This window comes from Trachurus trachurus (assembly GCF_905171665.1).
Source record: "Trachurus trachurus genome assembly, chromosome: 24".
Classification (NCBI taxonomy): domain Eukaryota; kingdom Metazoa; phylum Chordata; class Actinopteri; order Carangiformes; family Carangidae; genus Trachurus; species Trachurus trachurus.
The window spans coordinates 20,394,305-20,456,478 of record NC_139910.1 but is presented as its reverse complement, the minus strand read 5'-3'; the positions used below and the strand labels follow the sequence as shown (position 1 = coordinate 20,456,478).

The 62,174-nt window shown below is 41.9% G+C and overlaps 6 protein-coding genes across 6 annotated transcripts; 3 read left to right on the top strand and 3 right to left on the bottom strand.

The window, feature by feature from the left end:
- Positions 1-323: 323 nt before the first annotated feature.
- stxbp6l (syntaxin binding protein 6 (amisyn), like) lies at positions 324-5,997 on the bottom strand (the record flags this gene model as incomplete). Its single annotated transcript, XM_084001140.1, has 7 exons — positions 5,859-5,997; positions 4,908-5,095; positions 3,422-3,552; positions 2,402-2,729; positions 2,233-2,325; positions 461-609; positions 324-347 (listed from the first exon to the last, which is right to left on the bottom strand). Exons 2-7 carry the CDS (start codon positions 5,056-5,058, stop codon positions 324-326), a joined length of 876 nt encoding a protein of 291 aa, XP_083857266.1. The 5' UTR covers positions 5,059-5,095; positions 5,859-5,997.
- Positions 5,998-10,326: 4,329 nt separating this feature from the next.
- On the bottom strand, positions 10,327-23,335 carry ddhd1b (DDHD domain containing 1b). The gene is made up of 13 exons (XM_084000529.1): positions 22,400-23,335; positions 21,274-21,450; positions 20,562-20,690; positions 19,592-19,739; positions 19,390-19,499; positions 18,759-18,865; positions 17,652-17,908; positions 16,749-16,827; positions 16,048-16,197; positions 15,823-15,887; positions 15,458-15,636; positions 11,372-11,629; positions 10,327-10,568 (listed from the first exon to the last, which is right to left on the bottom strand). Exons 1-13 carry the CDS (start codon positions 23,115-23,117, stop codon positions 10,384-10,386), a joined length of 2,562 nt encoding a protein of 853 aa, XP_083856655.1. The 5' UTR covers positions 23,118-23,335; the 3' UTR covers positions 10,327-10,383.
- Positions 23,336-23,834: 499 nt separating this feature from the next.
- cgrrf1 (cell growth regulator with ring finger domain 1) lies at positions 23,835-28,562 on the top strand. The gene is made up of 6 exons (XM_084000607.1): positions 23,835-24,033; positions 24,580-24,716; positions 24,924-25,101; positions 25,995-26,142; positions 27,003-27,110; positions 27,186-28,562. The coding sequence occupies exons 1-6, from the start codon at positions 23,930-23,932 to the stop codon at positions 27,492-27,494; spliced, it is 984 nt and encodes a 327-aa protein (XP_083856733.1). The 5' UTR covers positions 23,835-23,929; the 3' UTR covers positions 27,495-28,562.
- Positions 28,563-30,039: 1,477 nt separating this feature from the next.
- psmc6 (proteasome 26S subunit, ATPase 6) lies at positions 30,040-37,630 on the bottom strand. Its single transcript, XM_084000872.1, has 14 exons — positions 37,513-37,630; positions 37,076-37,155; positions 36,489-36,528; positions 36,113-36,165; positions 35,568-35,635; positions 35,203-35,317; positions 34,623-34,710; positions 33,692-33,753; positions 33,480-33,603; positions 31,718-31,779; positions 31,020-31,140; positions 30,852-30,932; positions 30,375-30,446; positions 30,040-30,293 (listed from the first exon to the last, which is right to left on the bottom strand). The coding sequence occupies exons 1-14, from the start codon at positions 37,595-37,597 to the stop codon at positions 30,175-30,177; spliced, it is 1,170 nt and encodes a 389-aa protein (XP_083856998.1). The 5' UTR covers positions 37,598-37,630; the 3' UTR covers positions 30,040-30,174.
- A 2,350-nt stretch (positions 37,631-39,980) lies between these two features.
- On the top strand, positions 39,981-44,431 carry nus1 (NUS1 dehydrodolichyl diphosphate synthase subunit). The gene is made up of 5 exons (XM_084000881.1): positions 39,981-40,504; positions 41,812-41,943; positions 42,341-42,493; positions 43,508-43,607; positions 43,805-44,431. The coding sequence occupies exons 1-5, from the start codon at positions 40,105-40,107 to the stop codon at positions 43,893-43,895; spliced, it is 876 nt and encodes a 291-aa protein (XP_083857007.1). The 5' UTR covers positions 39,981-40,104; the 3' UTR covers positions 43,896-44,431.
- A 1,689-nt stretch (positions 44,432-46,120) lies between these two features.
- slc35f1 (solute carrier family 35 member F1) lies at positions 46,121-54,413 on the top strand (the record flags this gene model as incomplete). Its single annotated transcript, XM_084001275.1, has 8 exons — positions 46,121-46,218; positions 48,638-48,813; positions 49,817-49,944; positions 51,676-51,835; positions 51,951-52,107; positions 52,784-52,836; positions 52,923-53,077; positions 54,180-54,413. The coding sequence occupies 8 exons, from the start codon at positions 46,121-46,123 to the stop codon at positions 54,411-54,413; spliced, it is 1,161 nt and encodes a 386-aa protein (XP_083857401.1).
- Positions 54,414-62,174: the final 7,761 nt, after the last annotated feature.

The following is a 62,174-nucleotide window of genomic DNA, read 5'->3' as shown; positions in this document are numbered from 1 at the left end:
CACTTATATCTAAGTGAGGCTGTCACAGGAAGATATGCAGTGGCTTCAAAATAAAGCTCAAAACACAATAACTTGGGCTTGTTCTCTTCATACAGCAGTATTCATCTGAAACAGACGCAATGGCAGAGGATCATCAGGTGGCAGGGCAGAGGAGTCTCCAACAGATGAAGAGTAAAATCAATGGGTTTTAAAAGAAGCAGTTTAGTACCAATCTATGCCAGAGACTCTTTTATAGTCATCTCCTCTGAATCATCTGGGCTCATACCACCAGACTGTGTTAGTGTTGAGTTACAGGATTCTTCATCCTCATCCTCCAACAGACTCTACTTCGAATACTTCAGGGCCAGCTGATTGGGGAAATATACATACACATTCAGATATGCAACATTATTAATATGCTTATTGATAATTTCACCTATAAAAGGGGTGTTGGTTATATATAGTTGTGTATTTATGTCACCTTGTGGGCGCCGTCTGCAAACTGCTGAGCTTTGCGCATCAGCTCCACAGTCTTGTCCTCAGCATGAGTCAGTCTGTCTCCACGCTCCCCCAGAGCCACATTCACCCTTTGGACAACATTACTCACAGCGCTCCCTGTGAAATGCTGACCTATTCATATACACAAAAAAGTATAATATTTACATGGGAATGTATGAGAAACATAGATCAGCATTAATGCTCTAGGGATAGGTCAACATCCACAGTGGTCCCACATGTACTCATTTACTGAGACACTGATGACAAGTCACAAACACAGAGAGATGTCACCCATCCAAGTGTCAAAGTGATTGGATGAAGCATGATACCGTAGTCAGCTGTCGGATCAATGACACCACACGCAACAGGTCGACTGAGGTTAAGCTTGAAAGTGTTGTTGGACTTGGTGCTTGGCTGCAGCCTGGCACATCTCCCATGCGTTACACTGCCCTTGTCAGTGGGTTCAATGGGGCGCCGCGCTCCCTCTCTCTGTCTCAGGGCCCTCAGCTTCATAAAGACCGGCTATTGTATCCACCTCCCCGAAATACACAAAGTGTCCTCTCACTGGACCGCTACGCCACAGAGAGGCCTTTCTGCTACAGCAGAGAGGTGCACCACAGTGAGGAGGACAATAGACAAAAAGACAGAGACGAAAATCACACACAAGCCCAGGATCATGTGACCTGACCAGACATGGTTTCTGGCAGGGAAGGTGAGAAGAAAACCTGAGACAGGAAGTCTAATGATTCAATATGCTTGAGAAGGTGTAAGTAGAGCTTGTCCTCCTCTCTCTCTGATCTCTCTCCTGACTAAATACTTTTCACAGTTTGACTGACTGACTGATTGATTGATTGATTGATTGATTGATTGATTGATTGATTGATTGATTGACTGACTGATTGACACTGATATTGTGCTGATGAATATTAATTTGCATAGAAAAATCACATCAGCTGACCATCAGTTTATCCAGCACTGGGAATGAAAAACAACAGTGACAAAGTTACAGAGTTGATGATGTGTTCAGGGACCAATGCCAGCAAGGCTTTGACCTGTTGGAACCATTAGGAAGCAAATTCATATATCAACATTCACACTCCTTTGAGTTGCATTAAGAAGGGGGTCTTTTCACAAGCAGCACAGACATGAACCTCAAACTATTTCAGAGAGCACATTGTTGTGACAGAAACAGTTGATTTACAGTATTTTAGAATCAAAGCTTAGGTCTCTCTCTACTGAGTGGTGGGGAAACAGAGCCCACCTCCACAACCCATTGCCCATGAATGTTTCCTGCTTTCCCCCACGTGCAGCAGTGATGGTGATACTTGGTACCTTACTAATCACACAGGCCAGGGTCATGTCTTTCAACAAAGTTATGACAAGAAGCTGAGGCATTGTATAGCTTCCTGTCCCAGTGAATCTCTCAAAAGTTTAAAATAGACAGTATAACATTTTAAGTGTATGTTTCCAGGGTGACCTGATGGGCCGATATCATACAGGTGTATGTACTCCATCAAATGAGGGGAGTCTCAGAGTTTTGATTCCAAGCAGTTGTAGCCATTGTTTCCAACACCAATGTACAAGACTTCAGCCACATTATTAAAACTGGGCAACATGTGAAAGAGCGCAGAGGCCACAGTGGGTCAAAAAACCCTTAATCCTATATTTCCCAACAGTTTAGTTTAATCCAGCCTCACAATTACATCACTGGCTATCATCCCTGATTTTACTAGGAAACATGATCAGCAAACATACCTGTTGGGCGCCGTTGGTTTGCAACTATCATCTTCCTCATACGATTCAAGAAGGCCTTGCAGCGATAGATCACCAGATTCATGGTGCGGGCATCTGAAAAAAAGATAGTTTGTTACAAGTACATTCACACATGCACTAAACATTAGTCGTGAACACCAGTTATAAGTACCTGCTGTGAGTTTGGACTGACAGTTAATGAATTCTGTCTGTTTCGGAGGAACGTAGCTCTTCCGTCGGGCCTGCAGGGTTCTGGATCCAGGGCCTGGTGAGGAGGCACTGGGACCAGCTCCAGCATCACGGTGAGCACCATGACTCAGCCTCCCCTGGGGGCTCTGCTTCACCAGCTTTCCAGCCTTGTCCAGAGGCCCGGCTTTACCACCCCAGTAGGTCTGGCAGGCATGGTACAGAATATGGATAAAGATACACTTCTCCGCCGATGAGCTGGCCACCCACTGATCCACAGAATTATCAAACACCAGATCAAACTCGGGGCAGTCCTGGAAGGGCAGGGCACAAGAGGGCAGAGTGTACAGACATACTGACATGACAGCAACACATCATTTTTATAGATTTGTCAGCTTTCATGATGCCAATCTCCAATGCTGCCACATCCCAAAGGTGTTCTACTCGATTCAGGTCTGGATTGGACAGGCTAATGACGTTCACTTCACTCATTGTTGGTGAAACCAGTCTGTGATGTGAAGCATTAGTCTGATGGATCGAGCTGTTATAAGATGATAAACTGTATCCATGAACATGGTCAGCAACAATATTCAGACTATACAGACCATGATTGATTGGTATTAAGCAGACATTCCCACACCATAATACCACCAGCACTAGCCTAAACTGTTAACACAAGTGAGGTTGAGTCAAATCCGGAATCTGTCAGACCAGGCCTTCAAAGGTTGGTGAATCTGTATCCACTACAGCCTCTTTTTGACAGGAAGTGGAACCTGACATGGTCGGCACAGTTGATGAGTGACCACAGCCTTTCTGTCAGCTCCAACCAGTCTGTCCATTCTCCTCTGTCACAGTCAAATCACATTGTCCCTCATTTTCTGAAGCTCTTCACCTAGATCTTATACACTGCTGTTTACAGACTGCAGCCACAGGAGCAAGCACACATGTAGTCCTAATCAAGTGCTTGCAAGGTGTAGCTATGTGGATTCATAAATGTGCTGCTCACCTTGTTGGGATTGATGCCGTTCACCTGTTTGAGCTTTTCCACTGTCCACTGAGACCTCTTAGTAAAGGAGGAGGAGCCACCAAACTGCTTTACTTTTGTAACAAGGAGCTGATGTGGTCTGGTGTTGGTCACTGTATAAAGAGATCATATACGAAAACTAGATTACTTTACTAGAAACCTTCATGTATTTCTGAAATAAACAATTTAACCAAATTTTATAAGCAATTTTCAAGTCACAATGAAACAATCTGAAAATGAAACCAGCATTTGACATTTAGGTCTTACACTGGGGACTATTCTCCGACTAACCCTGAACTCTGAGTGGAGGGTTCTAGAACTGAGCTTTCAGTGCCAGAACAGCTGATTTCTTAACTTCATGAAAAGCCATTTTCAGTTGAGCTCCAAGGGAATTTCAATTTCAATTCAATAAGCATCAAGGTTGTTGAAGCTGAGTTTTAATTTTCAAATGTCTACATGTGAAAAATCTTGTTCAACAGCATCGGTGATTTGTAGTAAATTAATATACAGTAACTGAAACAGATTCAGACTATCTGCAGGGTTCATTCAAATGCTCACTTTCAAACTACATCCAGTACATATTAGCCTACTATATATTCAAATGTTTTAGGTGTTTTCAGCTGCACTTGGGTCACCTTTGCTCAGAAACATCAGATCTACAGAAAGATACTGGGGGGCATTTGCTCTCAGGACTTTCTGGTTTAGATTTTGCTTAGGAATTTACCATGTGATGATCCTATATATCGTAGCCACCTTACTTTGACCTATGATACTTTTCAGCAGAAAAGATTGTGTCATTAAAAGCTAGCACCACTGTCTACTATAAAACTTGCAGCAACCATCTACTAACGGACGTCCTTGTTCCACTCATCAGCAGTGACCAGTGAGTTAGCAGTAGCATAATAGGTTTTCCACCAGTGAAACAAAACTGTGTTTCACCAGCTACAGTCTAAGAGAGTGGAGTGTCTGTCAGTCTGTGGGTAGACTCCTGCCGCAGCCTCCTGTACAGTAATTTAGCTGGGTCTATCCAGTCAGCAGTGACTGAACCTTCAAATCAAAACACCTAGCCTACTCTTGTAGATAACTATCAGCATTGTCCAAACCAACACTCAATATGAAATAAACTAAGTGACGTCGGTTGTTAGCACACAAAAGATAGCATTGTGGGTGAAGAATAATGCCAAGCAAACAAGCACTTGAAAAAAGTGTTCAAGTGAGAGAAAGATATGAAGTAGCCTACAATGGCGAGGATTCGTACAATAAAATCAAAGTTCAAACAGAAGGCTGATTAGTAAAAATTGTGACTGTAATATGATTTTTTTTAGTTTAGATAAAGCTCATAATCTGGGTTAACAAGACCTTTTCACAATGGTCACCACATACAGGCCTGTTCCATATACATGTGAGTCTGTGAGTCCTTCAACAATGTTCCCCAGATACATGGTCTATCTATGCGGTCAGATTGTACCTGACACACAGATGAATGTGACATAGTCTCCTTTGGCTCCAGTCAGGAAGGACATCCTCTTCCTCTTCCTCCTCTGCACCTCCACTGCCACCAGCAGCCGCTCATTACAAGGGACAAAGACCTCTTTGTTGATGGCAGACTGAATGTTCATTGTGGTCCTGAGACCTACAGGTGATGGATAGACACGACTGTGCTTGTTAAGACAGTGAACCAATGTCCATTGAGCATGGATGTGCAGCGCTCTGCGCATTATCTGAGGGTTCAAACAACATTACATTGTAATTACATTATCATTGTATGTATATAGTGCCATGAGACAGCTATTGATATGATTTTTCGTTTTTTGAATTCCCATGGCATTTTCTGGTAAAGTCTCAGAAAATAAATCTTCCCTTATTTGATCATTTATTAATGGAGTCATTTCGTCAAACACAGACACCAATGTTACTCCACTATGAGTTTGAGCTGCTGTTTGGAATGAAAGCTCTTGATGTTTGGTGACAAATACATATCTATCTACACAGTATGCTGACCACAGCAGCTGACATGAATGTTACAGTAAATACAAGTGAAATCAAAGCTCAATCAATGTCTTTGATCTGGTCACTTAGTCATACAACCTTAAGTTTATAAAAATGGGGATTTTAACAGCAAAGCAGCTGCAGAATGTTACTGCTGGTTAACACGTCCCCTTAGTGGACCATGTTTCAGTAGTACTGTATTGTGAGGCCAGAGAAAAGGACAGAAGAAAAGATAAATTAACTTGATTTATCTTTTCTTAAGTACTGAAACCAGCTGAAGCTATAGGTTGATGTTGTCCCGACCGATAAAATGGCTAGACGTAGTCCTTTTTAGCCTTGGTAGAGGATTTACAGCTAATGCTATCACAGTTTAAATCAACCAAAAACTTTTCATTTCCAGTGCATGATTGTGGGTTTGAGATAAGCCTACCTGGTCTTGTCATCTTCTCCACCCAAATGCTGGACTCTTCACTCCCACAGTTTCTAGTACGGCGAGATTGTCTCCATAGGTCACACATAAAATAAATAGTAGTACCAGTGTAATTTATACCCAGGCAGACCCAGCAGAGAGCCTTGCTCTGAAGGCACAAATTAACCACAGTCCATCCTATTTCAAGAGGCTGACAGGCACGTGGTGAGATGCTGAATGTCAGAGAACAGTCACCAGCTGTCTTTTGGACACACACACACACACACGCCCTGGTGGTGAATGTGTATTATTCTTCTACAGAGACCCACATTTCTTACAAATGCTATATTATGGAATTATAAAAACAACAACAACAAAAACTAAAAAGAAACAGAAAAAACTGTTGTTCAAAAATGGCTATTTTTTATCTTCTTATGTCTTGTCAGTCAACGTCATTCAATCTGTCATTTAGAATTTGTGTCACTGGGGATGGATAAGAAATCAGGAAATCACATGACTGACTCTGTGTTCAATGACAGATGATGAGAGACAGATTTGATTTGATTCAGAAATGAACTTTTTCTAGGAGTGTGGTGAATGCTGTAACTCCACAGCAATGTGCAAGCTTGAATGATACTAGGAACAATTTAATTCAGTCTGCTGCCTGTGACTACTACTGTCATGTTTTATCAGTCTTCACTTCCTGTCACTGTAGTGAGCACATACACTGCCCGTCCAAAAAAAAAGTCACACACTCCAATATTTCGTTGGACTGCCTTTAGCTGTGATTACGGCATGCATTTGCTGTGGCATGATTTCAATAAGCTTCTGCAATGTCACAATATTTATTTCCATCCAGAGTTGCATTCATTTTTCAAAGATTCTCAGTGGGGTTCAGGTCTGGACTCTGTGGTCACATTGGACCATGTTTCTTCCTTGAAGATGTTTCCCCAACTCTCCTTCCAGTTTTTAATAATGCGTTGGACAGTTCTTAACCCAATTTTAGTAGGCTAGTCTCAGCAATCTCCTTCTATGTTTTATTTGCTTGATGCATGTCAATAAGTTGACCCTTCTGAAACAGATTAATGCTGAGCTCAGACACCATTGTTATAGTACTGCTTCATAAAGGAGCCTCCAGGGTGAATCAGTGATCAGACTGAATGAACGAGGACCAGAAGTGGCTTTGTGGAGGCACAAATCTCATTTATTTTAATGAAAAACCAAAGTCCTTTGAAGGTAAAGCACCACATCATTCAAGAAAGAATATAACAGAGTGGAAAAGAAGCATGGCAAACAACTGACAGTGCAAAACACACACACATAAAGGAACAGGAAAACAACAACAGAATGGCACCGTGTAAAGTAAACAGGACACTGTCATGTCAGTCACTTTTCAAATGGTTGACTGCCAAACACATGCTGCATCAAAGAGGACCCAACAGGACCACCTCAGTCCTCTCCAGACCACCCTTTATGTTGTAGAGATATGGCACAGGTGATGGTGGGCCTGAGGTGGTCCAGTCTACCAGGACACAGAAACCAGGGCAGGACCAGGTCGAAGTATCAGTTATTCTAGTGGTTTGTAATGAAATTTTTTAGTACCTTCCATCTACCTTCTTGTGCACTTTCACATGAGCAGTCATTACTGACATTTTCTGTTTCATTTTCACACAGTTATCATTCACCCAACAGTACAAATCAGAGCAAATCTGTTGATGGGTCATCAAACCATGTGGAGGATGCAAACATCACATATCTGACCTCACACACACACACACACATTTGTACCTCAGTGTCATTATTGCAAAATCTTTGATAACGCACGTATATGAGATCATGCTGGTTCATCATGATTCACCTGATATTTAACTTCTTTTAAGTGTAAAAAAAACCATGAAAGACAGGAAAAGACATGACAGAAAACAAAAGAGACTTTTACAGTACCAGTAAATGAAAAATGAGATGAGCTGCAGCTGTGAAGCAGCTGCCGGTCGGATCAGAGGAGCAGCCCTGGAATCAAAAACCACTTTGAGATGATAGTTAAGGCTGCTCCTCGTCTGCAGAAATGTGACCGTCTCTGTGTCTCACGGCTCTACCTCTTAAAGACTCACATCAACTGAAGGAGAACATGAGGGTGAACAGATTCAGTCATGGCAGGTGTGAAGGGAGCTCCATGTCTCAGTCACAATAAAACAAAGCCCATCTATATATACTGTACATCGCACATATCCACATCATGCTTTGTCTGAGTCAAAGCATGTTTTTAGTGCCTTCAAAAGTAAATGTGAAACAATGGTTCTCTGGTGGCAGCTTGCTGTCATGGAGATGCCCCACAACCACAGGCTGTTGGCAGCTCAAACAAAACACCACAACACAACCACACGGGTTGAGATGGGAGTATCGGCTCCATGAGGTGATGTGGCTCTGGACAGGAAGTGACCACTTGCTTAACCCTCCTGTTGTCCACCTGGGTCAAGGAAGGAAGGCAGGAGAAAGGGAAAGAAGGAAGGAGGGAGGGAAGGGAAAAAGGAAGGAAAGATAGAGGGATGGAGGGAACAGATTGGGTCAAAAAGGAAGGAAGGAAGGAAGGAAGGAAGGAAGGAAGGAAGGAAGGAAGGAAGGAAGGAAGGAAGGAAGGAAGGAAGGAAGGAAGGGGAAAAGGATTGTGGAAAGAAGGAAGGAAAGATAGATGGAGGGAGAGAACAGATTCGTCCAAGGAAGGAAGAAGGGAAAGAAGAGAGAAAAAGAATGAAGGGAAGAAGGAAGGAAGGAAAGAAAGATGGAGGGTCAATTGGATCAAAAGAGGAAGGAAGAAGAAGTAACGACGAGGGGAAGGAAGGAAGGAAGGAAGGAAGGAAGGGAAAAAGGATTGTGGAAAGAAGGAAGAGAGAAAGGAAGGAAAGAAGGAAGGATGGAGGAAGGGAACAGATTGGGTCAATTTGACCCAGAAGGACAACAGGAGGGTTAAGTGACCTCTGTATTGCAAATGTCTAGTAGCTTATTAATAAAAACTGTAATGCTACAGCCACAGCCTGGAGTGATAAATAAGCTTACATGCATCTGAAAAGTGATGTGGGTAATTAGGGAACAGCAGTACATGCACTGCAGTAACCAGGTGTGGGTACGGCTCCACAGCGCTGAGCTGAGAGCGTGGTGATCACATGACTGATCTGACTTCATGCTACTTTAACTCAGAGATCAACTTTTTCTGCAGAGCCATTATACAGTAGCAGGGGCACGGAACCAAACATTTTGTGAGGGATCTTTAAAAATGTTTAAAATAATTTAAAATCCTTGTAGCAATGAAGAAATGAAACTGCCTGACATTTAATATTGAGAATTCCATCCTTGGTGACAGTCACAGGACCAATCATTTCATTCAGGCCGAATGCATACCTGTCTGTCAACAGTGTACCTCTGGCTTACCTGTGAGTAGTAAGAAGTAAGAACAAGAAGAAGCAGAAGAGGGAGAAGTAGAAGAAAAGGAGGAAGGAGAAGAAGAAAAACAACAAGAATAAATGGTCTGCTTGAAGAATTTCAGTCATTAATTTAGAGTTCATCATAGCACAGAAACAGCTCTGGTTATGGTGACTAATGATCTCCTCAGAAAGGGCTTGCTTCTGTATTTCCTCTTAGCACTGTAGCAAACCTCAAAAGTGTCTAAAAATAGAAACCTGCAGATGACCAGCAATTTTCTACTTCTTAACTCAGACAAAACTGGAGTTATTGTAGTTGACATTAAATACCTAAGACATTATTCTGATGATATACTCACTCTGGATGACATTACCATGGCGTCCAGTGCTACATTCAGAAACCTTGGTATCATTTTTGACATGAAACAAGTCTCTAGAACAACCTTCCACCTGCACACCATTGAGGATTATGAATGACTAGCCAATGCATTTGTAGTAATAGTGTAAGGCTCATTCATGTTTTCAGGGAGCGCCTAGTATAACAGTATGACCTACACCAGCTGGAAGAATCCCCCCAGCCTCCTCTACAGAATGAGTGACACGACCATCACATGTAACGTGTATGATCTCACATAGTCACATACAGACGTCATCCTCAGCAGGATCCCTGACACAGGTGAACACAGCAGCGACCACATGACAGGTTCTCTGAGATCTGAGCTCAGGCAAAGACCACTTGGAGGTTACAGTGTGTAAACTAGGAGGAGTTTAGGTGTTGTGTGGTGTGTATGTGCTCATGTATGTATGTATTGGGTCAATTCAATGTCACTTCTTTTATTTATAACAGTTGGTTTAGTTGGCTTTTTATCCAGTGCTGCATGATGTCAAATCAACCTTCAGTCTCCTGTTCGGTTACTGCCAGAGCTGTGGGCACTCGCCTCAAACAGTGACAACAAATGACCCTCAATCATTAACATCTGCATTATAGTAATAATAAGTTAACCTACAATACATCTTGATAAAAAACATGTAAACACGGTGTGCAGCTCCAAGAACTGAGCTTCAGCTTGTATTTCAGAAGGCGGAAAAGTGAATTGACCCCAGCTCTGGTGTTGATGCCCCCGCTGATGTTACGAGACATCTGGCTTGTCTTCCACAGGCTCAGCTGGCTCTTGGGGTCTGTACATGAAGGTAAGGAGGAAAAGAGCCACGTCGTAAGAGCACCAATAGGCTGTGTGTGAGGTCACAGCTGACCAGTATCGGCTCTCCACCAAACCCTCCCTCAGCTCAAAGTCGATGCGTCTCTCCAGCTCCACTACAGCAGAGAGAAAGACAAAAACATTCAAATGTTTGAAATTTCAATTCACTCCTGAATTTTCAATCATTATCATGAAAGAGTGCTCTGAACAGGAATCACTGGCCTTCGTATTGTTTCCGGGTCAGATATGGGCTGCCAACAATTTTGAGATTTTCAAGTGGGCCATGAAGTGGAAAAGGTCGGAAACTTCTGTTCTAGCCTGGTAAACAACTGGTTAACTAGCTATTTAGCAGAGGTAAAAAAAAATACAAATAGCTCAGTTTAAAACAATTTATGATAATTATTAATATTATTACTACATATTTCCCACATTATTGGTATAATGCTCTATTATTAATCTGGTCAGGTGAAGTCTGCACCAAAGAAGTCCAAACAAATCCACATGATACACAGGTCTCCTTCAACTGTGGATATGGGCATTAATCCCTCATGTGTGAACCCAGCAAACAGTAATGTACTGTAACCTGAGCACCTTCCTTCATCAGAACCTCACACCCAGATTGTAAGAATTTTTTTTTTACCTATACAACTTTGATCTAATTTGCCATTTGTGTCAGTGCATTTACACATACCCCTATAAAACATATCTTTTTAAACAACTATGTCTTCAAGGAAAGTACTAGCCTATTCCATCAAGGATGCTCTTTTGGACCCAAGATGACATTTCTGAGTGTTTTTCCATTTCCATGACACAGGAGTACAACCACCAGAGACCAGTGAAGACTTTAAGCTACGAACAACGAGATCTTTGGAGCCCCTGTCCCCCACAGCACCTAAGTCCATCAGAGCCCACTACTTACACGAGGTGCTGTCCATGATGGCTGAAGTGGACTGGGACATTGTGGGCTCCACCTCCTTCCTCTCATCCTCTGTCTGTTTATCCTTCCTCTCGCTGTCTGTCACAGCCCCTCCTTCCTCTCCTGACGATGTATTTTCCACTTCAGAGGCTCCACCCTCACAGTCAGACGGCTCCTCCTCTACTCCAACCGCCTGGCTGCTGGAGCGCGAAAAGCGGGAAAAGAAGATTCCTCCTATCCCTTTCCCAAGACTTGCAGCACCTGTGGGGCAAGAGATTCATCATCAGATAACTGATTCATTTAAACAGACTTTAATTCGTTGAATTCATTCCTCATCAGAACCAAACATGAGTGAGCTCCACACCATCCTGAGGTTCATAGCAACCCTGTCCTCTGCTGCTGGGTTTGCCATACCATATCTATTCATACTCACCAGTGATGACACAATGCATTGAATATACCCTGGGTTATCTTTGCAGCAAGGTTAGAGCTGTCAGGGAGTGGTAGGGCGTCATGTGGACAAGGCCTATGCCTGGTGTAGTTTGGTTTGTACATGCTGTCACATGTTGAAGAGAGAGATGAGGGAACACAGCCAAGATACTTTTTGTTTACCTCAATGAAATGTCTAGACTATGATACACTTGCACAAAGACAAAGACTCTGCAGACCCCCAAATCCCCAAAAGACACTGCAGTAGAAACACTTGACTATTTGAACAATTCAATGTTCACTGGTTGCATGGTCTTTACATAAAAAAACATATATATATAGGAAATTTGCACATTTTAAGACCATGGATGTTCTACTTTGTGACACTGTCCATTTTGACAGTTTCATCTCAGTTGTCAGTTTTTGAAACAGACACCACAGTCTACTGAATAATAATAAAATATTGTGCCCAAATACTTTTCACCTTCTCAGGAACATTTTTCCTCTTCACGTTACACATACATCATGATATATTATAGATCAAATTGCAAATGCAATGAATAGAGTATCTCAGATTCACAGTATCATGATACCATCGTTATCATAAAACAAAACTGTATTGTAGTGGGAAGTAGGCTACACTAGAATCCTGTATGCTGTGATTATTCTTGCTTCACTAAATGCTGCAAAGCGTCCTCCTTTCTGTCATCTGTTTACGTCCTCCACTCTAACTGAAACATCACAAGCTACAACACTACAGCGTCCCACAGTGGTCGGAAGACGCCACCGCCCATCTCCAAGGCTCCCCTGCATCATGCACTGACTGGAGTATTTTTGATGGATTTTTAAAGGGGCACGGAGGATACGGCGGCCTGCCTGATGCACCGCCTCCTTCAGCTCAGCGGCCCCTTCTGTCTGATCCACCTCCATCCATAACTTCTTTAGTGACTGCAAGCGGTGCGGGTGGACACAACCACAACTAACAGCTGGACTGGAGCACCACAGTGTTGTATGCTAAGCCCGTTCCTCTACACCAATGATAGGCCATCACCCATTACCATACCTCAAATACGTCAGATGACACGGCCATCCCTGCTCCACTTGCAGACAACAACTCTGTCCTGGACTACCACAACACCATTCCACACTTCACTCAGTGCTGTGAGGATAACTATCTCCATCTCAATGTCACGAACACAAAGGCATAATAATTAGTCCCCCCTCATCTCAGCAATCCATCCTCATCGGAAACAGTCGACAGTTTTAAATATCTTGGGGTAACACTGGTGTGCTGATTTGAAAGTGAGTTGATTGTCCAGTGACATTCAGAATAAGAGCCATCAAAGATTGTCAGCCATCCACAAACCGAAGGGACTCTATGTTGCCTCCCCATCTCCTCCTTCTGCTGTATCAAAGCATGATCCTATCCATCCTCACCTGCTACTTCAACATGTTATCTGTTAAAAATAAGGCCAAACCCACACACGCATAACCACCTTCTCCCCACACCAAACCTTACAGATCTAAACAACAGAACAGGACATCACACGGGACATGATTTGTTTGTCTGTGTCTTAATGTGTGTTTCGTTCTGTTCGGTTAAAAAAGATTTTCCCCAAGGGGACAATAAAGACTAAATATACATCTAATTATGTGAAGCAGTTTGTGTTATGATCCACTAGAGGGTACTCTATCATTTTTTTATGCTCTTAGGGGTGGCAGTCTTCTAAGGTGCATAGACTTGAGGTTTGTTTGAATTTATGTGTTATTGGGCAGTGCCTGGTTAGAACTTTGTCCAACTCAAACAGGCACTGAACAATGTCACACATTGTTGATATTGATATTTAAGGGATAGTTTGGGTTAGTTTTTAAACTAGGATTGTGCAAGATTATGTATGTCATGAATTTTCAGTACATTTCCTACATTAGATCAATGTATGATCAAAGATCAAAGTATGGATCCAGTCAGGAGATCTGAATGGGGGCACCAGCAGACTAGCAGAGCTATAGATATACTCAGTGTGGACTTAGTACAGTTTGTTAGTGTAAAAAAAGTAAACGGTTTTATAGCTTTCTGCTGGAAATGAAAACTAAAGCATGGATGTCCATATGCAAGAGCAGGATTGGACTTTTTACAGATTACTAGGGATTCGTCATTTGATAACACTTGACGCAAAAGTACATGTCAATTTTTGTGGCAATTCAATGAAAACTTGGATTTCCGTGGATGTGATGAAAGAGTTTCATCTCAAGTCATTTATTGTGATTTTTATAAGTCTGGCAGGTGGGGTGATAAGGAATTTAGATATTTTTTGTGAATCCCGCCCCTCTAATAGTTAGCAATTTCTTTTGTTAGACTGAATAATGATGATAATGATCCTGACATTCTCTGGATGACTTTATGTCAGCATTCATTGTCTGTAAAATGATGTAGACTATGTTTCTAAATTTGGATAACAAGAACAAAAACTGCCTTGACCTCTACTTGGCACGCATGGAACACTGTTTTTATTCTATGGGTTATTCTATGGTCCGATAGTTGTTGTTTTTTTGTGTGCTGCATTTACCACCCACTAGAGAGCTGCCCTGTCTGCCACTGACCAGTCGCCATCCCAGTCCAATCATGATTCAGGATGTTAATATGCTTTCCAGTGTGCAGCAATAGAAAGACTCCAGTATTCAATGACAGATTCTGGCGGAATTAAAGCTAGTTTCTTTTTATTTGAGGGCATCACTGCACCCAGTGTGCAAGGAAGTGATGTGACACTCTCAAAGATCAAAGGTCAAAATTGATCATGAACATATAAACAGAAGGCAGAAAGCTGTTACTCTTTTTAAAACAGTGACACAGGTGGATGTACTTGGTCTTAATAAAAAGCACAAGATTTTTAGTTTACCCTGAAAACGTATTCCTATTAAGCCCACTGCATGAGCAGATCTGATGAGTGTGCAAAGTTTCATTAATTTATAAGCACATTAAGGCCATCAAAAATGTGATGCATTTATGCTATGAACTAGACGCCGCCACATCTTAAACTCACAGACATTAGGAAATAATTAAAGATTTCAAGGTGTTGTCACGCATTATTCACCAGGCTCAACAGGTATGCAATGTGCTGTCAGGTTTTGAACATGTTTAAAAAAGCCATTCACTTGTCCTAAGAAGAAATCTAAGACAGGGTCCCCGCACCATCGTGTACTCGGGGCCCTAAAGAACTAGTAGCAGAAGAAGAAGAAGAAGATGGAAAAGAAGAAAAATTCGAAATACATATAGGGTCCTCACACTTTCAGTACGTTCATGAGAGGACCTATAGAGTTTATAAAGATTGACTCACTGTTGCCAGACTCTAGTGGTCATTAGAGGGACTGCAGGTTTTGCCACTCGAGTATTGGCTTCATTTTTCAGCCTGGACGTTGATAGTTGGTCATAGTTCAAGCTGGTAGAGAGGTTATAGAGTTCCCTCTGCTGGATCACAAGGCAAACTACTTCACATGGTCTGTTGGTCTTCTAAGCTGCAAGTGTTGAATCCAAACAGTTCATTACAGTTTTAATATTTTGACTCTTTGAACCATGTTTGAATTTAAATTTAAAAAAAGTGAGAGTCCCTCCACTTGTACCATCTGTCATTCACTTCACTGTGACCTCCTCTGTGTGCTCACCCATGATGCTGGCCTTGCCCAGGTTGGTAATAGACTCTCCATAGTGCCGTCGCGCCTGGGGTGGGGAGGTGCAGGGGCTGGGGATGCTCTCTGAGTCTGAGACAGAAGTGGTCTCCTTCGGGGTGTTAATCAGTGTGGGCCGGACCTGATCGTACCGTGTCGGGCTGGTGGTGTTGTACCTACACATCACATCCACATCAAGCTCAGGCCACTGGCTCTAGACCTCATTCTACTACTACTTATACCAGCTCATTATATCATTATTATTCAATCATCATTACACTTATTGCAAGCTGATAACAACAGAGAGGGAGAAATCTAAAATAAGCAGTACATTATGTTTTATGTAAAAGCACAAGACTTACCAGTGGATTTGAACAGGCGCAATGTTATGGTAGTGTTTTAAGATGAGAGGCTCCAATCTGTACGCCTGAAAGACAAACTTCTGATTAGGGTTTTTTCTTTTTATACACTTTAATTAAATGCAAACGTCAACATTTCTTTAACATAACAGCACCACAGAGCTACATATTATCTACAGTATACGACGTGACACAACGTGACACACACTTGCGGAAAGTGTAACTCACCACAGGGTCTGTGGGATGGAATATGTTGAAGAGGCGTTTGCAGATAGTAGTGGGGAGGATGTGGTCCTGCACACAGTTGTTATCAGGCCGGATCCCACGCAGCGCCAAGAACACAGCCAGAGGAGAGCCCATGCAGAAGAAATTCTCCACCTGGAACACAAGGGGGGGGGTTGATCCTGACAATCCTTCGCTTCATAATACCACTATAAAAATAAGTAAATAAATCAACACATAAATTTAACATTTAACATTTAATCCAAGTGTTTCAGAGTGAAGCAGGAAAGGAAGGATAAGTATGGAGTTTTTTATGGTTCAAAACTTTCAATAGAGCCCCAATGGGGTCCAATATCATATTAAAAGCCCCTGAAATCATAATAGGTCCTCTTTAAGGTTTTGTTGCTGAGCCACTTGCCATTGCCTTAATAAGAATGTATTCTTAGCAATTCTTGCCTGGTAAAATAAAGGTTTACTACTACTTTACTACCACTGAAGGGGCAAGCCTCATTGCAACACTCCAAATCATTTATCTCATTATGTCAATCCTGACTGGCTGGTGAACATGTTCATCCACATCCAGTAGTGCCACCTAACATTGTTCATCCTGTATAGTTGTGATGCTAATAGGTGTGTCTGTAGTTTAATCCAAAAGGTCTGTTGTTACAATCATACACATGTGATATGGTACAACTTGTTAGCATTACCTTGAATTTCAAGGCTGGCATGCCTGCAACACAGGACGAGGCCTGAAGACCCTGGAACTGATCCTCTAGGTCTCTCAGCCTGTGATGATACAGAGATTAAATTACGTTGATGTTAGTTATCAGTCCACCTACCCTCATGAATGCAATGTCTCAGTAACACCTAGATGGAGCTTCTTTAAATTTGGTGCAAAGACAACAAAGAATTTGGTGTTCAAAGGTCAAAAGTCACTGCGCCTTCTCAAAACATGTTTAAGACAATTACTCACAAACAGCAATTATGAGAAAATTGCAGACACAGACGCATTTAACTCAAATCTCTTTAACATGAAGTGATGCCCATTTATATTCAAGAGGTAAATGGTCAACTTCTCTTTGAGTATTCTTTCAGTAATATGGCTGGATGGTGGAGAAAACAACCTCTCTTCTTTTTATTCTTCTTCCAATTAAGTCACAAATTCCCTCCTCATATTGAGTGACAACTAAGTTTATCTAGTGGGCACTCACCTCTGCCAAACTTTACTAACTAACTACTTTAGTAACAACAGTTACTTGTGAACATGTAAGACCTCCATCCTCCACATGGTTCTGTTTCTATCGTTGCAAATTCCAGTGGTTTGTTTTAAGGTTCAAGGTCGTTGTCACTGTGTGAACATGCTTTCACATGTAGAGAATGGAATTTGTTACTCAACGCAATAAAGTGACAGTAAAAACAAGTGAATAAAGGACAACATAAAGTCAGCAGCTTAAGGGGGAAGATGGTTCAGTTTGAAGTTGCACTTTACTTCAAGTTTTGAAAACTAGTCTTACCTCTGCTTATACCATTGAAATGTTGAAGTAAGTTTTATGTTACAACAGAGGTGGAAATAAACTCCACCCTTGTTCCAGAATTGTAACGTGCAGTACCTGAGACGCGTGAGCCTCAGCTGCTCCTGAAGGTGGCGCTCCTCGTCGCTTGGCCAGAAGACCTTTGGTTCCTCTGTGTCTGGTGCTTCTTGGTGATGGAAGCGAACTGGATCCCAGCCTGTCATAATGTCGAAGGTTATGACGCAGCCCAGCGAGTGCGACACTATCGACACTTTGCCATGCTTCTCAAAGTCTGGATTCCGTGTGCAGAAGAGTGAGTAAAGACGATTCAGCTCCAGAGACAGACCCCTGGTGATCTACACACAAAGACACACAACAACAACACACATACATAAACTGAACCAAATTGACTAAGATCCCAAATAGGGATGTCACGATTATAAATTTTCTTGGTACGATTATTGTCAGAGACATAATCACGGTACTACGATTATCACGATTATTATGCTTTAATTAATTTCACAACACTATGAATGTGTAAAATCAAATATAGTCAAAATATAATTACATTACTCATTGTTTACACAAAATATTATAGTATAATAAAGTATCTATTAATATATGACAAATTCTTAATCCCCAGGGGAAATGTTTGAAATATTCAGGTCATGAATTGTTATCTATACCAAATGTTTGCATTTATTTTAATAGTTTTTTGTTTTGTTTTGTTTTTTTAATTAAAAATGACATGCTAACATTTAAATTCCTACCAATTCAATGTTACATTAGTTAAATGGACCAGTATCTGTGCATTTAGCTTTATTTTTGCGCACATCCTCCGATACAGTTCCAACATAATCTTTTTATGAAAGTAACGGTATTTAGGAATCTTTACGATTAATTAATTGTGGCATTTAATACCACCACGATTAATTGTGAAAACAAACAAGTAATCGTGAAATCCCTAAACCCAAATAAAGAGTGTTTATTGTAACACATTGTACGTTTGGTTGTTGTATTTTTTGCAGCTGATCAACTAAAGGAAATTGGTTTATCATTAAACTTTGACAAATGGAAGGCCAGTGGAAGGAGTGCCTCTAATCCCACTAATGTCCCAAATTCATTCAGGCAAATGCACTATGTGGACAGCACGTGCTGTTGCACATTTGAAGAGTTAGACTCATGACACCAATGTGCCAGTCTCACCTCGTCTCTGTACAGGGGGCTGGTGTAGTACATTATGTCCATGGCGCTGCTGTTCAGCATGTCTCTGAGGCCTCGCACTTTGTCCGGAGTAATGGAGTCCACTGTATCTGCAGGGCAACACACCCATACACCATAGATAACCATATAACCATCAGACAGTCCTGGTCTTCTTCTGAAAAATCACTGATTCTGAAACTATATGTAACGAATTCACATGAACTCAGTTAACCACAGGGAAAACAGTGTGACGCACAAAATTAAGAACAGATAATACCTAATTAAAGTGCAAGATTTAAATATTAAATTAAGACCAAGTAGAAAAGGGTCGTTATTAGCTTCTTTTTAATAATAATAAGTTAAACTTCAAACTTGCAAAAACCTGAGAACTGGGATAACATGCTGCCTTTAATAAAAATCAGCATGTGATTGAGCTGTACTGTATAGTGGTTTGATTTGGTGAACCAGTGAGTAAATTGTAATAATCAAGGATATAAAGGCATACAGTAAATTACTTTCTCTAAGTCACGGTAGGCACAAGGTTTCTGAGAGAGACCTTGTGAACAGTTCGAGCCCTACATCTGCACTGACCCCCACGTAGACAGGAGCCAGTGTGTGCTGAGGTGCAGCGTACCTCCATCCAGAGCCAGCTTCGACCTCCACTCCACAGGAAGGAACTCTACATGCTCTGTGGTGCGATCAGAAAAGTGCTTCTCCTCCATCTTCCTGGCAGCGTCTCTCATCCTGCACACCACCACAGACAAAACAGTTTCAACACGTGATCTGGTTCCACTCAGGTCTTTGTTGTTTCCTCACTAGAAATCTGAATATCTCACATGCTCGTGTTCCTGATGATGCGGCCTTGGTCCATCTTCTGGCCAATACCGTGAACGACAAAAACGATGTGGGTGGTTTCAGGTGGGGTGTCCTCGGGTGCTGCCTCCTCCACGTAGCCTCGATGGAGACGTGTCCCGCTGCTGGAGGCTGAGGACACCAGAGGAAAAACTGCTATCAAAAATGTTGTGTGCTAATGGAACAGTGGGTAGACCACAACAACAAGGCCAGCTGTATTTGTGAATGTTGCTGACTGACTGACACAGTCTAGCTCAGGGAATGGGAAGTGAGGAAGTTCTTTCACTACACTGAGCTCTGCCTCCATAGCTAATAAACTACTCATTACTTGTATTATTATGACCAAGTCTACATATCAGAAGGAGTTAGACAAAGTCTCTCTCTCACTCTCACTCTCACTTTCTGCTCTTAGTTCCATTTTGCAGTAACAGCTGAAATCAAGGCTTAGTCTTTGTCTTTATTCATAATACATTTTATGCTTTATTTATGGGTGCCTTTCAAAACACCCAAGGTCAACTTCTAAGACGTGTTGAAAAATAGATCAAATAGATAATGTATAAATATATAATGTATACAGTATATATACTGTATATATACACCGTAATACATTTACAGTGTAAAAATCAACAGGAAATAAAGGAATGATGTGAAAAAAATGTGTATTTTGATGCAGTTGGCAATTTGTTTGTAGATTGAACTAACCTTCTAAAGGCATTTTATAACTGTGATAGACACATTTCAGATGTTAGTATTATTATTAATTGTATCTTATCGTATCTCAATATAGACATTTTATCTTTGTTTCATTGATCATTTAATTATTTTTCATTTAATTCCTACAGTGGTGAAATAGCTGTACACAAAGACAGGATATTACCACAACACACTGGGGGCCAAATATGTTTCATGTTGAATTTAGTGGACAGTTGGAGCTCCTGACATGTTTCAGCATACCTTTAGAGAAGCCCAGTTTCTGAGTGACGGTGCGTGCGATCTTGGAGGTGGTGGCATCGCTGTACAGGTACACCTCATCCACACTGTGCCAGTCCACGTGACTCCTGCTCAACTTCAGACTGTGGACAGCTGGAAGACAGTCACACTGTGAGTAACAGTGACACACTTGAGATGACACATGACTTCCCCATTCCCAGAGAGAGACAGAGACAGAGAGAGTGAGTGAGTGAGTGCAAAACATCGAAGCACAGGTAATGTTTTTGTAATTACGTAGAATTCCACTAGGGGTCTACAGAAGTTACGCACTTCAGCTTTAAGTATTTCCCTTTCGGAACATAACTAATGGGAAATATGGGAAATAATAATAATAATAATAATGGATTACATATATATAGCGCTTTTTCTAATACCCAAAATCCAAAGCATGTACAGTAACCATTATTCATTCATACTACATTCACATTAATAATGGAAAAGTAACAAATACTAAAGCATCTTATCACAGGGCAATGCATGATGGAGTTATAGTGAGTTGATGTCTCATGGTGAAGGATCAATCCTGCATTGCCATAGGCACAAAAGTCAAGGATGTCATTATGGAGTTTCATGAACTTGTTAAGCATCTTTTTGATCGGGACAGAGGTCAATCTGGTGAAGCACTTTGGATGTCTGTTCATTTCACACCGCCCTAGAGGTCTTTTCCATTCCTTACCATCCTTGCTATCGACTGTGGTGGTCACAGCCTCCATCTCATAAGTGTCCCTCATCTGTTGCCCCCGGAAACAAAGAAGGTGCTCCAGCTCAATGAGGTCACTCTCATCTTCCTCCAGGGGCAACCATGTTCCATCAATGAACCACTGACCCCTCATCACAGGAATACGGTCTTGTTCTGGGGAACATTTAACATCACAAAGAAGGAGATGAACTCAGTGAATGTGTGTCTGAACAAACAAACTGTCGTATACACCTAAAGACCATCACACAATGCACTTTGAACTTTGCACTCGTGTGATTATTGCTAGCCCCAATGGATATTTGGTGGAAGATGTGTCATGTGTGTTTGTGTGTGTGTTTTATTTTTCTTTCCAACTTCTATCTTTATCGATCTATTCATTTCAAATGTTTTATTGGCATGAAAGTCTAAAAAGACAATTTTGCCAAAGCATTTCAGTGGAGAGTATGGGCGTTATCGAGCAATAATTAACTAATAACAGAGTTGCTGAACTCATGGCATGCTATCTATCTATCTATCTATCTATCTATCTATCTATCTATCTATCTATCTATCTATCTATCTATCTATCTATTTGTAATTTAATTAATGAACGAATCCACCAAAATGAATCCCATTCCCAGATGGTAATAGTCACCTTATGGTTTTGTTCGTTTTTGCAAAGGATATTCAGTTGGAGTTGAGGGAACTAGAAATGTATTCCCCATTGAGTGATGTATTATCTTTGCCTGTATCATTAAACTTTGTTTTATTGAATGTTGACAGGGTTGATCAGCCACTCCTTTCTCTGGCTCATATCTAAATCGGACTTTTGACATCCAATAATAGCCTACGTGTCAAACCATTAATGGAGTAAAACAAATTCACCACTGATGAAAACAGTTTCAGTTTCTATGACATCTCTACATCAGGACCAGCAGCCACAGACAGTCCTGAGGCTGGCAGTGTGACTGACAGCACAGGTCTGCCACTTCAGGACCAGGTCTGGTTCTTCTAACACTGGTCTGTAGCAGTGGGGTCGGTGTTGGCAGCAGGGTTAGTGGCGCTAAGAGCGTTGATGACAGTAACTTAATGTGAATCATTGAGAAAATAAATCGCTGCTCACGGTTCCAGTAAACAGGGTAGCACTCCTTCTCTCGGATATCCACCTCGTAGAGACCCCCTCTCACACACACCGCCTCCACGCTGATGCTGATGTCGTCCAGGTCCTTCGCCTCCTGCTGTCCTCCGCCACGCTGTGTGGACGGCTCCGCCCGGACGCTGCCGCTGTCCACGACCACGCTGTCCGGCTGCGCCTCGTCCGGGCTGACCGCATCTTTCACCTCCACCTCAGCCAGATCCGCCGGGGGTCTGACTCCGACCTTATCGGGATTTAGTTCGCAGAATTTCCGATGAACGATCTCGATTTTTAGAGAGTCGTGTCCGACGAATGGCTTCCACGTCCGCTTGTCCTCTTTGTAAAACCAGCGCACCTCCTCCGGCCCCAGCTCCGTGACTATGTCCCCGCGGTGCCGGGAGCTGTTGGACCGTATGCGTTTCTTGGTTGTGATATTCCCGTCGCTTTCCGTGTAGTTTGACTCAATGTCCAGATAGGATGAGGCTGAGTATTCCTCCGGAGCCAGGCCCAGCATCATGCCATCTTGGGGCAGCAGCGGCAGGTGTCTCTCCAGCACGGGCTGCGCCAGGTCTCCGGCCGCAGCGATGTCCGCCAGTGGGTTGTCGTCGTAGCCGGACACAAACACATCGTTGGCCATGTCCCACTCGCTGCTGCTGAGCGAGTTGTTCTCTGAACTCTGCTGGCGGACAGGCGGTTTCTCCGTCATGTTGCTCTCTCCCCGACCCGACCGTCACACTGTTATACCAGATCAACGACTTCTTCCTTCACAGCTGCAAACATCTGTATGTCCAAGCGTCGTCCTCACTGTCCCCACCATTATATCCCCCAACATTATCGCTACAGATAAAACACACGAGTCTAGACTGTTTGAACGGGACATGGAGCTGCTGTGTCCCCCCGCCTGCTTACAACGCGTCCCCCGGTTTTCGGGATGACTGCTCAGATCATCAATGAACGATGCGAGCCAAGCTAGGAGGTAATCTCAGCTGCTCCATGCCAGCAGCCCAACTTCCGGTTCAAACTTTCAAAATAAAACTCCACACTCGCATACAGGAGCCACTGTTACATATCATGCAGAGTACGGTATAAGAAGACTCCGTATAACTAGGCACGTAGATTTTACTCGTATACTTAAGATTTTAGCAACCCGCGACCGTTATTTCAAGATTACGTTTACAGACGGCTTTTATTGTGAAGTTGGTCTGTCAGTGGCTCTTCTCTACAGTTGTCACAGTTTGACATTATACTTTTCCTTCCGAGTGCCGACCATAGACTATATATAAAAGAGGTACCGACTGAATATAAAACTACTACTGTTCTACTGTGGTGGCTCTTGTTTTGTTTTTTAATTTGTAAATTATTTGAAATAAACCCAGTTTCCTCGCGCACTAGTATCATTTCGGCCACCGTAGTTGAGTGTGACGTTTCGTGTCATGGCCGCTATGTAGAGAGAGAAATCTTACCAGGGTATTATTTGATCAAGTAACGTTATACACTATCTTATACAGATAGTATGAAATGGCAGCCGTCTTCCTGGTGACCCTGTACGAGTACTCCCCACTGTTTTACATTAGTGTGGTTTCTCTATGTTTCCTCGTTACCGCTGCAATGGTGCTCGGCTGGTAAGTGAGATTTAGCTCAATTAGCTTAGCCAACGCAGCAACAGCCCGACACCTTAACTAAACTGCGTCAAATATCTTTGACTGCGTTTCTTTGCCGTTTTATCTTATTGACCCACTGTGACGTCAGCAACGTCCATTGTCAAGAAGATGAATGAGCTGAACCGTGACAGGTTTTGTCAAACACTGTCCTCAGCTCACTCATAACACCCACTCAGCCTCAAATATAATGACTGAAAATGAATGACGATTCTATTAAGAAATATATGGTGGTGCTGTGACCTTTGTGAGCTACAGGTGACCATTGTACACAAGACAAATACGTGACATAACGTGATGGATTTGGTTTTTGGTATCAGTCCTGTTCCCATGGTTTAACCCAGACTTTGCTTTGGGAGCATTGATATTTTGTGGATTGAGTGTATGAGGCATTATTTGCAGAGAGTTCAGGAATATGCCTACAACACTTAATGACAGGCCGCCCCTAACCCAGAATGTAAATATGAGAGAGTGGTGAAGAACACATGTACACTGTCTCTGCCCCCCCAGGTTTGGCTTTGATGTCCCAGTGATTCTTCGCAGCTCTGAAGACACAGAGTCCACCCTACCAACCCCTGAGAAGCAAATGGTTCAGGTGGCCAATCCTTTTGCCTTGGAGTTGGGCTCTGGAGTGGCATCTGTCACAGGTGAGAACAGTCAGTGGTAGAAGGTTGAAGTTAGTCTAACCTGGAGTGAAAGTATGTGTTTGTGTGTCGTCATTTCTCCTATTGCAGTGTGAGACTAACTGAATGAGTCAGGGCAATGTGAATCAAGAGTTACCAGTGAACCAATCAATCAGCTGTATAGCATTAGCTGCACCAGCCAGAATGACATCAGCAAACGCTCCCTTTCAGATGGTGCATCAGTGAGGTGCAGCTGTCTGGAGCCTTGCATCCTGAGCTACTTCTGGGGCTGCGAGGTCAGTGCCCTGCAAGGAGCCATGCAGGCTCACCAGCACGGCCTAAGGCTCACCACCCCTGAGGATTTCCAGAGGGCCCTGCACCTGCGTTACCACCACTGCCAGAGCTTCCAGTATCCTTTACTACTCCAACAAAGACTTGCAAGGACGCAGTTAATCTTACAGCGAGAACATCACCTTTTAGCACCCTCTCCCTCGTACAGTGTCTCAGGCTTAACAGGGCTGCAGACTAACTTTTTTTTACTAGGAGCACAGTGGCCATTTTGTTTATTTTTATTTTTTTTCGTCTTCTTCTTCTTCCCTTTTTCACACTCTAACTAGTCCTACATATTTTGTGCTACTTCAACAATTCATCAAGTTGTGCAGCTTCTTCTGGACATGATTGCTATTATTATATAATACTCTTTATACTTTTTTTCCTGCAATTTTTCTCTCATAGGAAACGCATTGAACGGTCCTCAAACTCCTAAACTCGTACTCCTACTTTGAACCTAATTTGCTTCCACATACTTTCACCCTACAGGCTTCATTCACGTCTGAACTGTAGACAAACATCTAATGTATTCACCCTGTAGACAACTTTTTCATATCTTGTACCGCTATTGAGATAAAGCCTTTCAAAGCACATGAGCATTTCTGACCAATATCACAGTTTTCAATGAGTGTGTATTGCGTCGGCCAGAGAGAGTGACATCATCAGCAGAGCGCAGGAGATCCAAAAAAGCGACTGGAACTTTTCTCATTAAACTGTCACCGATACCACAAATGACACTCTACACTCATGGTTTTGGTTCCATGGCGCTGACGGACCCGGTGGAAATTGTTGGTTAGAGATTAAAAATTAGATTAACATTAATTACGTTAGTTACATTAAAAAACACAACGTGCTAAACATGACTGTAATGAATTAATCGCAAAAAACGCGATGATTTGACACCCCTACTTAAACCTAATGATGTTCTCAATCCAAACTCCTAGGTTAACCTCTTTGACTCTAGCCACTCAGTGTCACCAGTGAAGACGGTGAAGAACATCACACAAAGATTCCCGCTGAGCAGGGGATCACAGACTTCGGTTGGTTGCCAAGGGAACGTTACCCTCTTGTGGCTGTGCTGACACTAGCAGAGCCAGAAGCCAGAGACACGTACAACATTGTGAGTCCACCTCACTGATGTTTGTTGAATCAGATTCGAGACTGAATAGGTATGGTTGTGTACACATAACACTGACTTCAGCCCCCTCAGCTAATTCTATTCAGCGTTTCTTCCCTGTCTGGTCTCCGTCTAGCCTCGTAAACCAGCCTCTCCCGGAAATGCATTTCATGAGGCTGGTTTACAAGACTAGTCTCCATCTTCTTCATCATCAGTTTGACCTGATGTCAGTGGAGTCAGTGTTCAGATTACTTACTGGGTCTCATTCACGAAATGTGAGCAGCACGTCTGTTACCTCCCTCCAGGCCTTTGATTCACCTGTCCCACTCACACGACTATAACAGAAGAGAATCAAATATTTTTTTAAACTCCTCTTCACCCAAAATGACTTTGATCTCTCTCTCTCTCCCTCTTTCCTTGTTTGCGGGAGCGTGCTGTTAATTTACGATGGGTCGGCATTTCATGATCAAATCCGAGATTCCCGCAGTGTTAATGAATCCAGAGTAGTGTTTTAATAGCGTGGACTTTTATGTGCAAGTCTACACACAGATTGACTAACATTTCATGAATGAGACCCAGGGCCGTTGCATAGGGGAGAAAGGTGATGACAATTCTAGGGGCCCACACCCCAGTAGGGCCCACAAAACCCCCCAGGAGACTGATTTTTTTTTTTTTTTACTAAATTCCTTCCACAGTCAATCAAAAAAAATATCAATGAAAAGTAAGCGGGTGGGGGCCCACTTCAGTATTTTTTTCAGGGGGCCCAGAATTCCTAGCAACGGCCCTGAGGAGACCCCATGTGTGTGGAGATCTCTCAGCAAAAGGAGGAGAGAAAAAGTCATTGTGCGTCTTTCCTCTTTCAGGTGGCCAGTGTGACAGTTATTCATGTTCCAGATGACAAACACAGCCTCTCTGCACGGCTTCTCTTTCAGTACCTCCTCACCTCCCAGGGGAACATGTATGAGTTAAAGGTAGGACATGTTCTGGCTCTCTCACAATCACAAGTTGTCATCGTGTGTTACAGCTCTTCCTCCTGTCCTCTGCAGCCTCTCTTCATGTCAGCTGACAGTGAGGGGGCCTCGGGGCCTTCTGACTCGGAGCAGAGCCCCACGCCCATGGAGGAGGCCTGCGAAGTGGAGCAGAGTCCGGTGTTGGAGGAGGACGAGAGCTCATCGGAGGGGATGAGCAGAGACTGTGTGGTCTGTCAGAATGCAGCGGTGAACAAAGTGCTGTTGCCCTGCCGACACACCTGTGTGTGTGACAGCTGTGTGGCGCACCTCCAGCACTGCCCCATCTGCAGGGGCTTTGTCCTCGAGTCCTTTGCGCTGACACGGGGACCAGCTGCAGAACAGTGACCCCACACTGACACAGTGAACGTCATCTCATTTATAACATGCAGCATCTCAGTTATCTGTGCTGAAAAACCCCCGCAGCTCCTGACTCCATCTGGATGGAGTGATTTTACATCTAGCTTCCATGAACAGAAATATTCATTTGGACTTAAGAGATGTATTATCTGTAAAAGCAGCTGTAACACAACCTGCACCCTCACACTTACCGCTGAATCTGAGCAATGTGGATTGTGACCCTGTTTAACAGGGATGGATATAAACTGCTTCATGTGGTCACATCTGTAGCATCCCAGCACAGATGCTGAAGTGGAAGTTGAATTACTGCTGCCTGATTTAAATCTAAAACCTGGTCAGTTTCAGAGTTGTGATGTGTCTAAAGGATGTAGATAACACACAGTTTGTTATGTGTCCATGTACAGATTAAGTTTACTCCACTGTGTGGATGGCACAAGGCAGAATCAAGTGTAAGTTCATTGCCAGGTGGGTTTTCACTTGGAATTGGCTCCAGCCTCCCCACAACCCTTTGAGGTAAGTGATATAGACAATGGATGGATAGGTTTTCACTTGAAAGATATTAGGTTTGTTGTTTGGTGTAGATGACAGTAAAGTAAATGTATTTATACAATACATAGATATGCATAGATTAAAAATCAACACAGAAAAAGAAAATAGGACTTTGTAAAAAAGTGTTTTAGAATGACAGAACTTCTTTGGGGCAAGGTGTGCAAAAGATCAGTGTGGACAGTATCTGTTATGTGCAGTCCAAGGAGTTACTGAACTGAACGAGTCCAGATACAGAAGAGAAAACAGGGTGCTGGTTCATCACTGGGGAAGACAACTGGAAGTCTGGTCCTGATACAGACACACGTGTGTTCGGGCAATTTGTTTCAATCATACAAGTTCTTTATATCAATTAAAGTTCAGCCTACAGTGTATGGTGTGTATAATGAATAGCAAAGATGGATATGAACATGCTGAAATGAATACAATATTTGCATACATAGCATATATATATACCAACAACACTAGTAGCTGTATGAATCTTATGTACATGCAAGGAAATGAAGAGTAAATAAATGATAAGAAAAGATATAAGAATTCAGCACACACATTGTACATCCCTACTACATAATGGTGTGGTACAAAAGTTGAACTGTAAAATACATAACCACGATAGGCAGTGGTAAAACTGTGATTTAAGTACTGATTATTAGGAAACAGCAGTATGAATATGTGCATACTGTGGGTCTGACATGATCAAAGGGGTATGGCAGAGTTGAGCAGGGTGATGGCTGAGGAATCCAGTGGTTCTGGAACTTAGGTTAATAAGTTCAAACAGTATAGAAGTACAGTAGTACACCCTTTGTTTACCCTCTTTAATGCAGTTGGTGTTGGTGGGACGGTGGGAGCTCAGGTTTCGACAAAGACAGAGATGAAGCTGAAATCTCCTCAAAAATAAACAGGCTTAGTGAACTTTTGATCCTGCCTGATCTTGTTATGGTTTCCATACAATTTCAATGCAAAGTCATTAGTTATGATTAAATTAAAGCTACAGATGCAATGAACTGAGAAACAGGTGACAGAGGCCAAATTCTCCTGAACCACTGAAATTGAGCCTATCGACAACTTCTAAGCCTATCACAATATTAATTATAATGAATTCATACCATCTGTTTGTCAATACATAACTCAAGTATTTTCATTTACAGTATTTCTCCATTGGTTTGGCTCATTTCTCAAAACAGAAATTACATTCTCAAAAGTCAAAGATCATTACAAGCGTTACAACACGCAACGCACAACACCATAGATCACTTGAAAAAGCTCATAGGGCTCCCAGAACAGTTCACTAATGTGTCAAAACTACATTTCTTTCTCATACAAATAGTCAGTGCCCCTAAAATGAATCGTCCCGTTGGCACTGTGTAAGCAGCATTACCACAATATGTATTCTTATCTGCTACAATAATCAATTTCATGTACAAGTAGTCTTACTAAGACCCACTGTCAATGAGGTTTTGTATATACAGTCAATGCGTTGTTTCCTTAAAGATTTTAAAATCTTTCTCTACCTATATGCTTGAGCCGTTCTTAAATGGCAATGTCCAAATTGTAGGATGTATTGTAGACCGTACTGCATTTTTATTATGAATCCCCCATGTGTCTCCCAGGTAGAGCCAGAGCCCCAGAACAAGTAGACATCTGTCTGTGTGGGACCACAGAAGGAAAACGCCATTGAAATGATTGTTGTCAGTCATGAGTATCTTGTTTTCAGTGAGGCGCTAAGAGTAAACTTCATGCCAGTATGCAGACCTGTCCAGTGCATGTGTCAAACATGAATTCAGTGAATATTTGACAATCTGTGAGGAAATAAAACCACCTCTTTTTCACAGTGCCACATCCTTACATCCATTGTTGAAGAAGAAGCAGACAAACACAGAACTTATGACATAAGAGAGTATATTTCAGTAAATGGAAGTCATTTATACAGGGGTTGTGAAGGATGCCAGAATCAGGCTAACAAGTGGAAACAGAAGTTACTTTGGGGATCATATACTCTTTCTAAAGTGGCCTTTCACAAACGTAACGGGTTGTTTCTGGCCTTAAAGATGAGAACACGGCAAATCCAGGACAAAGATGAAAATGAAAACATCAGGTATAGAAAAGCAATGACAGAGAGGCTTTATACAGGCTTGTAGTCGAGCTTGGACTCCAGCTTCTTTGAATCAGCCACCTTCCTCACAGCTTTCATGAAGTCCTCCTGAGTGACATACTCCCGGTCAGCACGGATGGCAAACAGACCTGCAAATGGACACTTGGTCACAGCTGTTCATGGATAACATGGACTGTACAACAATGATGAATGATGAAAGACCATCCCACCTGCTTCTGTGCACACATTTCTTAGATCAGCTCCGTTGAAGCCGTCTGACAGCTTCACAATGGCCTCATAATCTGAAAACAAGCAGAGGAAAGATTCTGTGTTCACAAAACTGTCCGACCACTCCTTCCACTCTTCTACATCACATGAACCATCATCTCTTTTCATTTTATCCATGTTCACCACAATTTGTGTTCTACACTGCAGCTGGTATAAGATTCAGGCGAGGTTGTACACTGACAAAGACAGAACCACCGTTGTTAGTATAGCTTACACTGCTCCAGCTCTGCCACCGGTTGACAGATCAGATCTTAATCAGCCATCCTACAGATTGAGCCATCAATTTATTGAACCATCCATCCCATTTCCACTTCAGCTGCTTACCTGCATGCAGGTGCTGAGGCTCAGGAAACTCACTGGTGATGCTACAGAGTCAAACTCAGACAGACACTGACAAAGGACATGGTGAATTCACTGACCTATCTCTCCATGCTTGGTGATGGGACTGGAGTGAATCTTGAGGATGTCCAGACGAGCCTGTTCGTTGGGCAACTCGATGTCTGTAGGATACAAGAGCACATTGATTTGGTTGTATGAGGCTGCACAGAGCTGACGAGCTAATAATCAACAGAAGCAGGGAGTCTTACGGATCTTGCGGTCCAGTCTGCCAGGCCGAAGCAGGGCCGGGTCCAGGGTGTCAGGTCTGTTGGTGGCCATGATCATCTTGACTCTGTGCAGTGTGTCAAAGCCATCCATCTGGTTCAGGAGCTGATGGGAAGGACACATACACATCCATTGACATCGTAGCTCCTCTGTGTTTCCTCTTGACGCTCATTAATATTACTAACGTTAACTGATCAGATTTAAATGCTCTATTGAATGTCTGTGACTAGGCTTGTGACAGCTCCTGTATGGTGCTGCAGGTGAACAGGCTTTTTTTTTTAATTAGTGCCTTTATTATTTATTGTATTTGTGATACATGTCTATGTGCATGTGCATATGAGAATTGATTTTGAATCAAATAGATTCACCCAAAGATTCACATCCCTACAGTCCAGGCTTTTGAAAAGAGAGTATAAGATGAGCTAAATGTAGCAGTTTACTCTAAAATGGTTCAAATATATTGCTGCTTAATAAATCTGCAACATGATGTGCATTTTTTGGGGGGAAATATGGCTCCTGATATAATAGTCTGTAGACATCATCATTCAACTTTTTAACATGGTCTGGTGTTAATAAAGCAGACTAAAAATCGAGAATCTTTTTGATCGAATCTTGAGACACCCAAAAATTTCCATCCATACTACATAACAGTGTTAGGTCTGCTGGGTTGTGACACCATTACCTCCATCAGAGTCCTCTGTATCTCCCTGTCAGCAGAGGTTCCCTCAGAGAAACGACGGCCACCTGCAGGAACGAGGAAGAAACATTATGCGATTGATCGGCATTGATTGGACAGTTTTTTAGCCATCAGTACCAGAAGAAGTAGCTGATGGCTGTGCAGAATCACCTATCAAACAGTCAGACTGCATCATCTTATCACAGCAGAGGGGCAGGGCAGGGAAATGCTATTGTGTCCCTTTATTTATTATTACTCATATTTAAACAGGGCTCCACATCTACGCTGCCTGCTCACCTAAGTACAATATGAACTGCTTCCTATGTGGTGGAAGTGACAGCAAGTTACCATGGTCTGTTTTCAACAGGAGACTGGTGAGCATTCAGAGATTCACCCAATCCCACAGATCTCTGGTCCTTAATTGAGGTTAGAGTTAACCCCTGTTCTACCAAGGCAATTTCTCTTTTTCCACAGACAGATAATTGGGCCAAAGCTGTGGATCGGATTACTGCATTCTACACACCAACTATAACTTGGCTACGAGGGTCTTTTGGGGGGGGGGGAACAGAGGACTGTTTACAACTGAAACAGAAGCGTAGTTCCTGATGCACCGATACCGGTATCGGGTATCGGTTCAATACCGGGCACAACTTGTACTCGTACTCATAAAGTTGCCACCGATACTGCGACATCGATACCACTTTACTGCAGCACGCAGTTTACAGCACTTAACTGCAAGTACAGTAGGAGTCACATCAGCAGTGTGGAAATATTTTCAGGTGAATGAGAGCAACAAAAACAAAGCAGAATGCAAATTATGTCCAGCAAAACTCTGGAGAGGAGAGACAAAATCTACCGCTTATAACACGAGCAACCTAAAGAGGTAAGAAGATTTTCCCCCGTGGCTATGCTACATTTTTACCTTAATTAAAAAGCTCTGCAGTAATTGTGACGGTTAACTGCATGACTTCTGACTAATGAGTGAGAACAGAGGCTCTCTGTCTTCCACCTGGCATCTCATGGCTGAAAACCAACCTTGAGACATTCAGTGTAGTACTCGGCCGCCGCTCCGTTGTCCAAGCTCTCTCTCTGCGCACCGCAACACAAACACGCTCCGTAACCCTCAATCTTTTGTTTGTGACGGTTAAGACTACATACATATACGTCGTAACATCGTATAACCTTATCCACTGCTCCATGTATTGATTTTTTGATGGCTTCGTTGTTGTAAACAAATGCACATGGCCAGGCGGACGGCTATAGCAAAACAGCAGAAAAGCGACCGGACTTGCATAGTTCCTCTTTGATGAAACATGTCATGTAGGCTATAATTTTGTGTTTGTACTGCAGTGAAACTTGTGACATGTAGACCCATGTACGGTAGTAACTTTATGTGTAATGGCGTAAGTACTCGGTATCGGTGAGTACTCAAATGCAAGTACTCGTTTTGGAAAAAAGTGGTATAGATGCATCCCTAATCCAAACTGTAGAAAAATGACATGAAATGAGCAAGTGTTGCCTGGGAAATGGCGATGTCATGAGATGTAGGCAGCTCACCATAATGACATCACCATGAACCTTTCATTAACTCCAAACTCTGTTCATATTTTCCACCAATACATATCAGCAATGCACTTCTTAAACATGTTATGTATGAAATGGAAGTCACAGTGAGGAACTGGTGGTGGCACTAAACCAATAAACCACTTAAAAACTATTTAGCTGCTTCAGGTCCAGGAAAGAGACAAGAGAGTCTGAAGTCACTCACCAATGGCATCAATCTCATCCATAAAGATGATGCACGGCTGGTGGTCCCTGGCGTAGTTGAACATCTCTCTGATCAGCCTGGCACTTTCACCAATGTACTTGTCCACGATGGAGCTAGATACGACCTAGAGCACACCAAGAGACACCATCACTTGACTGACTGCACTGCATTGTGGGAATGCATCATAAGGCTGCTCCTGAAAGTTTACGCACCTTGAGGAAGTTACAGTCCAGCTGACTGGCCACTGCCCTGGCAAGAAGAGTCTTCCCAGTGCCTGTCAGAGAGGGGTTTCATGAATTAATACCACATGACCTGGTCCAGCAGAGATTATGACATTTGTGCTCAATTAAAAAGATTCACAAATGTGTTTAGAAATTAGTCAGAAATGAATCCCTGTTGAAATCTCTTTTTGTACTCACAAAAATAATCAGCAGTATGGCTGCCATTAACAACTATTGTTCCAACAGTTAATCTTAAGACTATTTTGACAAATAGTCAATTATTGTCAACAATAAATTTTTCTCTAAAAAAAAATCTAAATGACAATCTGACAGAATCAATAAGATTCAGGCCTGAATATTTTTCTCAAACACTTTTTCAATAAAATATCACAGCAAGGCTCCAGAGCGCCCCTAAATGGGGGCATTTGACCCTAAAGTTTGAGACAGTGCAGGTAAATTTTCCTCGAAGAATTTGGATTCTGTCATTACAGGTGGCAGGCCAATGTGTGTGAGGATCATGAATGAAAAATAAACATGAATATTTGCTTTGCAAGTCAATTTACAGTGTGTGCCCCTAAATTTACTAAGTTAGGGGTCATGGTGCTCAAAATCCTTAGTCTGGAGCCCTGCCAAGAGGATGATTTTGTGATCATTTGTCAGAAACAAGGACACAGTAAGATACTGAGTGAATGAATAGCAATTTTGAAGATTATTATTAGGGCTGCCCCCGACCAAAGACTTTCTTGGTCGACCAGTAGTCGTCATTTATGGCGATTAGTCGACTAATCTCTGAGCTTTTATTGCACTTCTTTGATCTGCTCTTGTATGGGTGTTTGTCAACTTAATTATGGCTGCCAACCGTAATGGATGGATGTCATTTGTTTTGCTAAAGCCAAATAAAGATTCTCACTGAATTACTAACCTGGAGGCCCATACAGCAAGCAGCCTTTTGGAGGTATGATGCCCACTCTCTGGAAGAGCTCGGGGTTGGTCAGAGGCAGCTCGATCACCTGTGTCAGACCAGAAACCCACATTTAGCATTTCCCTCGTCATCAAAACCATCCAATCAAATCCCAAACATCATTTCATTAAACAAATACAGTGAGAGCCTCTGGTTCACTACACATAGTGCTAATGTATCATTGTGTTAACATGATAACACGAACAGTGTGGCTAGCATGGTTTACCGTAAAAATCAGTGTAGAAGTCGCACTTTTTTTTTCCCATCTAAAAAGTTGTTGTTGTTCAAATTACCCCGCAATCTCTTTTTTCTTTTTTAATTTAAGATAACAAGAAACAGCTACACTGCCGCACAGAAACTACACGTTGTGGACTTGGGGAATAACTTGTATAATGTTTTTCTTAACAAATAGCTATAGAAAACCTTGTTTTCCCAGTTTGAGACCCTCAAAAATAGACTTCTACCGGTACTTATATGCTAGTGCGACTTATATTCAGAATTTTACGGTAATTGCAGATTGTCTCTGTAGGCTTTTTCGTACCTCTCTCAGTTCACGGATCTGTTCAGACAAGCCTCCAATCTCAGAGTAAGAGACACTGCCTGGGTCTTCATGAGACATATTGTACACAAGAGGGTCCACCTCCCTGGGTAGGTACCTTTGAAAGGACAGGGGACATGTTGAATACATACATACATACCAACATACATGTATTATTAAGATATAATCTAAAATAGCATAAAGACAGTGTGTAGCATTTTAAAACTGAAAAATGTCAGGGTATTTTTTTTTTTACTGTATTGCTGATATCAATGAACAGGTTGAAAAAAAAAGTTGGGAGAGGGTCATGTTTCCCACTCTATCCAGGCAAAACATCTGCACCTTTGGGTTCAAGGTGTCCAGCCTACCTCATTATAGTGAGTGTGGTCATATCCAAAGCCACTCTGGTGCCTGGCTTCAACTGTGACTTGTCCAACTGAAAGAGATGTTGACAATTACTGATTCTAGTTTACACTCTGAACACTGAAGTCACTATTTACTGCTCCTTGTCGACAAAGTTTTAATTTTTTGTCTTGAAAAGGGAAAATATTGTATTCCTTTTCTTTACTCCTCTTCTTTTCTTTTTAAGTGTTTTCATTTGAGGACTCAGTCACTACTGCCTAGATAGGATAACTCCAGCTATCTTGGGAGGAGCTACGGTCTACCCAAAAATTGTAACTCCACCCTCTTGGAGTGTAGGTTCTTCATTTTTCTTGCTCTGGTTTGATGGAGAGCATTTAGATGATCTGCTACAGCAAGTGCAGTTAGGTTGCTAGCTGCTAGTTTTGAAATGTTGGCAGTGGTCTGGTTGCTTGTAAGTTTTAAACGATGCAAGATGTACAATTCAACTGAAAAGCACATTGTGTGCCAAATTAAGACTGTTAATGACAAGGTGTATTGGTTCAACACTTACCTGTCTGCGACATCCAACCACATAGCGAGGGCCATTGGTGGCCTTGACAATGACTAGAAATACAAACAAAACATTAGCATCACCAGTTACCAAGCTTTTTATACTGAAACATGAGATGAGGGGAGTGCTGATCCAGCTAGCCCAGTCCAGGAACATGGATAGTACAGCACACATCCACTGTGTACAGATGTGCTCAAAGGCCATAACAAACCCATCTGTTATCAGTGTGTGTGAAGCTGTGACAGCAACAGCTTTAAAACACTACTATATAGATCCTTTATTCTATGAAAAGAGCTTAGATATTTCAACATACACGCTGGACTGTAGTGAGCAATGACAGTGAAAACTACACATGTGAATATGACATATTACTTACATTTCTCCTCAGTCAACTGTTTGAGCACTTCTCCAACAATCTGCAAGAAAAGAGGCACAGATGAGGTAAGTAAAGACATGGGAAATTAGCCTGTGATTGTGTGCATCCACTGAGCTACATTCCAGGATCATAATGGGTTGTCATCATGGCAGTATCATCATGTATGTAGCCCAACTTATATTTTTAAATATTATGTACTAAGTCATTATTAAAATCTAATAATCTTGCTGTAAGAATTGTTTACAGTTGATTTAGTTTATTCACTTCTTTAATGACTGTGCTCCCATATTAAGAAATCTGAGAGAGTCGTTACACAGTCATAATTATTATTTTTGCGAGTCTTCAAAATTGTAAGAAAATGTTTTAGATTACATTTAGGTTCAAAAAATCTAAATATGTGGACCACCAATGACATAATTTACGACCACTTGTGCTAACTGTTCACTGCACAATGGACTGACGACTGAAGATCTAATAATTCGAGGATCACCACAGTTTGACCTGTAGTTGACTGAGTTTTCCGTAATGGTTAGGGTTGTTTTGCTCTGAGTGGACTGTGTTGATGTTGGTGTGCGCTCCGTCCTTACCTGTCCGACACTCTGCAGAGCCTTCAGGTCGTTCTCTGACTTCTCGTACTGTTTGGTTTGCTCTCTCAGCTGCTCCCTCACTGAAAAACAAACAAGCCATTCATCATCACGGACTTCATATAGAACTCCACACCGTGACCTTTAAGCACAACGTGTATACGGCAGAAAAGGCTAAACATTACGACTTTAACAGGTCAATAACCGCCTTGTTGTTGGGTAGGCTACAGTACAACTGTCTGTTGGTCCCTCGTAAGCTAAGTTAGCAGTGCTAACGCTAACCGGTTCACTCCCATTCATTTCTATGGAGATGCTAACTGCATGACAAAGCACTAGCTACCCGGCTACCCCGCTAACTAACTATCCGATAACATGGACCCAAATCAAAGCGAGCGATATGTCAGCAGCGACTTAGATGTCAAGGTGAACTCGTCCATTACATTCTTTTAACCGCCCATCAACTTCTTTATGTTCCAGCAATTTTTTCCTGTAGTCCTGCAACGCTTTCTCTCTGCCATCCGCCATGATGCCCCACTGAATGCTGGGAAAATTCTTCTGTGTGGGGTAGGTATAAGGGCGGTTTGCATCTAGGATGTTGCTCTACCGCCATCTATTGGGGCTAAATGAAGGGGTAAATAGGGTAATTAAAATAGCCAGACTGTCAGTCTGATTTCTGCCTATTTCTGCCTATCAATCCAGTTGTTTTTTTCCAGAAATGATTAGGTGTCTCGAGTCCTGCCTCGTCCATCTCCCCCACATCCCAGCATGTCTATTAGTCTCATTCTTCTCCGTCTTGCTCTCTCAATTCCCTCCATCATTATATCTGTCTCAAATAGCCTGTAGGTTTGACAGTCATTATTTGCTGCTGATGGGGCCCAATCTGGAGAAAAGGGAGAAATGCTGAATTTATTCCAAGGCAGGTTTAAAGGACCTTAGACTCTGTTGGAATGGGGTAAATGGTTTTGGTGGACAATTGCCAAATCTTGGCTTGGCCATGTGGGCTTTTTAGGCCTATGTATGGGTCTCCTCTACAGGTAAAAGTTTTAAAAAATGTATTGTATGGTGTAAGGTTTGAGAGTGCTGATTGGGCCAGTATAGTAAAAACAGTAGTAGCCTAAGTGCCATGAATGGTTTGGCTTGATGTGGAGACCATATCAGGCAATGACAGTAGCATAAGATCTTGATTATGGATGTTTTGTTTATGGCACTGGTTGGCACTCAACAAAACAGATTATTTTTCCCTGTTAAAAGGGTTTTTTTGGGAGTTTTTTGGTGGATGGAGACCGGTGCCAGCCTGGATCACTTTGATTGTTTTTTTTTTATTTACACAGGCATATGCACACACATAAACACAAAGACAATGCTAATCAAATTAACAATCAACTGTTGGCCTACATATTAACAAAAAAGATATTTTCATACACATACACATAACGCCTAGTGGAAATTATACTCACAATAGTAACAACGACAACAAAAGAAAAAAGGTGAACAAAACACGAGGTTCCTTTGAATTTATAGATAGGCGGCCTATTCATTTGTGATTTAAGTTCCTGCAACTCCTCTCGTTCTACAGCGAATCATAAATTAAGCTCCATACATGTAGGAAGAGTTTCTCTTTGTTGTTGTCCTCCATTACCGCCCTTTGAATATTCAAATAAGATTTATTTACCATAGTTGAGTTGTGGGAGCTTCAGTAGCCTATTTGTCCAATTTGAAGTATTAATTTCTCAAAAACTAAAGATGAGAAAAGTATTTGTAGCTGGGTATCTTTCTCAGAGTGGCGCTGATAAACTGGTCCATGCATTTATAACTAGGCTGGACTACTGTAACTCTCTCCTGTCAGGATGTCCGAAAAACTCACTAAAGAGTCTCCAGCTGGTCCAGAACGCTGCAGAAAGGGTTTTCAAGATACTTTATTATTTGTTTTTTTATTTGACAGGAGTTAGGAAGAGAGAGCACATCTCTCCCACTTTAGCTTCTCTCCACTGGCTTGTAGGATTTAGAATACACTTCAAAATCCTTCTGCTGACATATAAGGTTCTTAATGATAAAGCTCTATCCTATCTGAAAGACCTCATTATTGCTTACTGTCCCACCAGAGCACTCCCAGAATGCAGGTCTGTTATGATGACTCAGTAAAAACAGACTGGGAGGTAGAGCCTTCAGCTCCTTTCCATGGGTCAGAGAGGCAGACACTCTAACTACATTTAAGTCTAGGCTTAAAACCTTTCTTTATGACAGGGCTTTTAGTTAGAGCTGGTTCAGGTACAGTAGCTCTGAACCATTTGCTAATGCTATAGGACTGCTGGGGGACACATCAGGTTTCATAGGGCAAATTAAAATGTCAACTTCACTGAATGTAATAGGCTAATTTGAATGAAATTCAATAGCTGATTTTGTTGGATTCAACATATGGCAGACTCAAAATATAATTTTAATTCTATTAAAAATAATGGGAATGAGGGGGTTGCCTTGGACATTTTGACTCTATGTATTACACCTATAGTAATATAAAGAGATTAACTATGTTAAATTTATTATTGTGAAGAGCCAAAAAATAATGATTTTCTCATCAAAGTGATGTAGTTTTAGCGAAAAGAAAATTTCCCAAATAATTTCAAAAAGGTGATACAAAATGGACAATAACATTTTTTATTATTATTATTATTATTATTTTTTTTTTTTTTTTTACAAAAGGTACAGCTATCATCGATGTCGGAGAATTTGGAGATGTATGCATTAACCCTCCTATCATAGCCTAGGATAAAAGTTGGAAGCCACCTAGACTCCCATAAACGTCTTCGCTATCTTCACTAGGCGGATTCAGTGTTGCGTCACCGTAAACCCGACCAATCAGCGTGCTACGTGTATCACGTCTGGGGTTTACACATACAGGTCAGGGGTTGCCAAGGAGAGAGGAAGATGGCGACTGATAGAGCCAACTCTAAGCACCACTGAAGCATATTTAGCGGGCAGTGCTTCGTGGGAGAGTTCACATTTTACACCTAAGCCACGGGAACACGGCGCTAATGGCGCTGTTGTACGGCTTGTTATGGCGACTCTTGCTGTTGTTGGTCCACGTCAACAGGGCGCTCGTCTCCTGGCTCCGCGTCTGGCTTCGGAACTGGAAGGACCGTTTGTGGGAACGGGCGATGGCGTCGCTGCAGCTCCCGGTGGCCCTGGCTGGGTTCCCGGACCACCAGAAGAGGTTAAATCACAACCCCGATGCCAACACCGACCCGGGAACAGGGAACCACAGTATTGGTCGCCGGTCACGGTGGATTTCCGACGGCCGGTCCCTGGAGAAGCTGCCGGTCCATATCGGCCTTTTGGTAGCGGAGGAAGAACCGAGCTACACGGACATCGCAAACCTGGTGGTCTGGTGTATGGCTGTCGGCATTTCATATGTCAGCGTCTATGACAATCACGGTAAACAGTCTCTGCTGCTACTGACCCGGCGTCTCACTGCTGTGTGAATCACATCTACCGGCTTGTTGAAGTTGTTTTAGTCAAGACCAACGACTTTACGCGTTGACGTTGCCAAGTCAGTCAACGAGTTTCGGTTTCAACCCAGTGGGCTGAACCGTGGGATTGCTAACGTTAGATCTTTTCATGTGACATATTTGTAACGAAGTAGGCTAACTCTTCTCAGTAACGTATCTTGTTGACTGTCATAACATTTCAAAACTCAAATGGCCATAATTTGTACAAACAGGAACACCAACACCCCATCCACACGTGACCCCATGTGATTATAGAGATTCTATTTGTTACAGTTGTGTAGGTCTAGTCTTGTAAATCGATTTTACACATTTTAATCACCAGCCTGCCCAAGGATCAGTTACAACCAATAACAGGAATGATTTGTGGTTTGCTTACATTGCTTTAAAGACAGCAAAGAGAGGGGAGTTTTTAGAAATTGCAACAGGTGTTTTCCATTTTATTCATTCTATTGATTCAGTGCTTGCTGAATTTCCAAAGTAAAACGTCCTTGTAACTGTTAACATCAAAACTGAAACTGAAATGAAAGTAGGTCATTTAAAGTTATTTTATGAATCTTTTTTCTCTGCATACCCTCTTTCTCCCTGATGCATCTTTAGCAAGGCAGGCTTCTTTGATAAATGTCATAGTGCCTAGTCCTATAATTCACTGATCAGTTATGGTCAAAGGGGATAAAAGAAACACTCAACTGATCCGTTCATTAGGTACTTCGGAAGAAGCTACTGAAGTAGAACTATGTAATCTATCCAGAGTCAGATCAGAGGTTTCATATTTTTTCTGCTAGTCTTTGCTGCCTTTTCCCCTGTAGCATGTTAGTGCAAAAAACAAAAATACATTGTAAGAGCCTTTCCATTCATGTTTTATTTTGGTGGACTTCTTGCGAAGGAGGAAGTGATGTCATGCACAGTTGTACAGTAGTAAGGTATATTTGACTCAGTTAGGTGATCAGACTCAGGGGTAGCTGATCACAGGAGCACATAATTTTTTGACAGTCCGTGCTGAAGTGTGTGTATTGGTTTTATTGGAAAATAGACAATTTTTGTTTGCAAATGATTTGGATTTTGGAAAGTTGGAAACTTTGTTTGGACACTCACTTCATTTCATCAGTGTCATCAATTTTTTGTTTGTTTGTTTGTTTTGATAAGAGAAGGGTTCACTTCACTACATAAAATTTTTATTTTTAGTGCTTTGAATACATTCATATATAATATCATTCTCACTGATCTCTCCTTCAGGTATCTTTCGGAAGAACAACTCCCGTCTGCTGGAAGAGATAGTAAGGCAACAGCAGGATTTGCTGGGCATGGATGGATCCATGCACAATGTGGAGTTTCTGAGCAAAGGTGGAGACAACCACCAGCACCAAGGTAAGGACTTAATTGAGCTAGGGTTTTTATGAGCCATTTATAAAATGGTTTACAGTAAATTGATGTTTCTCTAGATTTAAAGGAGAGACCTGGTGGCTGTAGTCAAGGTAATGGGTCAAGGAAACCCATTTCCATGTGCACACCCAACAAGGTTTCCTGAGAAACTTACCTTTCAGCCACCCGGTTTGTCCATGCATTCAGGTCTCTCATTAGACGTTGGACAGTCCATTGCCTTGTGTCTTTGACAAAATAGAGCAGTGACCCGAATTACATTTAAGCTGTCTTTGTAGTAGGGCTGCGTGGTATACGCGGTATACTGAGTCAATTGATCAGGTGACCTGCTAATATTAACTCTCTGTCAGTTGAAGGTAACAATGTTGTTTTGTGTGTCCTGCAGTGGTGTCCTGCAGGCCCACAGTTAAGGTGCTGTCTCCTGACGATGGGAAGCAGAGCATTGTCCAGGCAGCACAACAGCTCTGCCGTGCAGTGGAAAACAAAGAGAGGACCTCCAAAGACATCAGCGTCGCCATGCTGGACATACTGCTCAGAGGTACACTTCAGAGTGTGTGTGTGTGTGTGTGTATGTGTGAGGCATGTCTCTTTTCAACACACCCGTTGTATAAAAGAAATACAGATAGGTCAAATTAGAAAAACTGCCCGGGTTACTGACACAAGGCTCTTTTGTGTTTGCCCTGAACCAAACAATACACACGTGACCCAAGCTGAGACAAGCAATCCAAATGCAACAGATTTTTTTTGCATGGACTGATCCAACCCTAGCACCTTCTGTTTGTTTGTCTGTGATAGCATCATGAATCTGCCCATATTTTCATTAATCTGGTGGATGCTGTTTCACCAGATTCATCTGGCTGTTTGACTGTGTTCCTCCTTATGTATATGAACCTGCTAAGCACCATCTGCTTTACTATTTCCATCCCTTGTTTTCTACATTCATGGATTTTTTTTTAAATTAGTGTTGTCAAAATGAATGTGTTAATATTTGCAATAAAATAGGCCTCACTGGTTGAATCATGAACACTGACCTTAACTGAAGCCAGAGACTGGGCAGAAATGGCATCCATGGGGCACACACCAGCAAGTCCACATCTGGATGGGTTACAAAAACAAAATGAAGGTTTTCAAGTGATAGGTAGGTAGTCCATGCTAAAAACCCTCCAATGTCGCTGAATATAAACAATTCTGCAAAAATTAGTTTTCCAAAGACATGTGAAAGACTCATTGCCAATTATCACAAACGCTTGATTGCACTGCACAGATTTGCAGAATTGCAGAATTACTTCAGTTTTTTTTTACTAAGCCCAGGTAGGTTTGGATAGCTTTTTTCCCATAATAAATGAAATCATCATTTACTCTGGTTATCTATATCTAATATTGAAATTTGTTTGATGGTCTTAAACATTTAAATGACAAATATGCAACAATATATCACCGTATATATGTAATATAGACTCCACCTGAACGAATGAAGGGGATGTCTTGCCAGTACCCTTCATTCAGGTACAAGTTTCAGTGAATGCTGACTGCCTGCCTGTGCTTGTTTCAGAGTCAAAGAATCTACCAGATCCTGAGCTGGTGTTGAAGTTCGGTCCTGTGGACAGCACGCTGGGCTTCCTCCCCTGGCACATCAGACTTACTGAGTTCATGTGAGTCAGTGTCTCTCTCTGTTCCAGTGTGTGAGATATGATTCTGTTCTGATTCAGCTCACACAGGCTTCATGATGAAGCTGCAGTCTTATCAATGCTGCAGCATGACCAGTAGATGTCACTGCTAAGCTGTCGATGCAGGTGTTTCTCTCTGCATTAGTAAGTTTTATCTGCTGTCTCCTGCTCTTTGTCCTCAGCTCCCTGCCATCTCATAAAAAGGTGTCCTATGAGGACCTGCTGGGCGCCCTGCAGCGGTACAGCACCTGTCAGCAGCGACTTGGTCAGTGATTTTCATGCCAACTTCTGGTTCTTCAGATGGGAAGAGGTGCTGGGTTCACACAGTCAAAATGTTGGAACCACAAGCGCTAGCCAGCTCTTGTCCTGCCACCAGCTCTTGTCTTATAATGAAATCACATTCCACAGGACTTGTGGAACATGTTTTCCAAACCAAGAGAACATGGGACATCAGAGACAGAAACAGAGACAGTCATAAGAAGAGTGTCTGCACAGACTCAGTGTCCCACAAACCTTGTTCTGTCCTCTTAAAGCCTCTGGCTCGCTCTGTGTCTTACTGATGAACACTTGCCTCGGCAGACAACAGAGAAGACGTTTTTGTGCCTGTCCTTGTGAGGCATCCTGGGAAGTACTGCTGCATATTAGGAAGAATCTCAACCACCAACTCCATGTGAGCTGAGCTGAGGGACAGGCTGGTCACCGTGTGTAAATATGAGAAATGAGTATGGCTCAGTATGTTCATGTGTAGTGTTGCTTCAACACATCCAGAGGTTTCTTTAAGGCTCTTGTTGAACTACTAAGCTTAAATAAAGGCCACGTCTGTCTGACTGTCTACCTATCTGTGTCTGTGCATCTCTCACAGGAAAATCTAAATCATCTAATTATCTATGTAAATATTAAATGTTTACTAAGGTATCAGTTGTTGGCTTATCTGTTTTCTTCCACTGAGCCAGATGATGACTGATGCAGTTCCACAAGAAGATGCTGAGATGATCGTTTGATTTAAGTTTCACTCTCGGAGTCTTATTCTAATAGACTGAACTTTTTTGTCAGTAATAACTGACAAAGGAATTGGAATGGATGTGGAAAACTGGGGGCCAATCTGCTGATGGACACAGGAGCAGTCAGCTGGTTAACGTATGTCCACATACCGGTAAGCAGGCTCAAGCAAGCAATTACCCACAAGAAGCTACATCCATTCAAGCACAGAACAGAAACAAAAATCTGAAAACACCAGTGGTCCAGATTAAGTGTGTTAATGACATTATACACATGTACAGTATATCTAGTACAATTGCCTTGTGTCATCTATGTTCTCTGGGTCAGTGGTGAGTGAAGTAGACATGTGGCAACATGACACTGATATATAGTGATTATGAAATATGTCTTTCAATAAGTGCCATATCTACGAGTCATGGTGGTGTCATTTCTATACATTTTCACAGTAATAAGAAGGAAGTCAAGGGCGTGGCTGTGACTCAGGAGACAGAATGGGTCTACTAATCAGAAGGTTGGTGGTCTGATCCACGTTCCTCCGCTTGTGTATATGTCAAAGTCTCCTTGCACCTCAAACCTCTGATGATATTCATGTGCTTTGGCCTTTGCAGTCTCTAGATCTTGACCAGATATTTCAAGGTTTGAAAATCATTTATTGTCATTTTAAAACAGGCTTTCTGAAAAGAACGAAACTTGTAGGCTACTAAGGTCCCAACACCCAGATAAAGTGATAGTTAAATAAACAAGTTAAAGAGAAGACGGCATAAAGTCTGAGTTCAGGATGATTTTATAGCTATATTATATGTCAGCAGGTAGTTTGATCTGTGTGTCTTCTGTTGTGAGGTTGGTTCATTACTGTAAGAGGGTGGGAGGCCCCAGGAAAGTGTAACATCTGGCCTGCCTGGATCCTTGCCCAAGTCTGGACCATATACTGAAGTTCTATATCTGGGCAGATTCCAGCTGTTACCTGGCTGCTGTCTGATAGATTTTCTTTGTGTTTGTCAGAATTGTAACATCACATCACTTGAATAGGCTACTTAAATGTCATTATTTAGTAGGCTAAGTAAATCGATGTTGGGGAAAACGCCTGGGGGAATGTTTTAGTCATATAAAAGCTCGGGCCCTGATCAGCATTATGAAAAAAGTATCTTTCACGTCAGACGGTCACATCGTGATAAATTACGTTTTTATCACGTGGTGTTATCTGGGTAAACGGACGCCACCCTGTGGTAAACCCAACGTTTCTCTATGAAACGCAGGACCTGATTCCGAATCCCGTCATTTTTCATCTGGAGCAGCGTCCAAGCCGCAGGTGTGACTCTGACCGGCCCCCACAGCCCCGCTGACCGCTGCGAGAGCTGCACCGCCGCCTGCAGCACGGACCGCGACAGCGTCCATTGCGCGTCTCTGTCGACCGCTGAGGAGAGCTGCCCCCCATCCTCTATTCCTCCAGTGCACACCTCGGATCAGAATGCACTGATCCCGGTGCAGTCTGAGGCAGGATGATTTCTGTCGTCTCCACAGTGGAGAGCGCTCCCAGAGGAACTGGTAGTAGCCCTGCACCGAGCCTCTACAAGCGAATCAGGAAGGTGTTAACCAGGTAAGGTGATGCTGAGCAGCTGTTTTCATTTTCTCCGCCGGTGGGGGAGGGTAAGTGCTTTTCCTTTTGTTTCATGTAGCCTTCAACCTGTAACATCAGAGTTGGTGTTGCAGCAGAAATGTTGTGCAACAGATGTCAACAGATCCAACCACACAGCATCACCCCTGCATGAACATAACGTCGTGTGTGTCTGCTGAAGTGGGGGCATTCCTGAAGCCTTGGTACCAGGGCAGAACCTGGATGCGGCGCAGTAGGAGGAGGAGGAGGAGGAGGAGGCTGCCACGGACGGTTCACCAGGCTGCCCAGACTGTGCTGCACAATGTCCTACCTCCATCCACTGGCCTCACTCACGGTGTCTTCACACTCCCTCTGTATATGCCTCTCTCTCTCTCTCTCTCTCTCTCTCTCTCTCTCTCTCTCTCTCTCTCTCTCTCTCTCTCTCTCTCTCTCACACACACACACACACACACACACACACACACACACACACACACACACACACACACACACACACACACACACACACACACACACACACACACACAGCCCAGGGATGAAGGAACGGCAGATGGCAGGGGAGTCCTCTCATATCGGGCAGCAGGGCTGTTGCTAGGAATTCTGGGCCCCCTGAAAGAATACTAAAGGGCCCCTGACTTTTCCACTTTTTTTCATAGACTACGTACATATTATCATTTTTTATTTAGCTTACTTTATTTTGATGCTAATGCAGCATTACTATGAGTATTAGTCAGTGTCTTATGCAGAATAAATCAGTCATACAAAGATTAGAGTACTGGGGTGTTTTGTGGGCCCTACTGGGCGCTGGGCCCCTAGAATTATCATCACCTTTCTCCCTACAACGGCCCTGGGCAGCAGTAGCCTACACACATGTGAAACTTGGGCTCGAGTCAGACTAGTTAAAACATGTGTCAGTAGGCTAAATCAACTTATATTTTTAAAAAAGAGTGCAAGATGTGATATTATACAGCTGAGAAATACACTAAAAAAAATGGTGAAAGCACTGGCAGCATTATTGTTTCCAGATACCCTAGAATTACACTAAATAACTGTCACAGAATAAATTACAGAGTAGATTTTCACAGTCAAAATTAATTAAAATACAGTATATTATATGTAACATACATGTGTCAAAAAAAAAAAAATCAGATATCTTTCAGATCAATCTCTGTAATTTCACAGTATACATTATTTACTTTTGGAAACAGCCAAATCTATGTACAGTAATTTCATGTTAAAATACAATTTTTTTCCCCATGTACAATAACATAGTTATAACGCATAAAAACAAACTAGGTTAATAAAACTAAAAAAAAAATTACAGTGTTAGTCTGTAATTTTAGAGAATTAGTAGGCTATATTAAAAACATCACCACTGGAACCACTGGAACTGGTAGGCTACCTGTGTGTCTGTAGTTCTGTAGGCCAAAATCTACTCAGATATGATTTCAGACATAGCAAAACGAGGCCTACAGAAATCTGTACGCATATCAGACGAAAAGTGGGGGCAGAAGAGGAATGGGGGTCCTAAGAATATCAACTAGCCTGATAGACCAGTCCAGCCCGCAGCCTTGCCTTGTAAATTACAACTTCTAATGTCAAAATGTTTGTTTTTTTGTTTTTGTCGTCAAATGATTTTATTTTCGTTATATGAAATAGAACATGAAAATCTAACTGTTTTTAAATGTTTGTTAATTGCTCAAAAAGAAGAATGCTTTGTGTTTCAATTTTATTTTGTGTATTTCAAAATGAAAATCCAATAAACCAATCATTTTCTGTTTTTTAATTCCCAAAATCCAATGACCAAAGAAGAAAACAAATGTTGCTTTCCTACCAGTTGAAATCCAGGTGAATAATGAAGAACACAAATCACGTTTTTGTTTGCAAAGGTAGTGTTGAGATTCACTACCCCAGTAAAAAATTTCACTCTTCACCGGCCTCTAACACTGCCTGTGTGCACATGTTTGTGTGTGTGTGAAGGAGAGAGAGGGAGAGGGAAGAGAAAGGGAGTGAGAGAAAGGCTGCAGCTTAGCAGTTTCCTTTTTTGATTTGACTCAGGTGCTCCATCATGAAAGTATGACTGCATATGTTGCATTAAAATTTATTTTTCTAATTGATCGTGTTTCTCTCAGTCTTTTGTAATCTTTTTTGCACATGTTTATATTTTTGGAAAGTTATGCTGTGTGTACCTACGTCTATTCAGTCCTCTCAAAAAATGTGGCTTAAAGCTGATAATGTTGTGTTCACTACTTTTCTCCACAAAGAACTGAATATTGCATTTGTGAAATGTACTTGTGTTTATTTGTCACGTGGCGGACATGAACTGACTGAAGCTGTGTGCTGCTGTTATGTTGCCTGATGATCATGATTTGACATCACACTTCTGTCTGTGTGTCTGCAGGGACCTGCTGGTGACCTTGGCCCTGGGTCAGGTCCTGTCCTTGTTAATTTGTGCGATTAGTCTGATCAGCAAGTACCTGGCTGATGACTTCCATGCTCACACACCGGTATTCCAGGGCTTTCTCAACTACATCCTACTGTTTCTGGTCTACACCACCACCCTGGCAGTCCGGCAAGGTACGGAAATTTGTGTGTTTTTAGACTGTAGCAAATACTGTAAGTACACTAAAATGAGCTATCGCCAATTAAGTGATGACATCACCAACATGCACACACATATTTTTCATTGTAAGTTCCAGTGTGACATATGAGGTAAAACATTATAATATCATTAGTTATCTCTTTTTCTCTGCTTTACCTCAAATAGGACATATGCAGGATTTGTAGCTTAACTATGCCCCTTTTTATCTTAATTAAACAGTTTTGGAGTAATTGTGATGGTTTAATAAATGGCATCCATCAGAAGATGTATTTGTGGTTTAAGAACCAAGAACCATCTCAGTGTAGTGGAAGTCTAGCCAGAACAGGTCAATGACCTAGTCAAGAGGCTTTGAGCCTGTCTTCTCAGTTTTTTCTCAGTGATCCAGTAAAAACATAACAGATTTCAAGAAAACACCTCGATAAATCCTGCAAGTTTGGATGGTTGGTCTAGGTCCACCGGGGGGGGGGGGGGTGATAGTTTTCATATGGCATCAATCCTTTGCACACGCTGACCACCTCACCTCTTATCCTTTTCTTCACAGCTTTGTATGCATCTGTGTCATTGTACCTGCCGCATGCTGGAGTTTGTCTCTGGGTAGAACTCTAAACTTTCACACACATTACCTGTGAGGACAGGATTGTGATGTATGAAATCTTTTCATTTCAACCTGGCGATGACCTTTACTGTGAGTGGTAGTGAGTGTGGTAGTGAGTGTGGAGTATATAAATCATAAAAGATCATTCCAGGTCCTTGGTCCTGGTGCTGCCCTTCCTATGCAGTGGTTCACAGTCCCTCTCTTTGTCATATAGCATGATCTGCATCAGTGTAGAGAGAATATGAATCAACCTGAAGTTCAAATGAAAATAGCTATAAATCACATACAATCACAATTAAAATGTTTACATGTAAACTTCACATTGCAAGTTACCCATACACTGTTGATGGGTTCTGTGTATGTTCTCCTGTATGTCGGACCAGGGGAGGGGAACCTGCTGGCAATGCTGAAGCAGCGCTGGTGGAAGTACATGATTCTGGGTCTGATAGACATCGAAGCCAACTACCTAGTCCTGAAGGCCTACCAGTACACTACACTCTCCAGTGTACAGGTTAGTACTGTGTGTGTGTGTGTGTGTGTGTGTGTGTGTGTGTGTGTGTGTGTGTGTGTGTGTGTGTGTGTGTGTGTGTGTGTGTGTGTGTGTGTGTGTGTGTGTGTGTGTGTGAGAGAGAGAGAGAGAGAGAGAGAGGGAGAGAGATGGGAAAAAGATGCTACTGAGTTTATCAAGCTGCAGCGGGCAATAAATGGGCCTATGCCCAATTGAAGGGCTCGCAGGACACCAATCAAAGTGGTCACACACTTTTGTTCTGCAGGACTCTGTGTTCAGGCATTAATGTGGTCTTACACAGAGCAAATGGCAGCAGACCAGATTACAACTTTGTATTGTCAATTGTCTTCACCAGAGGGAGCCAGAGACCATGTGATTGCAGATGCCATAGAAATTCACGCTGCGAGTGAACTTTATGCAAGTATGAAGACGTGGTCAGTGTTAGTGTGGGCGTTTCGCCATGATTACAACAAGTAGTTCCTGTACTCAAAAGATCAAAATTCCTTGCGAATAGAAAATGCGCAGAACACAAATGAATGTTCCTTCGATGGGGATATCCCGATATATTGGGGTTAGAAAAGGAGTAACCCAGGGGTCATTTTCGGAATATGACCAGCAGTTTGTCAACAAGATGCTTGTGTTTTACAGTATATGCCTATTGATTTGTGTCTACCTACTACAAAGTAATCCCAATTCGAAGAGCCTTTACCAAGGGGTACTGTAGGTGGCACTATGGAGGCATTTAGTTTAGTTTAGTTTAGTTTAGTTTAGTTTAATATAGGACAGTGTACAATACCATCGATCAATTGTAAAGCAACAAAAAGATAGTTGTACCAGACTTAGCGTCAACAGCTAATTTCCATCTGTAGTCCCAACATAAAACTCACAAATTCAGATCACAATAAAATACAGGAGGAGCTTGGAACATAGGACGACCTAGGTGAACACATAGCAATAGAAGCAGTAGCTACACACACAAGTTGCACAGGTAGTCACATGGACAACATGGAGACAACACACAGAGAACACACAAAACACTAGAAGGTGGGCCAGTAGTAGCTTTTGGCATAAAGTGTGAGGCAAGAATGTACAGTTATCTTGAATAAAGTGCTGGTTTTCTTATTTGAGGTAGATAAAGTGCAGAATGCTCATAGCAGCAAGATTAGTAAAAAGAAATAATGATAGTAATTAGCCTGACAAGCCAGACTATATCATTAAAATGTATATTTGCTGCCGCTAGGGTGCATCTAGAAAAACGTAAAAAATATAATGAGAATGACATAGTTTATATAGCTAAGAAGACAACAGTTAATGGTAATCCGAGATTTCTGAAATAATTACGTACCAACAGTGGTAGTGTGACAGGTGTATCTGTAATGCTCAGGTAAACAGCTAGAAGAGAAGCACCAAAAGAAAAGTCATAATGATGATAAACAGAAAACCTGATGGCACCACCTATGGTGTTAACATTGATTTCTCAGGAGCCATTTCTTTGTAGCAAGGTAGAAGCTGCTATAGTTTTTGTTACTTTTCAGGTTGTTTGGGAGTCTGTTCCAGTCACCAGATGGAAAAGGCGGATTGGCCAAAGGTTCGACTTTCTTAGTGGGATTTTGCAGTCTCCTCTCATGGCGGATCTTAGAGCTCTTGTTTTTTGTTCAGAGCAGCCCTATTTGCCACACCCCTATTTGTGTAAGACCTCTATATACTCATGTTTGCTTTGTGTCTTTCTTTCAGTTGTTAGACTGCTTTGTCATCCCAGTAGTCCTGTTGCTGTCCTGGTTTTTCCTTTTGGTGAGGTACAAGGCTGCCCATTTTGTCGGGGCCGGACTGTGTTTGTTGGGGATTGGCTGCATGGTGGGAGCTGATATCCTACTCGGTCGGCAGCAAGGCTTAGGTGAGTAGGTGTATGCACAATACATACTTTTTTTATGTTGTGTGTTAGTTGTGTTTGTAGATGATGTGTGTTTGTCCCCTGCTCATGTTTCCCTCCCTCTCTTTTCTCTCTGTAGGAGAGCAGAAGTTGTTTGGGGATCTCTTGGTTCTGGGAGGGGCAACACTGTATGGGATCTCCAACGTCTGTGAGGAGTTCATTGTGAAGAACTTGAGTCGGGTTGAGTTCCTCGGCATGATTGGACTCTTTGGATCCTTCTTCAGTGGCATCCAGTTGTGAGTCTGTCTGAGGGGAGAGACAAAGGCTGTTTTCTGTACCATACTAAAGTACTGCACTGAAGGAATAAGTGCCTCAAGTTCACACTTTTTGCTTTCACTTCAATTTCTTGGTCTGAGAACATTGCAGTCACTCAATTTCCATTTTACTGTAATTTGAGTTATTACTTGTTGTGCCCAAATGGATGGTCTTTAGATTTTGACTCATCATTGTAAGAATAAGAATAAGAATTACTTAATTAACCCCAAAGGGAAATTCCACTGTTATGTAGCATTTTATATTGTTAAGGGCAGAATGGTCATTTGTGACAAGTTGTTGACATCACAGGATAAACTCAATGAGTGCTGGTTGTTGCACTAATCAGAGTATAAAAAACAATAACAATTGAAAAAAATAAAAGTACCTATTTATATGTGTATGCAGTATATAGCATTACCCAAAAATATTGAAATATTAATTTATCAAACTACGAGATGAACAAATCAAATACTAAAAAAAGAGAATATTATCAACACTTGGGTTCAAGATGAGGCTGTTTCGTGTCAAGAAAAACAATACACAGTAAAAACTTCACATTACAGGTTCTTCAGATGATCACAACACCTCTTGTTCTGCTGAAAATGGAAGCCTCAAGCTTGTTAAATCAAATAAGCAAGACTTGCTTAATCTTTGCAGGGCCATCATAGAACACAAGGAGCTGCTTAAGGTGTCCTGGGACTGGCAGATAGGTGAGAATCAGACTGCACACACACACACACACACAACCTGGCTATATTGTTTACGTATGTACTCTGCTCACTCTGTGTGTCGGCAGGTCTGCTCTACATTGGTTCCAGTGCCTTTATGTTCGCCCTGTACAGCTTCATGCCGGTGGTGATGAAAAGGACGAGTGCCACCTCAGTCAACCTCTCTCTCCTCACAGCTGACCTGTACAGCCTCTTCTGTGGCCTCCTCCTCTTTCACTACAAGGTAACAGACCGTTGCAGGGATGCACTGATGTGGTAACATGCAGGGTCAACATTGAGCCAGATGTGTGTTGGCTCCAGGTTTTTTTTAATTGTTCACACACACAGGTTATTTTTGACTGAAGTAAAACCTGTGACAGACAAATAAGAATCATCTTTATTAGATAGATAGATAGATAGATAGATAGATAGATAGATAGATAGATAGATAGATAGATAGATAGATAGATAGATAGATAGATAGATAGATAGATAGATAGATAGATAGATAGATAGATTGATTGATTGATTCAACTTTATTGATCCCGAGGGAAATTTACACATTGGTCAGCTGCTCATTCACACAATAAAAAAACACACCTCAGAATCACCATTAATAATAAATACAAATCAAAATTATATCTGATCAGTAAATGACCAGTGTGGAGGATTTAGTGGCATCTAGTGGTAAGTTACAGACTGCAGCCCTACCCCTTGGTGGTTGTAGAGTCTTTCACTTGGCTGTAACCTTAAACTTCATTAAACATTAAAAAGAAAACAGAAAAAAGAAATACGTTTTTCACATAGGGCCAGGTAGGTTTGGATAGCTTTTTTAAAAGCTATCAAAACGGGCAGACGGCCGTCGGTAACAAACCAGATGTCATTTTAGTCACAGAAGTCGAGAGAAAGCCGGTAAAACGTGGGTCAGGTAAACAATACGACATCGCCATGACAACATATTGTCACGTGTATTGTTTTGCCTCGTGCTGACGGACCACTTGTTTACATAGAGGCGCGTTTATGCCGTTACGTGCAGTGGCTGTCGTCCGTCTGCCGTCTGCCCAATTTCACGTGAATGCAGCATGAAAAGTATGATTGAGTTGCTTGTGATTTAAAACGGCAACGCTAGATGGGAGTAATTCCTACACAATGTACCTTTAATTCATTCATAGCCTAATTTGTTTGTGTTAGAAAAGACCAAATAGCCTTATTTTCAGATGATTCTATAAGATCAAAAGTTAATGATGAATGCTATAATCCTCCTAAAGCCTCCAGATGCTTCCACACTATTTAGGATATGAAGCAGCAGAGGTGTAGCTACTACTCATTCTGTCTCTGTGTTGCAGTTCTCTGGCCTCTACCTATTGTCATTTTTCATCATAATCTTGGGCCTGGTCGTTTACTCCTCGTCAACCACCTATGTGGCGCAGGATCCGCGGGTGTATAAGCAGTTCAGGAACACGGGCATCCAGCCGGCCACCGACCCACACCTGCTTAGTCCTGGAGTCCTGGAGCCCTCCGTCACCTTCACCAGCCTGGGCCCTGAACCCGGGGACGAGCTTCCTGTGCGTGTAGCCTAAGTTGTCTGGGAGGTCTGGCAGGGTTTTAGTCTGTCCGCCAGGTGGATCAGTGTGTTTGTTGCAGTCTCCATGCTCAGCACAGAGAAATAGTGGTGCCTGTGCCCACCCAGTCCCCTAAACAGTGCAGCTGTGGATCACCATGCTCTACTGAGGGAGGCTCCACATGCTTGGTGACTGAGTTACAACAAATTCATGTACTTGTATTTGTCCTCGGTGAATGAATGACCAGAATGTAAAGAGCTCAATTGAAAGTGTTGCATTTACTGCCATCAAAAACTGTGAGTAGACAGTAGTGACTGTAAATGATCATTCATGTAAATAGATGACGTCATTGTACTTTATTTCCTGCTTTCTTTTTTTATATATCAGGAATGTTTGTGCTTATTCCCTGTGGATATGATAAAACTGAATTCAATTCATTTACTGTTTTAATTTCTGTTCTAACAGTGTATCTAACTTCATGTGTTCAAAATGAACTACACCTGTAGTCAGAAATGAGACGAGATGACTTAACGTAGTGATGTATGGATAGATGTTTTGGATATTTAGTAGGTTGGTGCAGAAATAGCAAGACCTCATCTAAAGTTTGACTGCACCAGCATTTACAGTATGAAGATTTCTTTAAAACAGCATTTAGAGAAGTGAACAAGTGCATTTTTATATGAATTGCCAATTGCATCCACCAGGTGAAATCAGACAAAGAACTTCAATAATGTTGGTCAGGTGGTGAAATGTGTCTTGCAGAGAAACATGTTGACTTTGACCTACAGTACACCATAGCAGTGACGAATAGCTGATCAGAATCCTCCTTACAATTAAAAGCATGCAACAGTAATTTTTCATCTTATCTGCTTTAGGGAAACACATTCTGGCACTGTGTCTGCTCTGCGATGACTAACAGATCAAAACTTCATTTCTGCACTCAGAAGCACAGAACGGTCATTTTCAGCTCACATCCAGCAGAGAAACACATTCTTACAAGTTTCAATCTTACACAGTGCCAGTGATGAATAATAGATCCGAATATTTGTTCCGATCGAGGGTGTCCTGGTGCCATGTGCACTGATGGACACCCTTATACTTGAACATGGTGTTTGTTATGGACAAACTGTGACTATAGCACAGAAGTCCTGTGGGCAAAGATGTGAACATCCCTGTTTTCATGCTTGTCATGGTGGGCTTTTTGTAAACCATTAAAAATACGTCATATTTTTGTAGATAGTTCCAATTTAGCAGCTACGGTTGTTGACATTACATTATTTCACTTTATAGTGCCCTTCTTTAAAAAAAAAAAAAAAAAAATCTAAAGTACTGAATGACCTAATTTCAATAGGTAATAAATATTAATAACTGTTGTGGTTTCTCTTCAAGTATAAAAATTTTCAAAATTTCAAAAAATTCAAATGTGCCCTGTGCAAATGTGGCCATAAAGCACTCATGTAAGATGAATCAACACAGTGTTACACTCACTTCTTCTTATCCACCGCTTGGCGGCAGCAGAGCGATAGGGAAGGGAGAGCAGCATTTGCAGATTGCAGTTTGTCTTTTAATTTACTCCATCACAGCTAAACCTGAATTCAATTATTTGTTTGTCCACCCATATTTTTGTTTTATATCCAACACATTAACACAGAATTGTTTGGTCAGATTACAGAAAGTATCTCAGATAAATCATGCCAGGGATATATATTTTAAGATATTTTTCATATATTTGTTGATGGGATGTGTATATTAAGGATGTATTTATCTTTTCTAATACATCCTGTTCATCAGTTAAAGAGAGAAATGTTTGGCAAACATTGTTCACCCTCTCTTCTCTGGACATCCTCTCATCCTGGCCTTTGACCTGTTCAGATAACAGATGCTCATTCTTCAAATAATTCAGTGTTCCTATAGTGTTTTAGTGAGCCAGCACTACAAAAACTAACTTGCATGCAGGAAAAATGTCCCACAGACTGCAGACAATTACAGCACAACATATCATACCACATGAAAAAGCCTCAGTTAAAGACTTTAACAGTAAGTACACAAGTAACAATGAGAAGTTGTCCATATAAGGACTGAAAGACACACAAAAGACTGAAAAAAGGGCAGTCAGTGCTTTGGAGGGTGACAAAATATGAATACACAGAATATAGTGGAATAACAATCAACACAAACACATTTAGGGATGAGGGAAATCCCCCTTATTTTTCGTCAAAAACTATGGGAACTATGCAATACTGCCTTAATGTCACAAAACTTGAACTGAATTGGGGGGAGTTCAACATGCAGTCACATACTATAGGACTTACTGATGCCAAGAGAATATATAATAAAACTAAATAAAAAAATATTCAAGGTCAGTCCTGTTTCTACCAGAAAAAAAAATCAAGAATGAAAAACCAAAGTGCAGCATTTTTTCTAAAGTTAGAAAACAGGAAATATTGGATCACAATAGCGTGATATGTTGTCTAATCATTTTATGTAACAAGAATGTGTGCTATTGTGTTGTTTTCTTTCCCAGAGATACTGCATCTCCACTTATATAACTGACTAACTTCTGTGAATGAAGTCGATTGAGACTTAAGAACAATTAAAACAAGTGAGATCAGTGTCGTCTTGGGGTGTTGAATCATGGAAGAATTTCCACACATAACAATCAACTTTTATTTGTCGCACACAAGTGTGAAATATCATTGACCACTTTAAATTTCAAATTGTCTTTAGTTTTTTTTTCTCCGTCCATGTAAACCTATATGGACAGAGAAAAAAACTAAAGTCAGTTTGATCCTAGACATGTTTCCTGGTTCCCAAACAATGCTTGTTATGTCAAGGGTCAAAGATCAGAGATTTTTGGCAGGAGTCTCAAAAGTGAGTTGAAATGGATGTATCGCAGCATTCAAAAAATGAATGGATGTGTTGTGAATGTGTATCTCTCTCTCTCTCTCTCTCTCTCTCTCTCTCTCTCTCTCTCACTCTGTGTGTGTGTGTGTGTGTGTGTGTGTGTGTGTGTGTGTGTGTGTGTGTGTGTGTGTGTGTGTGTGTGTGTGTGTGTGTGTGTGTGTGTGTGTGTGTGTGTGTGTGTGTGTGCGCATATGTCTATGTTTTCCCTCTTGATGTTGTTGACCTTGTTCATGACTTTTGTAAAAAGCCAGGAAGAGGGTCAAGGAATGGCCACCAGGACCTGGGGTTACTTTTAACACACAAAGACACAATAATTCCCCCCTGACAGGATACAAATATGGCAGAGACCCATGACCTGACACCGGTTCAAACATATGCCACATCAACAACTGCTTTCCATCTGGGAGAAGGCACGGTCCACGTAAAACAGGCACTCAGAGACAGAACTGGGGCCGACTGCAGCAAGGACTGTTGCCTCTATCTATCTATCTATCTATCTATCTATCTATCTATCTATCTATCTATCTATCTATCTATCTATCTATCTATCTATCTATCTATCTATCTATCTATCTGTCTATCTATCTATCTATCTGTCTATCAGCTTACGTAATGCAGTAGTTTTAATTTAATTTCCAAATATAGATACATTCTGTCATCATGATCTGCTCTCACCACTCAGCTGACCTCGTGACCACTCCACCCCAAACACATATCTTACACATCCACTGAATGGTTGAGCTGTGATGAGTTCTGACATAGTGAGAGTCATGAGTGTCTATGGTTTGGACCAGGTTCAGTCCACAACCGAACTGGCGGTGTGAAGCTGGTGAAGGATCAGTTCATATCACACAGCATGAACAACTTTAGTTTAGCATGTGTCCTCCTGGTGAAGCTGTCTCTATACGAGCCGAACTGGGACAGGCTTTTTGTTTATTCTGAACAAATCTTAGCAAAGATGAAAAATCCTATCAAATGGCTCTGTTGTGACATTGAGTAAGAACTGGAGTCGGATCCAGAGCATGCATTCATTTACAAGTTTAATTGACACTGATTAAACTAAATAAGTGTGTGCTCCGGCCACAGACTGTAATATGCTCCGGCCTTTTCCTTGGGTCAGTCAACAGACCAGGCCGAACAACATGACTCCCTCCAGCTCTGGAGCTTTCCTCGGCGCCAAAAGCTCCAGAGCTGGAGGGAGACTGGTTGCGCCGGGCGGCCCAGCACAGGGCGCTGTGTGTCGGGGAGAGAAGCAGGAAGACATGGGGTCTGGAGCTCAGCAGAGCCGCGGTGTGCAGTGTGCGGAGCGACCCCGCTCAGGCTGCAGCGGCGGTGCTGATACAGCGGAGTTTATGTTGAACAGGTAGGTAATCTGTCTTTATTAACCCATAAGAACCCAGACCCATTTATACTTGAAGGAAAATTAAGTGGGGTGAAACACAGACCAAGTGGAATGCATGGAACACATTTTTGAAGTTTTTTTTTAAAATAGCGCCACCTATTGTCAGAGATCTGGAATGTTACATATATGTCACATCGGGCGTTTTTGGTAACTTAAATTTTCACTTGAAAATAAATGGGCTTGACATTTTCTTTTGCTCTGTAACACAAATTTGACCTTTTATTTGCATTTCCATAACATATATCAAAATTACAAATTTGCTGGTTACTATTAACACCTTTTTAAGACAAGTTTCACAACAAAAATGGGCAAACACTATAGAAATGCGAATATTGCCTCATATTGAAGGCTTTAACCAGTTACTGAAGCCTTAAAAGCTGTGCAACCACAATTTTCTTTCCAACTACAAATACCTTGGCATCTGGATGGACAGTTGTCTTAATTTTAAGCACCATATCACCACCCTCATTGCTAAACTAAGAACAATACTTGGCTTTCTATACAGAAATAAGCACCGTTTCCCTACTCACCACAGGAAAAAAATTGGAGACACTATTTTTCTCTGTTTTAGAGTATGGAGATGGCATCTATGGAAGAGCTGCTAGTTCCACTTTGATTCCACTGGATGCTGTTTACCACTCAGCCTTACATTTCATTTCCAATGCTTCATATAATACTCATCACGGCACTCTTTATCAAAATGTCGGCTGGTCATTTCTGACAGTAAGGGGAAAACAGCATTGTTTTTTATCCATTTTAAAGCCCTTTCACAGTTATTGTCTCCTTATTTATCATCTCTGATAACTATGAAATCACAAAACATTGGTACCCACTCACAGAACTGATTGTTGGGTCATATTCCATTCGTCAGAAGTGAGCCGGGTAAAACGTCCTTTTCTCACAATGCACCACATGGGACCCTCTCTCCCATCAGTACAGCAGTCCAGAACCCTTGTCTCAAACCTGGTTCATGACTGTTTGACTGTGTTAACTTTTCTTATTTGTTTCCTAATATTTTCTTATGTAAACTCTCATTCTTCTTTGCTGTATTTGTTGTTCTGTATACAACATCTATTGCACGTCTGATGATCGTCAGTACATCCTGAACACTGTATCCTATTTTATTACAAAAAATACAGCAAAAAAGCATAATTACATTAATATGGGACCAGCATGGGATACTAAAATCTTGTTCATTTACTGAGAAGAGTGTCTCTGCTAAATCTGTGGTTCAATTTCCGGACTGATTTATAATTTTATTAAATATTGATTGAATTTGACATTATTTTTATGTTAACATTTTTAAATTATGTTTTAAATTGAACAACATAGAGTATATTAATTCAAAATACCTGAATCACCTAATTTAATTGAGCAGTTCTTTCCCATTTTTCTCATTGTGACATAGGCGTCACATGGTATTTTTCCTGACTTTTTTAAGGCTAAGGCCCGATGTGACGTATATGTCACAGCAATATTTTCTTAAGTTGTTTTATATGAGTTTCTTCAAAAAATGAGGTCAGAACAGGTTAAATACCAGAGGTGTGGACTTGGACTTGAGACTTGAGACTTGACTTGGACTCGAGTCCCGATTTTGATGACTTAAGACTTGCTTGATCAAATCAAAAAAAGACTTGGACTCGCTTGGGACTTGATGCCAAAGACTTGAGACTCTACTTGGACTTGAGAGCAAAGACTTGAGACTCTACTTGGACTTAACCCTCTTGACTTGAATTCAAGTCAAGTCACAAGCAGCAAGCACAAATATTAAAATATTTAAAAAAGTGTTACATCAATGTTATACTGTAGCAGCCAGCCAGAGATGTTCCTATAGAACCCACTCCTGTTATCAGTCTTGGCTGTGTAGGCTATAATTAATGCCAACACACTAATTCCTACCACACACATAAAGATAATCTGGCTGATTTTGCCCCGATTTTCCCCCTTCGGACCAAAGACAAAAATCACCCGATTATCTTGGCTCTTAAAGGAGCATTATCGCAAATCCAAATTCTTAATTCGGCCACTAGATGGAGCCAGGCGGAGCATATCAGATATAAACAAGTGGGCAGCTGTCAGAGAGAGAGAGGAGCCTCGTTTAGTCCTCCCCTTCTCCCCCTCCTCCTCCCTCCTCCCCCCTCCCTCTTCCTCCCTCCTCCCCCCTCCCCCCTCCTCCCTCCTCCTCCCTCACCAGGCTGAATGAACGTGCAATCGCGGGAAAGGAAAAAGAAAACTGCTAGTGGAAGCGGCAGCTCTACTCGCGCACAACCACAACAACGGCAACAACAGCAACTGCAACTTCCTCCTACAAATGTACAATCGTTGGTGTGACGTGCAGACCGCAGTGGGACGATTCAGTGACTGTAAGCAGCCTAACACTGCTACATTACTATTTACTGTTGCATTTTTCCGGTTCGGAGGTCGGATTTGCGAGTTCCGAGTGCAATTGAACGCAGCAAGCGCCGGGCCGGCTTGAATCATAACAAAGACAAATGCTGCATTTGCCCCACGGACACTATACTGTTGGCGATTTTTTTTGTAAATTTAGTTATGGCTCCCCCCGACCCATCTTTTGCATATTTCAGTTTGTTTTATGCTATTACTGCTGTATTTGCGATAATGCTCCTTTAAGAGTATTTTATGAGATTCTCCTGTGGTGTGTGGTGTGTTAAGATTTAAATTCTCCCAACGATCGGCTCGTAAAACGGTCGGTGGCGACAATCGTAAATATTGAACATGTCCAGTATTTACGATTGTTGGTCGCAACAATCATGACCGTTTGGATCAAAAGTCGGCATGTGTGTGGGGGAAGCCGACCATCTCGAGTCACCGGCTCTGCGGAATGTGACTTGAAATTGAATGTAACCAATAAAGAAGCGAGCTGACTGCAGCACACGTAGCATAACAAACCAGTGTGGCTAACGGCTCCATGGCCATGCACCATGGCTACCAACAACAGACTACGTCAGATCACGTTTGATCACACAAGATTTCTGGCGTGTTACTGTACGTCAATTTTAAATAGCTTTATTGGCATGAGAAGGCAGTGCTTATATTGACAAAGCATATCACAATAGAATATTAATAAAAAATAAACAGATGAATAAGTGGCAGAACATTAACAATAAAATATAAACAACTTAAAGCAGATATCAGCTTCACGGCCGTTTCGGCTAATGCTGCGTTCAAGGCAGGCTTTTGAAACCGTAAGTTACAGCTTCAAGTCACAACTACGACTTGGTAGCGTTCCAGGTAACCCGTAGCTCGTGTTTTTACCATCCTGTTGTCTGTGAAAGTTCCCTATAACGGCCACTCGTAACTTCCGACCCGTGAACTCGTACCAGATCGAACTGGTATGACTTCACAGGAAGGAAAAACACAAAGTACGAGTTTCTTTGAACGCACCATGAGTTAGCAGCCCCCGCCCTTGTCAGGCATCAATTGGTCCTCGTGCTACGTCACCACATTCACGC

Bases quoted from the DNA above. Each gene is read 5' to 3' on its own strand.
- ddhd1b (XM_084000529.1), bottom strand. From the start codon at position 23,117: ATGACGGAGAAACCGCCTGTCCGCCAGCAGAGTTCAGAGAACAACTCG. The intron at 18,866-19,389 runs GTACGCTGCACC...GTTGCCCTGCAG, and splicing joins GAAGCTGGCTCTGGATGGAG to ATACAGTGGACTCCATTACT. The intron at 15,888-16,047 runs GTGAGTTACACT...TTTGTCTTTCAG, and splicing joins TCCATCCCACAGACCCTGTG to GCGTACAGATTGGAGCCTCT.
- cgrrf1 (XM_084000607.1), top strand. From the start codon at position 23,930: ATGGCAGCCGTCTTCCTGGTGACCCTGTACGAGTACTCCCCACTGTTT. The intron at 24,717-24,923 runs GTGAGAACAGTC...GCTCCCTTTCAG, and splicing joins TGGAGTGGCATCTGTCACAG to ATGGTGCATCAGTGAGGTGC. The intron at 27,111-27,185 runs GTAGGACATGTT...TGTCCTCTGCAG, and splicing joins GGAACATGTATGAGTTAAAG to CCTCTCTTCATGTCAGCTGA.
- psmc6 (XM_084000872.1), bottom strand. From the start codon at position 37,597: ATGGCGGATGGCAGAGAGAAAGCGTTGCAGGACTACAGGAAAAAATTG. The intron at 35,636-36,112 runs GTAAGTGTTGAA...CATCTCTTTCAG, and splicing joins TGGTTGGATGTCGCAGACAG to TTGGACAAGTCACAGTTGAA. The intron at 35,318-35,567 runs GTAGGCTGGACA...GTCCTTTCAAAG, and splicing joins ACCACACTCACTATAATGAG to GTACCTACCCAGGGAGGTGG.
- nus1 (XM_084000881.1), top strand. From the start codon at position 40,105: ATGGCGCTGTTGTACGGCTTGTTATGGCGACTCTTGCTGTTGTTGGTC. The intron at 40,505-41,811 runs GTAAACAGTCTC...TCTCTCCTTCAG, and splicing joins CAGCGTCTATGACAATCACG to GTATCTTTCGGAAGAACAAC. The intron at 42,494-43,507 runs GTACACTTCAGA...TGCTTGTTTCAG, and splicing joins GCTGGACATACTGCTCAGAG to AGTCAAAGAATCTACCAGAT.